The following is a 72,089-nucleotide window of genomic DNA, read 5'->3' on the forward strand; positions in this document are numbered from 1 at the left end:
CACAAAAAATAAAATGAAAGAAAATAAGAGCTCAACACAAGGATTTATAGTGGTTCGGCTCACCGGCCTACGTCCACTCCCCAAGAGACCTCATTAAGAATTTCTTCATTAAGAATCAATTCACCACCAAGCTTCACCTAGTTTATGGATTTTTACAAAGGACTTCAATCTGCTGAGGACCTCTCAACTAAATGCCTCGTTTTACAAGTGTTTCATTCAGAAAATAAGAAACAAGAGAAAGAGGTTCAATTGTCCTTTTTTACAAATATTCTCTTATGAAAGTGTAAGCTCACAGGTAATTAAAGACTCACTCAAATATGAAAGTGGAAGTATAATGGGGTATATTGAATGCTCTTGATTGCTCTTGAATGCTCTGGGTTTCTTATATTTAAGAAGTGTATCTTTCGAACAAGGAGAGCTTCTCATTTATAGCATTAATGGCTTCTAGCTGTTGGAGAGAGGTAGAGACACATATTCTAGCTGTTGGAGCAAATCAAGAAGGATATCTTCCAGCTGTGTTTGATTAGGGCATGGTTATATAGACTGTAGGCAGGTCTTGGGAAGAGAGGGATCATTAAATGCACAAGTTTTTCATTTAATGCTCTCCTTCATAAGTCAACTTCTTGGAGAGGATATGGTGCCAGAAGATCTGCTCAGAGATCAGAAAAGATGACATATTCTGCACATAACTCTGAAAAAGTGGCTGAAAAAAGGGCTGTGTTAGTCCAAATCTGATTTGGTAAGTGGGGTTTTTTTAAACCCAGATTTACAAGTGTTGACCCTTACAGATTGGGTGTCGACCATTTGCTTTCTTCTCTTCTCTGAGTTGAGTTTCAGGTGTTCCTGGTCTCGACCCTTATCATTCTTAGTGTCGACCCTTACTGTTGGATTGCATTATGAAATTTAGTGTCGACTCTTGTTGTTCTTGGTGTCGACCCTTGCTGCTGGATTGCATTATGAAATTTAGTGTCAACCCTTGTTTGTTCTTGGTGTCGACCCTTGCTGCTAGATTGCATTCTGAAATTCAGTGTCAACCCTTACTGTTTTGGTGCCGACCCTTGCTTTTGGAACACTTACACATTTTGAGCTTTACTTTGGTGTCGACCCTTGCTATTTTGGGGTCGACCCTTGTACCTGTTTCAAGTATAAATAGATTTTTGCATACAAGTGCTAATTTCATGTTTTGAGAGGCTAAAAATCATTGAAAAATAACACTTTAAAATCATATAACTTCTAGAACAATTAAAGCACAAATTGTATACTATTATTTTGAAAACTTTAAATAATCAAAATGAATTCAAAATATTTGTCAATAATCAAAATCAATAAGAACTTAAATTTGAATAACCTTGGGGCTAACAAATCTTCTGGTTCTTTAATGGATGCTCTATTTGAATTTTTAATAATTCAATACATCGTTATAGATCCTGAATGCTTAAGGTAATCATGCCTTAACATGACCGATTTTTGGATTATAACACTTCTAGTGCATTAAGTTGGAGCACTTCTGGTGTATCTCAACATTTGATTCAGTTGGCTTTATTGGTGTATAATACAAACTTTAGTAGAAGTAATATATAGATATTCTTCTTTACCTTTATTTACGGTTTCAATAACCAATACGACATATATCTTTAAAACTTAACAGATATCTTCTAGATCTGGTAGAATATACTTCATCAATATCAAATTTGATTCCATTTGATAATCATAATATTGGCTCTTCCAGAGCTTTCAATCAAGTTTGCAGAACTTGAGATTTGACATTAGCTTTTGTCATTGTCAAATGTTTTTCATTCCAAAGAATTATAGGTGTCTTTATACTGTCTACTAATTTAATATTTTACTCAATATTTTAGAATTAGTCAATACATCAATACAATCCATGTATATAGATAGCTAATCATCATTTCTAAAATTTGATCAAACATGAAAATATAAATTCAAAAATATAGCTAAAACAAATATAATATTCAGAAATCAGTGTGAATATTTTCATTACCGATAATCTTTTCTTTTTCCTTTTATTGAAGCTTGCTATTTAGAAGGCAGAGACGCTCCAAGTAAAAAAGATTTCAATAGTAAAATACTGTTGATGAATAGTATTTTGAGAAAATTGTTTAAAAAAATGCACAATAATGAATAATGATGAATAGTGAACTTCTAGATGAAAAAAGATGAACAACAATTATTTATGTATAATAATCACTTTCTTTTCTAACAGATTTATTTGCCATGTAATATGCACCATGCACATGCAACATGAATACATACATACATACATCATTCTTGGGAGATTCTATATGATGTAAACTTTTCCCTTTTTCTTGTGATATCTCAAGATTATTCCACTTCAGGTGGAATGACATGATTTTTTTGTATGAATATTTCTGAACATGTCTCATATGGATTCTGTTATTTTACCATAGCCATGTTTAAAACCATGACTTCTCCCGCATCCACGACCATGAAATGCAACCTCATTCACTTCAAGAAATGAAATAGAGCCAGTAAGACGGGATTGATGATTTTTCAATAAAAGTTGCTTAGTTTGTTCAGCCACAAGAAAACATGAAATCAATTCAGAGTACTTTGTAGATTAACACTCTTTATATTGCTATTACAGGAGCATATTATCAGCGTGAATAATTCAACACATATTCTATAGATTGTACTCACTAACTGATTCATAATTTTGTAATTTCAAGTGCAATCAATTATAAAGAACTTTTTGGGAGGTTTACGGTCTTCTAGTACTTGTATTTCCCCTTCAAGTAATTAAACAAAAATAGTGAATCTGTTACCATGGGGTATTCAATTTTAATTCTTCTTAGAGATGGTAGGGTATGAATATCATTACCTTTGCGTGATCCTTTATTTTTAATGGAATCTCCAAGATTTTTTGCCTTAAAGGTGGATCTTAGCATCTTGGATAAATAAATTTTCTGAAATATCAAGATTTATGAATTTTGATTTTGAAGGATTTGACATATTTGTGCACTCAACACAACACCAATAATATATTTAGTATTATGTAAATATATTAAGAAAAAATTATAGAATTAGCCTTATCATGAACCGCTCTTATAAAATATTTATTCAAAATTTATTTATACTTACCTCAACCACTTTGTAGAAAAACAAACCAACCTTATTTATATGTGATTTCACTTTTCTTTCTTAGCTGGTCAGAATCTCATGTTGATAACGTGTTATAAAACTAAAGAAAATAAAGAAGAAAGAGCCACAATAGAAGAGGAAATAAGAAGTTTTTTTTTTTTTTTTTGCTCTCTCTCTATATATTCATTACCATGCAAACCCACCTATTTATAGGTGATAAAACCCTCACTATTCACCACACACTAGATTTACCACATGGTATACCACACTATACACATGGTAAAACTTTCCCCTATTTATAATTTGGCCTAAAAACTTATTAAAATTCCAATTGCATCTCTTTTGATGGTTATCCAAATATTTCACAACATTTTTAATGTTTTTTTTAAAATTTATTCCTTATATATGAAAAATTATTTAATAGTCCAAGAATATCATGTGGAACCTATGTGGTACATCTGGTAAATCAAAATTTGCAATTCATACTAAATAGAGTCATTTCTTGTCTCTTACCTACCTAACAATGATGAGTAATGTTACAAACAAGTTGAGTTAAGTCGAGTAACAGATTGTTCAAGCTTGACTTGTTTACATAAGGAGGTAATCTCGAATAAATTTTGATTTTTTATAATGCATATATGCTTACCAAGCCAAGTAATAAGTTATTCAAGCTTGACTTAAGAAAATTTAATGAGTTTCAAAATGTGTATAAACTAGGTTTGTTTACATAAATAGTCAATTTCGAATGAATTTTTAATAAGCCTAACTCAAGTCAAGCTTGAGTAGCTTGGTTTGTTTTACAACTCTAATGATGAGTTACCATGTCCCATCTCTAAGATATTTTGCTATGCTTTTAATGTAGACCATCGCGTAAACAATACTACATAATCATCAAGAACTACTTAATAATTACCTTTTTATATATACGTACACATTTAAGTGAAATCCATTTTTACTAATAAATACACACTTTAACAACCCCTTTAACACAGTCAATGAAATACTCATTCAGTCACCAAATTAACAAATACTTAATACACACAAATGAACCTTACTTTTATTTCTCAACTTCTGGTTTGGATAAACAATGAATAAAAAAGAAAACATGTTTTTTTTTTTTTTAAATATTCTTTTTTACTTTTTATTTATAGGGATACATTATAGATTTTTTCTTTTGTAAAGAATAATTTTGATTTATCATCAAATCTCATCATTTTTTTTTTACAAAAAACAAAACATAAGTTTTGAAGGTTTTTTTCTTTTTTATCATTTATTTTCTTTTCTCACAATTTCTTGTATTTTTAATTATTTATTTAATAATAAATTTTTTTTTTAACAAAAATAAAATTTCATTCACTCTACTTATCTTCTCTCTTTTTTTTTTGATTCAAAGGAAGTTCAATACAAACAGAAGAACAGAAACAACAAAAAGAACAAATGAAAGAAGAAGAACTAATCCCGTAGAACACTAGCTCCAGTCATGACATCAATGATCAGTGCCTTCACTTCTTCAGGAGGTTCTTCAAGCACTAGAACATGTTCATCTTGTGAAACACCCATGTTTGCAAGAAAATCAGCGCATTTGTTGCCCTCCCTTGGTGTATGGCGCAGGGAGCAGTTGCATCTTTTCAACAAAAATTTTGCATCCTCTATGAGAGCTTTATATGGAGAATTAAGGCATGGACCATTCTGTATCTGGTTGATGGCCAGCTCCAAATCAGATTCAATAACCACTTCCTTGGTGCCTTTCTGGAATAAGATTGTAAGTCCTCTGTAAATAGCCCACAGTTCCGCTTCGAGACTGTAACAGTGGCCCAGTTTTCCATAAAATCCCCAGATCCATAGTCCCGTTTCATCTTGCAGCAGCCCTCCATAACCAGCTTGGCCTGGATCACCTTTAGAGTAGCCATCAACATTCAGTTTAAGAGTCCCTGCAGAAGGACAAAGCCAATGAATTAGTTTGGGATGATAGGGCCTGGAATGGAGGACAGATTGATAGGCCTCATCAATCTCATGAACATAATTCCTTGTGTTCTTGAGGCTGATTTGAATGGAATGGTTGAGATTGTCAAACACTAGTCTGTTGCGATCTTTCCAAATTTGCCAAAGTGTAGTTATGAAAACCAGTTGCCATTTTTTACCAAAATACTCACTGTTAATTTTCACATTAGAGGTAATCCATTCAAGTATAGGCCTATCACATTGTTCCTCCCACTAGTTCCTATCCTTAATTGCAATCCAGAGGTTTTGAGAAGTGGTGCAGGTTCTGAATAAATGGTTCAAATCTTCACTCGTCGAACCACATCTAGGACAAAGGTCAGATGTGGTCATGTTCCTCACAAGTCTCAGCTGATTTGTTAGCAGCCTCTGTTTTAGAATAAGCCACAGAAAGCATTTCATTTTTTGGGGAATCTTTAATTTTCAGAGCCATTTCCAATCCCTACCATCACCTTCTTGTCCTGTAATGAGTTGATAGGCTGAAGCTGTAGTGAAGTTGCCACAGGTTGATCCAATCCAAACAGGTGTATTTATGTATGTAACAAATCTAGGCCTGTGAATTTTGAGGATTTCCTGAATATCATGGGATTGAAGAATGTTTCCCAAAGCATATATGTCCTAATAGCCCTCTTCATTGATTATGGAGCTGACTTTTTGGAGGGTATTGTTCTGTTGGGAGGGGTAAGAATTAAATAAAGCTTGTTTCCCACACCACCAGTCACCCCCACAACGATGTGTTTTCACCATTCCCCACATTCCATTTAACTCCCTTCTTCAAATGATCTCTGTTTTTGCATATGCTTTTCCAGGTATGTGAATAACTTCTCTTGATGGGTCAATTAAAGATGGAATGCTTTCTCAAGCACTTAGACTGCATCACCTTACACCATAATTTGTCCTTGTCGCTTAGCATCTTTCATCCAAGTTTAGTCAATAAAGCAGCATTCTGATCTCTTGCTTTTCTAATACCTAGTCCTCCTTTAGCCTTACTAATACAAACACTCTCCCAGTTAACTAGGTGAACTTTTTTCCTAGAATCAGTGTCATCCCATAGGAAATTACGATTCAGTCTATCCATTTCATCACAGACCCTTCTAGGAATTTCCATGGTCTGCATGTTGTAACTGGGTATAGCAGAGGTGACATATTGAATAAGTGTGGTTCTACAAGCTAGGGAGAAGGTTCTAGCCTTCCAACCTGACAGCCTATTTTTAAGTTTCTTTAAAGTTTCCCTAAACATGTTTCTATTGACTCTACCATGAATCATAGGAGAACCCAAATATTTACCAAGGTTTTGGGTTAAAGGGATGTCACTATAGAAGCTAAGGGATAAGGCTTTGTTACGGGCTAAATTGGGGAAGACAAAAAGTTTGGACTTAGAGTGATTGATTTTTTGCCCAGCGACTGCACAAAATTTAGAGAGAACTGACATAATAGTATCACAGTTGGAGAGATCAGCTTTGGCAAATAAAATAAGGTCATCAGCAAAGAATAAGTGAGAGATGGGTGGGCTAGTGCGAGTTGCCTTAATCCCTTTCCACTGGCCACCTTCTACATTGGAACTAATCATATTGGATAGTCTTTCCATAGAAAGAACAAAGAGGTGTGGGTCATCCTGTCTCAAGCGTCTCTCATTCTTAATTCCTTCCAGTATCTCTCTATTCCATAGGATAGTCGATTTGCAGTTAGAGACATAGCTCATGATGAGATTGATCCAATTGTCATTCATATTAAACTCCACTAATGTGTCTCTAATAAAATCCCAAGACAGTTTATCATAGGCTTTTTCCAAATCGATTTTAAAAATCATACCTCCCTCATTGCCTTTTTTATGCCTCAAAATGTGAAGAATCTCATGGGTAATGATGATGTTATCAATAGTATTTCTACCCGGAATAAAACTACTTTGGTTGGGGCTCACCAAGCTGTCAAGGAGAGGTCTAACTCTATTCACAACAATTTTTTGAGATGATCTTATAGGTAACATTGCAGAGGCTAATGAGCCGAAATTGTTTGATATTGGCGGGGTTGTCAAACTTAGGGATAAGAACAATGAGAGTTTCAATAACAGATTCAAGGACAGATTTGTTGCGGAAGCAAGCATTAACAAGCACATACACAGACTTACCAACAATACTCCAATAGTTATGATAGAAGATTGCCTGGATACCATCAGTTCCAGGGGCTTTAAATGCACAAACATTTCTCACAACTTGAAGAATTTCCAGGTTGGACAAAGGCTTCAAAAAGCCATCATTATCTTCCTTATAAAATTTAGCAAGAGTGACATTATTCCAGTGATCTAATTGTTGAGTGTCATTTTTTGTAAAGAGGTTCTTAAAAGAGTCAAGAATGAGGTTTTTAACCCCCTCAGTGTCACTAATCCAATTACCATCATCATTTTTCAGGGCACAAATTTTAAGCTTGCGTCTTTTATTTAAAGTAAAGATATGAAAATATTTGACATTTTTTATCTCCAAGGGTGATATGTTTGGATCTAGATTTCTGGAACCAAAGCATTTCCTCTTGGAGCAAAGTCTCATTATAATCCTTAATAAGCATGTTTTCAAGATTTTGAAGACTGTGTGTGAATTTGTCAGCAAGCGCTTTCTGTGTACCCTCAATTCTAGCAAGGAGTCTCCATTTGCGCTTAAAAATGTTTTCAAAAACCTCCTTATCCATTCAGATACTCTATTAGTAAAGTCAGCAGTAGAGTCAAGGAGTTGATTGTTTATACAATGCCAAGAGGATTTAATAACATTAATAAGCTCGGGATGAGACATCCAAGTAGCCTCAAAACGGAAGGGCCTATTATGGGGGTTTAAAGTGTGCATACCTTGGGTGTAGATGACAAGAGGGGAGTGATCAGAATAAGTTCTAGGAAGAACTCTAAGGCCTCGTTTGGAAACAGGCTAATTTAGTAACTTTTTGGCTATTTGGCTAAAATATGAGCTAAAAAAAACTAGTATGTTTGGGATGACTTTTTAGTTTTTTACGAAAAGATGTGCAAAAAGTAGAGAGAAAAGAGAATCTTTGACTTTTTGGTATGGGTTGTTGACTTTTTGGTATGGGTTGTTGACTTTTTGGCTAATTTAGTAACTTTTTTGCTTTTTGGCTAAAAAAGATGGTTCCCAAACGAGGCCTAAATGTGGCTTCGAGGAACATGGTCCTCCATTCTGCATTGCACAGAGCACGGTCAAGTCTTTCCATGGTGTTAGCTATACCTTGTCTATTGTTTGTCCACATCATACAAGGTCCAAAATTTCCCAAGTCAATGAGATTACAGCTATTCACTCGATCAAGGAATTTCTGAGTTCTACTAGTATTTTGGCTAGTTGAGAAACTCCTTCTTTCACTTTGATTTGCTTAGTCATTAAAGTCTCCAGCCACCAGCCAAGGTTGTTGCATAGTATGCGCTATATCTTCAAGGTCCTGTCAAAGCCGTTCCCGAAGGTTGGGGTTGGGGTTGGGGCTGGCATAAACAGCAGTCAGTACCCATTCCTCATAATCCTCCTTATGTACAGTAGCGTGAATGACTTGTGGACTAACTGTAGAGGCTCTAACATTCACTTGGCTTGTATCCCAAACAATCCATATGCCCCTTACTCTGCCTACGGGATCAACCGTGGATGAGGCAGTGAATCCAAGTCGATTAAAGAAATCACTCATTGTACTGGAGGCCACCTTGGTTTCCATGAGGATCAGGATCTCTGGTTTATGGGTCTTGATGATTTCCATAAGATTACATTTAAATTTGTTGTTGCTGGCACCGCGGCAATTCCAAAACAGAAGACAGATTAAATCCATAATATGGAATATTGGGAAAGTGTTACCTTCAAGATTTATGATACTACGTACTCTTCGATGATTGTCCTCCGTTGATCTGAGGGAGGCCATCTGAACTAAGTGGAATGGATGTGGTCGATTGTCCCCCCAACTTGGCTCGATGATCAACTAAATTTGTTTTATCCACTAGGTGAAAAGCTTCGTTCTCTGGTTCTAATAGTAGCCCCACCGAGTTGGTCTGTCTCAGATGTTCCTCTACATGTAGCCTCTAAGCCTCTGAATTCATTTCTTCTTCTTTCTCCATTGTGTTGTTCTCCTGGGTTGGGGGGTTCTCTTTCTTGTAGCAATGGGTTTGTGGGTACATGAGTAAAACTAATATTAGGATTAGTGATATCTGGGGTGGAGTTGATGGTGTGAATTGGAATAGTTATAGCTGTTTATGAAGTCTAGTCCTCTTGCCGCGTACTAGTATCCAAGACACATATCATGTCAGTCACACCAGATTGTGGGTGCTTTTCACTGTTAGAGTTTTCTATTTCAATGTGCTCAAGGCCTGACACCTCTACAATAGGTTCCTCCACTTGCATTGATATACTAGCACCAGTTGGTGTAACCATGGATAGATGTTGGGTTAGTTTATTTTTCCCTTTGGATGGGGTTAAGTTCGGAGCCATCCTATCTTTATCATTGGGTTATTGGGTCTGGCTTGGGTTTAGAGGGGTTGTGTGGCTGCTCATGGCCTTCTTGGCTCCAACTCTGGTATGTTTGCGGCCCCGTGATTGTTCTCCTTATCCCTCTTGAGGTCCTTCTAAGTATCTAAACTTATTGGGCTTGGTTGCTGGGCCAGGTGGTTCTTGAGCTTTCCTATGCTGGACAGGTTTTCTACCCCATTTGATAACCAGCATCCAAGGCCCAAAATCCTCTTCCAAAGTTTCTTGAGATTGCAGGTTACCGTTGGTCTTAGCGACAGGAGTGCCGCTAACTACATCGGTAACGGCTACCTTTTCCCCCGCCGGCTGTGCATTTTGTGATCGAAATCTACATGTTTCTTTCCGGTGATCAATTCGTCCGCAAAGGAAACAGAAAGAATAGAGAGTTTCATACTCTATATTATAGAATTTCTTCTCTAGAAAAAATTTGGGAATCAGTGGTTTAGTTAGGTCCATCTCTACACACACTCGTGCAAATTTACCTCAAGTTGCCATTGCGGTTGTCCAATCGATCTTCAGGGGTTTCCCAATGTTTTTAGCAATCGCGAATAGGACTTTATCCTGGTAGTATTCAATCGGAAGTTCCGGAAACCGACTAAAATTGCGATTGTGGTTTCAAAAGCTTCCGAAGGCTTGAAGTTTGGTTCCCATTTTCTGACTGTTGGGTAATGATCCATGATCACCCAAGGGCCTCTAGTGTACACTTTAGTATAGTCTTCTTGATTATAAAACTTGAATAAAAATAGTTGCAACCCAAATCAATGGCATTGAACTCATCTTGAAGCCCCCAGATATTTTTGACTCGAGTGCAGAGCATGTTGTAACCAATACTCTTCCCCAGTAGTCTGATGATTAGAGCGCTCTCCCATGGTTTTCGAATCTTCTGCAAGAGCTTTTTGGGGAGGGAGATAGTGGGTACATTCATGGGTTCCAAGAGTGGTTGTTCGGTATCAAGGTGTCCCTCTTGGCCATCATCTTCTTCATTTGAGGAGAGAATCTCTATTCGGTCTTCAAACAAATAAGCGTTGATTCTCATCGTAGTCAGAGCTTCCTTAAAAGATTTCACAGGTAAGCTGCTCGGAGACGACAATATTTGAGGGTTTGACTCGTCATCTCTTTGTGCAAGAGCCATCACCACTTCGTTTTCCATTTCACTGGTTTCCGAGAGTAGTGAGCTCTTGATTTTCTTGGTACTACGGATTAGGTGGTCCTCTTCCTCAATGGACTTAGCCATTCTAATCGAAACTTGAGGGTTGGAACTGGAAGCTAAGTTGCTCTCTAGCTTTTGAGAAGACTCTTTTTTGGTAGTGTTAACTTCCTTTACTTTTCTTCTCTCACCAAACCTTAAAATGTAACTGCCACAATACCAACAACCCTACTCATTGCATACCAACCCCTTAGTATAGGCTCTACACAACCAATAATAATATAAATAATAAAAGTATTTCTTCTAATAATGTGAACTTTCAAATGAATTAGTAATTAATAATTTAAATGAAACTAAGACCTCATTTGAGATGGGAAGATTTTAGTCAAACAAGTTTTAAAAAAAAAAATGAGTAAATTATACTTTGATCTCCTTATATTTAAGTTTTTTTTTTTTTTTTTTTTTTTACTTTGGCCTTTATAATTTATTTTTTCTTATTTTAACCTTTTATATTTTAATTTTTTTCTCAGTTTATTCTTAAAAACTAACTTATATTTAAAATTAGACAGAAATACTACATTAACTATCACATAACATAAAAAATATTTTATTATATTAAAGTTTGAATTTCAATGAGCAAGAGGTGATAGCCAATGGTCAGAGATAATGGCTGAGTGTGGTTACCAATCGTCGAAAATGATGATTGAATGTGGTTTTAGATAAGTGATGGTGGCCAAAGGTGGATCAGATAAGAGGTGTTAGTTGATAATCAGAAATAATAGCCGAATGTGATTATCAATTATTAGGGATAGTGGCCAAAGGTAATTTTCACTTTCAAGAAGTGGTTGGTAATGTTCAAAGGTGGTTGCCAACCGCAGAAGGTGGTAGTGGCCAAAGATAGTTGCTAGAAGAGGTAAGTAGCCACAGTGACTAGTAGTAATGATGAATAGTGGATGATAGCTAGAAGGTGTCGGAAAAGAATGACCAAAAAAACAAAAAAAAAGATTAAATTAGTGAAACTAAATTTTTTGTGTTTATTATAAAAAATTTAATCAATTTTGTGAGCTGTTTACCAAGTTTTTGTAAATGGATTTAGATTTCAAATGAATTTTTCTTTACAATTTCAAATTTTTTGTAAATATAAACAAATTTGTAAATATAAACATTACCAAATAAACTCTTACTGTATGGTTGAGTTTCTGAATTTATTTTTTGAAGTTTTTCAATAATTAGAAACTCGATTGACAAAAATAAATATAAAAAAATTATATTTTAAAAATTATTTTCACTTCAGAAAAGAGAAAATCATATAAAAATAATGTATATATTTTTTTTACTAAACAAATTTTTAATTTAAAAAAGAAAAGGAAAAAAAGGAAGAGCATTGTGAAACGCCAACCAAACATTTCATAAATCAAAGAGTACACCGATTCTACCCCTTTCGCGCAGACTTCAAACGTGCAGTAAATTATCAACTGATTCATCATTAGATTTGTTTCTTATTATTGTGTGGATCTCAAAATCTTTTGAGGATTCTTTTTGGATAATAAAGTTGACCAAAAGTGCTTATACCTCACTGGGGTCGACTTCCAGTGAGGTAAAGGTCCGTGATTGAGCGAAAAAAAATAATTTTTTTTTTTTGATTGTCAGTCAATGAGGACGCGCTACCTCACTGGGGTGCGACCCCCACTGGGCTATTTAGCAGGGCTCTAAAGTTGACCAAGTCACAACATGAGGCCCCACTTGGATATTTAGCAGGGCTCTAAAGTTGACCAATTCACAACATGAGGAGGTAGAGTAGCAACGATTTCTTTCAATTATAACTTAATTATATTCACATATTAATGTTATTTTTATAAAAATAAAAAATCATAACATCATTTCAATCACCAACTATCGAATACATAAATGAGTTTATTAATGTTATTTTTGACAATGTAGTTTCTATTAAGAGTTATTTATATTTGGAAGTATTAAATTATTAAAAAATATCACTTTAACCTCCTTAAATTATAAAAACATATAAATGAGTTTCTTAGATTATTGACAGACAAGTATTGATTTGTCTCTAGACTATAAAAGTATACACATGAACCCTTTAAATTATTAATGTGTTTTATTTTAATTCCTTTTTATTAGGAAGTCTAATTAGTACGTTTTTTTATAGTTTAATGGGTCTATTTGTATACTTTTATGGTTGAAGAGATTTAAAGTAATATTTTTCAATAATTTAAGAGGTTTTCATGTAAATAATCATTCCATTAATTGCTTTCTTGCAATTTTTAATCTTTAATTAACCTCACCCACCACAAACCATTAAGGGCAAATTACGGGCAAATTACACTAACAGTCTCTATAGTTTAGGTTTTATGTCATTTTAGTCCCTGATTTTTCAATTATGACACATTTGATCCTAAATTTTGAATCTTGTTCCAAATAAAGACAATTGAAGATACCATTGCTCAATTTCAAGGACAAAGTCATCAATTTGATAAAATATAAACTAATTTGACAAAAATAAATGTCAAAAAAATATTTTTGAATTTTTAAAAATTATTTCTACCCACTAAAGATAAAATTATGTAAATTTGATAAATCTTTTAAACATTTTTTTATTTATTTTTATCAAATTAATTTTTATTATGTGTTTAGATGATTATCATGTAATGGGTGGTTATTTTTTATTTTTCATTAAATTAGTTTCTATTTTTTCAAAAATAAAATATGGCAGCAAATTTGATATTATTATTAAATCAATTCATTAAATCAAAAAATCTAAAATTAAAAACATTTCATATATTAAATATATCGATTACACATTAAAAGTTTAACAACCACCTATTATATGATCATCATCCAAACACACAATAAAAATTAATTTGGTAAAATAAATAAATGAATAAATCTCTAAGAGATTTATCAATTTTACATAAATTTATCTTTGGTGGGTAGAAATTATTTTTAAAAATTCAAAAATATTTTTTTGACATTTATTTTTGTCAAATTAGTTTATATTTTATTAAATTGACGACTTTACCCTTGAAATTGAGCAATGGTATCTTCAATTTTCTTCATTTAAAATAAGATTCAAAATTTAAGATCAAATATATCATAATTGAAAAATTATAAACAAAATAATACAAATCTCAAATTATAAGATTGTTAATATAATTCGCCCAATCATCAAAGTACATTACATAAACTTGAATGGAAATGACATCAAGGGTCCCCATATGTGAATTGCGAAAAGGATAAATAAACCGTGTATTATTTCACATAATTGAAACTTTATTTTATTTTTATTTTTTGAAAGATAGTGACTCCTTAAGCATTTTTTAATTTTTTAAATTAAAAAAATTGAAAATGGATTCTTTCCAATTTCTTAAATGGAGAGGCCCTTCCAGGCTTGGCGGACTAATTTTGAGACTAATTTCAATAATTCAAACTATTCATCTAATACGATATATTAAGTGAATTATTAATGTAAAAAATTAGATTAATTGAATATCGATAACTATATAATTTGATCACATTTGTATTTAAATAAATAAATGACATACTGTCTATTTTGATTAGGGGTTGTTTTGAGAATATGTTATTTTAGTATTTTTTTGACTTTTTGATTAAAATATGAGATGAAAAAAATTAATATGTTTGAGATAATTTTTTGACTTTTTATCAACAAAAAAAAAAGTAAAAGTGTAAAAAATACAGAGGGAGGGAAATCTTTAAATTTTTTGTAAGTTCTTTAGGTTTTTTTTTTTTTTTTACTTTTTCTAGTAACTTTTTAGCTATTATCCAAATTTTCCAAACTTAATTTAAGACGAATGTAATCCAATCATATAACTATTCATGTCAAATCATCTTAAATTTTTACAAAGATATTTTGCTTAATGAGCCTTACAAGGTGATCAATCATGAAAATATGTTTAAGAATGGGAAAACAGAACCTCTCCAATTGGATGCCCAATGGGAGAGTTTTTTTTTTTTTTTTGGTTATAATTTTTTTTGGAAGGCAGACTCCTTATGAATTTATCTGACAACATTACGTTGCATTGTTAGGAACTTAACAGGAGAGCTTTTGCAACCAAACACAAGTACAGTATAGCACATCTGAAGTTTAAATTTAAGGAAGCCCATTAGCATTGTCCATTAGCATTGATGAATTGATCCAATGACTAATGAACGGCTAATACTCTGTTTTGTAAGTTCTTATTTTAGTCCAAAAAAAAATCATTATAAAAAAGATTTTTAAAAAAACTACAGTGTATTCGTACAAAATTAAAAAGCTAACTGAAATAGTTATTTTTCAAAACAATTAGTGTATGGATAATTAAATACAACACGTGATATTGTACGTGTAGTGTTATAGACAATAATAATAATAATAATAATAATTCATAAAGATACTAAGGCTAAGTTTGGCAATTACAAAATAATTCATCTTTTTATCTTTTTATTTTTTTTTCATCACATCACCTCTCTACTTTTCTGTACATCTTTTCGTAAAAAGATAAAAAGTACACTTATTTAGGTCATACCAGACAACCCCTAAGTAGATCATTTCTTGTATATCAATTATGAGAAATTATCTAATAGATCTAACCAACATTACATGTCATATGTCATTCTTATAGGAGGAGAACATATGATCATATTACTTTTCAAATAAGATGACATGTATGATGAATACATGGTTATGTGATAGGCCCAACTTATTAGATACATCTCTTCCACCACTTTATATATATGAATCATTATTATTCCAAACAAATTATTATTATTATTATTATTTTAGGTAGATAATATTACACATTACTGGATAATCAGTGGCATTACCCACCAAATGCAGGTGATACTAGGGTTGAGAGACAACATACATAGACTACGCACCAAAGAGAATCAAATAAAATCTTGAACATTGTAGTTTCCAAGAAAAAAAAAATTAAAAATCATGAACCCTACAATTTTAAGACCAAAAAAAAGGGGTTAATTACACTTTTCACCCTGTAATTTGATTCAAATTTTACTTTAGTCCTTATTGTTTCAATTTGAATAATTTAGTTCCTACATTTTAAGTCTAGTTTTAATTTAATCATTCAATCTAAATTTTTGTTAATTTTGTCTACGTATACACCTTAAAAAGTTGATAAGTGTCTAAAAATTATTAATTTTAGCTTTTAATTTTAGATGGAAGAACGGAATTAAAATCTTAAAATTATTAATTTTAACCTCCAATTTAGAAGGAAGGAGCAAATTAAATCTAGACTTAATATGTAGGAATTAAATTGAAATTATATAGACTAAAGTGAAATTTAGGGGTTGTTTGGTATGACCTAAATAAGTGTACTTTTTATCTTTTTACGAAAAGATGTGTAGAAAAATAGAGAGATGATGTGATGAAAAAAAAATAAAAAGATAAAAAGATGAATTATTTTGTATATGCCAAACTTGGCCTTAGATTAAACTACAGGAATGGAAAGTGTAAATAACCAAAACAAAAAAACAAAAACAAAAACAAAAAAGTGAATACATATAAATAGAAGAGAGAAAAAGGTCACTTCGTGAGTTGTGAGCTGGAGAGTGATCTGATTCTAAAGATATATTGGAAGGATAAAGAAAGGATTAGGAAGAAGAACAGAGTGGAGAAATTATTCAATGTTTTATACTCTTTAATTAATCATTATTTAATATGCTTCTTATGTTTTCTAATCACCTAATATAATACCTCACCTCCCTACCTACCTACCTACCTCTCCACCAATCATAACTAGCATATCACCCGGGATAATTATAGATATTCATATTTGTTTTAGATTTATTTTAATATAGAAATTATGTTTTTTAAGATTTTTATAAAAATAATTTAACAATTTTATCACTAACTATAGTATATGAGAGAAGTTAAAAAGGGTACTGCAGTAACTATACACAGATTGTATCTATAATTATTTGTATGAGGGATTTTAAATACTGATCAAGGAATTTTGTCCAAATCAATAAATGCAAGCATGTGGAAAGGCAGGTAGATTGAAAAAAGTTAATAAATGCTGATTAAGGAATTTTGATCAAATCAATAAATGCAGAATTTTTTTTTTTAATAAGAAATTTAGAAATTCAGATTGGGATATTAAAACTCACACATGCCTTGGGGTTAAAAATCTCATTTTACTTAATATATAGTATAGATAGATATTATGAAATACCACGCGTCTATGCTTCGAGATTACTGAATAATTACCAAAGATAGGGATCTCTCTCTTCTGTTGTGTGTGCTGCGTGTCTGCAAATCAATCGTATCCCCAATGACCATAAAGATAACGAAATATCTGTTATCCGATTTTATCACGATTTCTTCTTATTCTTCTTCTTCATAAAATGCGTGTGTATATATATTATATATACAGGGCATCTTCCTCACCTACCCCTCCAACTTGCACCTCTCCCTCTCCTGTGTTTGTGTTTGTGTAGTTTCCAGTTTTGTTTTTCCAAGATTATTTGTGGGGTCTGTTTGGGTTTGTAGAAAGTTTGGAAAAGAAAAATGGATTGTTCATCGTCTACGATGGGATTGGATTATGAGGAAAGCCCACACGTTTTAGCTGTTGATGACAGTTTGGTTGATAGGAAACTCATCGAAAGCCTGCTTAAAAACTCTAATTGTATAGGTAAAACTATTTTATATTCCTAATTTATTTTGTTATATATTTTAGGTTCGTGATTTCAATGTCATCTTCAGTCACATTCTTTCTCGTGTCATGTTTTGCACCACGTTGGCCAACGTTACTTCTTCTTTTCGCTAAAAATATACTTTGTTCATATATTTTGTGAATTTAAAAAATCAAAATAAAAAATACGGCCACTATATGAACTTTTTGGCGTTGGATAAACAACTTGATGCACAAATACTTATGATAAGAAAATCAAAACCCCCCCCCCCCCCCCCCCCCCCAAAAAAAAAAAACCGAAAAGCTTGCGAATTTGTGTTCATTTTAACATATACACTCTTTTTTTATTTAAGTTTTAAAAAATAATTTTTTTGAGTTTCCAATATGAATTCTACTATTTTAGTATATTTTTTTAATATTTTCATCATTTTTTCAATTGTTAGATTCATTGATACACTTAAAAGTACACTCTAACGTTTTTTTTTTTTTTACAAATTTATTAAATACAAAAATTCATTATATATTTATATTTTTTAGAATTTCCATCAAAGCTAAATGTAATGATAATTTTTTTTTAAAAAAATATTATTAGTTGGTTCATAATTAAAATTATAGACATACTATAAACTCTCTCAATCACTGTGTTTAAATTTAATTTTTTTAAAATTAATTTTTTTCTTGTTTTTTTTGTTTTTGTTTTTAGTGAATATTTTTAAAATTTTAAACATTTTTTTAAAAACTTTTTTAAATACACCTTATTTAGATGTACGTAAAAAAATAAAATATTTATAAAAAAATATTTTAAAAAATTAAAAAACATATAAAAATACGAAAATGTATTGAATTTTCGTATATATATATATATATATATATATATATATATATATATTTTTAAATATTATATTTATTAAGTATATTTATGTTAGATATATCTAAAAATTTTAAAAAAAAATACTTTAAATATTAAAAAAAATCAGTAAAAATAAAAATATATAAAAAAAAAAAAATTAATTTTTTTTTAAAAGCTAAAACTAAACCAGCTGAATTTTTTGACAAAGTAAAGCCTCTATAAGAAAGGAGTTGGTCCTTGCCACGACCTGTTCTAACGATATTTATGCTATGTTTAGTTGGTAAGAGAGATTGGGCCGGAGATCTTTGATAGGGTTGAGTAAGGAATTTGTGAAATTCGTAATCCGATCTAGTCTAGTTTAATCCAGTAAGTTTGGATTGATTTTTTGAATCCGTAGTTCAGTTCCAGATTGAAATTAAAAATCCGTAATTCACAGATTAGTTCTGGATTGAACCCCACGGTTCCGGATTGGAACCGATCCGAACCGTATACAAATAGTTTATTTTTTTATTATGCACCCTCCTGCATAATATCTTCTCTTATTTTATATAAAACTTAAATCTAAACCTAAACTTATATAGTATCTTCTTTTATTACTTTTGTTTGTTAATTTTTAGTATTAATTTGTAATGGTCTAAATACTTATGGTGGAACTAATTTTCTTATGATTATTTGAATTCTACAACAGTTTGTTGCTATTGTGAAACTAATATGGTGCTATATATATATATATATATATATTTATGAAATTAAAGTGTTATATATATATTTTTTGTTATTTAATCATGTAAATTCGTGATCCTAAACCAATTCAATCCGTGTTTAAATGAATTGATTCGGATCAGTTCCACGATTTAAACGGATTAGATTGGTTCTAATTTTTCAAGATCTGTAAATAACAGATTGGTCTTGATTTTTTTTCAATCCGGTCCATGCTCACCCCTAATCTTTGCCCAACAAGGACACATGATCAATTCTCTCAAGGATTGGTCCATATATCCGGTCCCACAATTTTCTTCCAATTTAAAACATTTGAAATTCCTTTTTCTATCCTTAAAAATAACAAGACTAAATTATATTTACAACAATGATTCATTCCTCTAATTTAGAAACTCTAATTGAGCACTAATGAGGTGAAAACTCAAAAAAAAAAAAAAAAAACAACAACAACAACACTTAAGGCCAAAACATCACAATTAAGTTGGACTCATCCCTAGAGCTCATAGTTTAGAGCTCCCAAACATTTTTGTTATATTTAACTCCCGTCAACTATAATTCATTTGTATTTTACCTTTCCAAACTTCAAAATGCAATAATTAACCAACTCGAACTATTATCTTATTACACTTAACACCTTTTGTCATAATTTTGTCCTAAAATTTAAACAAAAACAAATCAATTGTAAAACACGACACACTTATTAATTGTTTAAAACAATAATATCTTTTATTGGTTTTGTTAAGACAATAATACTTTTATCTAGTAATCTCACTTGCAATTTATCTCATTTATCTTACAAGTGTAGTATAGTACAAACGAAATCATTAGATAAAAATATTTTTATCCTAAAAATTTAATAAATGTGTTATGTGATTTACATATGATCTAATATTGTTTAAATCCCTAACATAATCTTAATAGAATGATTAACCGTAACAAGATCATACATTGATATAGTTAATTGTTGAGTTATGTTATTTACCATAATAACAAACTAATTCTACATAAAGCGTAAATAAAGTGGGGTTAAAAATGACATAAACCCCATCTTTTTTTTTAAAAATAAATTACATTAATTGTTCCTATATTTTGTTTGTCGTGTTATTTTACTCCCTATAATTTCAACTAGCTCGATTTTTATATTTAATTTTAAATTGTGTCAATTTAATTTTAATTGATAACCCCAATTAAGGCCACTCTAGAGGATCTGAATTTCTAAACAGAATGCCTCTGTAATTTGGGGGCAAATATATATATATATATATATATGAAGGAAGGTGTGTTCTAGTCTCCTATACGTCCTTTCCCGGTAATTTGACATTTATCAAAATAAATTGAAATAAAAAATCCCTTGATCATGGTGACTTATAAGAGGAAAAAGAAAAAAAATAATTTCAAAATAACATGGTCCACGGTCAATCAATATATATTTTTTAAAAGGAGATTACGTATCATGAAAAGTTGTCAAAACACAATTTGAGTAGAGCCCACCTCACCCAAAAAATAAAAATAAAAAAAATAAAAAAGAAGAAAAAGACATACAAACAAACAAACAAATTTGGTGACAAAATTGGAGACAACATTTTCGTTCTCAATAGATTTACCAATATTTTTCAGCATAATTCTGGGTTTTTAGAAGGTTTTGTTTGGACTGAAGGATGAGTTATGATTTGGTATGCAGTGACTACAGCAGAGAACGGGCAAAGGGCGTTGGAACTTTTGGGCCTAGGCGATAGACAACACATCATTAACAACAAGAAGAAGAAGAAGAAGGTAAGTGGTCCTTCATATAAACAACATATTGCAATAAAACAACTTCTATTACCACATGGATTTTTATAGTTCTGTTTGTTTTCCTAGATACTCAGGTTTCAGAATCACATACCAATTTTGTCAAAAACATACCCTTTGCAGGACTCAAAGGTGAACTTGATAATCACTGATTATTGTATGCCAGGAATGACAGGGTATGAGCTACTTAAAAAATTAAAGGTAACTTCAAATGCTTTAAGAGCTCTGATGATTTTTACAAAGTTTGTGAAGAAGTGCGATATCCTAAATCTATTTTTTTGGGGGGGGCAACAGGAATCGTCTGACCTAAAAGAGATTCCAGTAGTGATAGTGTCCTCCGAGAATGTCCCAACTCGAATCAAGAAGTAATCACTCACCCTTCATCCTATTATGTAGTTGGTTTCCGTTAATTGGGTGAGTAATTCACAGTATTCTCTTTAATCTTGTTCACCTAAACAGATGCATGAAAGAAGGAGCTCAAGAGTTCATGCTGAAACCTCTCCAACAATCAGATATTAAGAAATTGCGATGTCACATGACAAAATTCAGCAAACCTACCAACGGGAAGCTGTGCATGGGAAGCTAAATAAAGTGTACCCTAGAGAAGAGAAGAAAATATGCAGGAGACATATCTGAGAAATCAACAGGAACAGAAGAATGAACTCATCCATTTCTATTGGTATCCAATATGACTTTTTTGGCAAGTGCATCCGATATGAATGGATAAAACACTTTTGTTACAGCTGATGCTACGAAGTTCATATATTTTTGGAAATTTTTTAATTTGGGTGTGGCATTGGTTTTCCTATTTTGCATGAATGCTAACTAAAGCATATAATGTTCGCACCTTCAAAGGCCTGTTTGGTTATGTTTTCATTTTTTGTTTTCTGTTTCCATTTTCCAGAAAACACAAAGTCACTTGCAGAACCATTTGCAATATGGTAGGTTACAGAAACCATTTGAAACTAGTACAAAGAGTTTCAAAGAGTCCGTGTTATCTGCTAAATGCAAAAAGTATTATACCTTCTTCGCTGTGCCCTGCACAGATGCTTCATTCAGTACCTTCTGCACGCATAGAAGCTGAAGAACATAGCTTTCAAGCATCATCACCTGGCAAGATGGGTTAGCGCTAGTATTATCTTGACCCTTGCTTTCTAGCTTCCTTTCTTTTCGCCCAGAATCTTCTGTTTCTGTATTTCCAAATTAATGACACTCATCCTCCGTTAAAGACATAGAAATGGACAAAACGTGGCAAGAACTAATGAAGTCAAAAACACAGGGCAGTTCAAGAAAGAAGGCCATGGAAAAAAAGGTATAGAGCTACCTATACTTCCGTTTTGACAAGGAAGAGAAGTTTGAGTATCATTGTGACATCTGCAAATGACGTAAACCTCATTAACAACCATAGATGAGAATGAAAAGTGGTGAAGTATATTTCAATTGTCTCACTTACTCTTTTTCATCAATATTCCCCTCAAACTTGCAACGTATCTTCACAGAAGATGATATTTCTTCTGCATGTTCAGGAGAACCCGTTGCTTTTTGTCCCTCCAATTTTGGAATTAAACCTTTTGCTTCATTGCAGTCACTGCAGTTGTCCTTTGAACCTGAAGCTTCTAACGACTGTCCATTTTCAGAGGACAACTCATTGCTCCCAATGCCGATGTCTTTCTGTAGCTCAAATTGTATGCAGTCGGTTGGCAGGATTTCTGATCTATTTCCCCCATTTTTTGAAACACTTTCTTCCACTGATAGACAGAAAAACTCTGCATCACGGTGAGAACCTGAAACAGGGAATGAATCTTGAGGTCTAACTTCAACATTGGAATCCATATGTAAATTTGGTTTGCTTCGGCCAGACCCAATGGTTGAGAAAACAGGAGTCTCATAAGAGTGCACATTACTATATGGTTGGCAGAATCCAAGTTTTTCTGAGGAAAAGCTACCAGAAGGCGAAAGTTCAGGAAGGACATTGTGTATGGATCTCGCAAAAGATGATTTGGCATTAGCATGTAATTCAGGAAGAGGGTATGCACCAAAGTGATCTTCAGTCCAACACATGGGACCTGAGGATGCACGTTTTTTTGCCCCTGAAGTTCGGCAGAATGAACCGAATCCTGAATCCCTATCAGCAGAAATATATCCTTCCTCAAACAAACAACTGTTCTCTGGTCGTAATTTTTTCTGGGAAGTAGTGTTTGAGTAATGGGCTGGGTTTGAACTTGATGGATTGCGCATTTTCGTAAATTTGCCTGGTTCATCTATCTTCTTCCATTCATGGAAATTATCACTTTTTTCGTAGCGTCTATCTTTGGCATATATATTCTCAACACTGCACTTATTTGCCGGGCTCCTAATGTCCTTGCCATATCTTCTTATGTTCTGTCTTGCAACTGAATCTGATGGTGACCTATTAGTGGCCTTGCCTCTCACTGAGTTGGTGAAAAAAAAAAAATTTCTTTTAGAAGATTGGGAAAAAAAGTTTTAAATATCAAAATTCATCTATTGCAAGAAATAAAAATCACCTGCACTCGAAGAGCATGATTCTTCGCTGTCAAAATAGTAGGAACAATAGAAAACCAAAAAGTACTCATTTCAGATGATAAAAGTAAAAGAGAAATGAAATGACGAGAAACATCAGTACCAAAGAATTCTAACCTCAGCAAGCTCAAACTCTCTTCTGCATCTTCTGTTACAAAGCAAGACCATGCTTGTTGGTTAGTTACATCTCTTATATCACATTTTCTTCCTCCCATTGGATACCTGCTATCATACAATACAAGATTCTTTCAGTACATGCTGAGGTATCGACAAAAAACTTTGAGCAGAAATATCATACCATGTTTCATCTGCAGTTATAAAATCACGATCATTCTCTGATCTGCTTTGCTTGGAATATGGTGGAGGTGAGTCTGATTACCAAAGAAAAGAAAAGGAAAAAAATCAGTGAGTAAATACCAAGAGTTGATCATCATTTTCCAAGGTCACCAAATTCTCAATGGAAGATTGCCAGAATATATCTTGAAAGTAGATAATAAGTTTCTCATGTACAAGTAGAGAAGGGTAAATATCCCCTGTATGGTGAATTTGCATCCTCTTCATTTTCTAAAAAATGGCCAATATATTAAATGATTGTTAGAATTTACCATAAACCTACCACCACTACCACCTCACCTACTCCACTAAACCTAACCCACTACACCACTACCACCTCCACCTCCACTAAACCTAACCCACTACACCACTACCACCTCCACTTCACCTACTCTCCACCTACTCCCAAACACACTCCTATATAATAGGAATCCTTGTAATTGTAATAAACACAACACATCAATATATCAATCAATAATACATATATTTTTGCATGGTATCAGAGCAAGGTTAACAACTTAGTAATTCCACTTCACCGGCGGGCGGCAGCCTCGCCTTAGCCGCCCGCCGGACCTCTACACATACCTTGCTACACAATCATCACCTTAAGATCAGCTGTGATTCATGATCCGACGGTCCAATTTTGTCTGGGACATTTCGTCGAACACCACACTTGCAGACTCCTCATCACTTGGTCGCAAGAACATGCTACTCCTATCCTGCCTCCTCATGTCACTTGCTGGCCTCTCCACAGTGTTCTCCACCAACATCTGGATCTACTCAGCCCTGAGATTTGTTAGCAGCTTTGGCCGTTCCACCATTGGAACCTGCTCTCTGGTTCGGCGTGAGCTGCGACCCCACCACACGCCGAGTCGCCGACATCAACCTCCACGGCAAGTCGGTCTACGACAAGGCGATCCTCATACTCAAGTGCTTCGCGGCCGGAGTGATTCTCTCTACATCGATCGTCCACCCCCGTTCTATTAAACCAACCATTACCTAGAGGCGTATTTTGATCCTCTTCATCGTCGGGGTCAGGCCATTCTGGTTCATCATCATCATTCTCATCATCAACTACTTCACCAATATCTTTTCTTGTTGCACCAATCACTTTACCAAGCTTTCTAGGACCTGATTCCATTTTCTCCTTGGCCTCTGTATTTTCACAGATGCAAGCTGCTGGGTTCTCGTGAAACTCACCCCTGCCTGGCCTCACCTCCTTTGGTCATCAAGTGGCGAATTGGAGGGTTTTTTTAATTGGTAATGGAGAAGTGAGGAGTGTGAGATAATGATGCTGTCCCTGCTTTGGACAGTGGGCTACATGTTAAAACCCATCTTTCCTTTTACACCCCACTCACCGACTCCCTCACATTTTCGCTTTTTCTTATTTTCTTTTCTCTTTCTTTTTCTATTAAAAAAAAAAAAAAAAAAAAAAAAAAAAAAAACCAACACAATTTACAACTTTGCACAACAAACCATATTTTATTCATCTCAGGGACTCAACCCCGATCACATTTCTACAACAACACAAAAAAAAAAAAAAAAAAAAAAAAAAAAAAAAATACACAAACACCCACAGTGGGATTTTTCTCTACTCTGCTGCAGGTCTCTTCTTCTTGCCTCCGTCCTGGACGGCCCTTGCCGGTGTTGCCTCCGGATTTCCCACGCCACCGAGCACATTTACTCCCTGCTCCTCCACTGCAGCATATGGCGGCCCTCCAAATCGGAACATAACGGTGGCCTTCCGCTTCAGCTCCTTATTTTCTGCTTTCAGCACACTTATCTCTGCTCGCGCATCCTTATACATGCGTTGGAGCAGAGCCAGTTGGGCGTTTAAATGCTGCACCTCATTTGTCCTACTCTGCAGCCGGTGCGACAAATTTGTGACCGCAGTCATGGTTTCCACACATGACTTCAGAGTATACTGATTAGCCTCAATATCAGTTTGCACCGCCATTTTTTGCTCCACCGACCGCATCGGAAAGTTCAATGGAGCACAACCAGAGGTGTTTGGTTGAGGTTCACTGGCTACCGCACCAGTTATTTCTCTTGTGGACTCGTTCAGTTCTGGAAAGAGCGTAAGCAACCCACGGGAAGAGGAGGCCATGTTCTGGTTAGCTGGACGGGAAGAAGAGGCCATGTTATGGGTTGCTGAGTGTTTCAGCGAAGGGTTGGCAACAGAGTGTTACAGCGTATTACAGAGTTTCTCTCTCAGCAAAGGAAGAATTTTTCAGAGGTTTCTCTCAGTTTTTCTGTCTCAGCTTCTGCCTCAGCCTCAGCCTCCGTCTTGGTTAAATAGCCGAGGCAGCCACGCGTATCGCACGCCACTTGACGCCAGACGACAAACGGGCGCGCCAGCCAAGGCACTCACGTGCCTCGCCATCATGTCCGGCACATCTTTTTATGACTTGGGCTCGCCTTTTGATGGCACGCCTTTTTATGGATTGGGCACGCCTTTTGATGGCACGCCTTTTTGAAAAATTGGGCACACCTTTTGAGGGTGCGACTTTTTAAGGGTCCGACAAGACTCTGTAAACTGTCCCGACATTGATTCCGGTTAGCTCCTTTATGGGTCCGACAAGACTCTGTAAACTGTCCCGACATTGATTCCGGTTAGCTCCCTTATGGGTCCGACAAGACTCTGTAAACTGTCCCGACATTGATTCCGGTTAGTTTCTACAAGGGTCCAGCAAGACTCCGTAAACTGTCACCACAACTGTCACAACATTGTCTGCTACAACGGTCCGACATGACCCCATAAACTGTCTTCTACATCGGTCTGACACCGCCATCCAGTGTCCTCTACACCGTTATGACACCACCATACAGTGTCCTCTACAACGTTATGACACCCCCATACAGTGTCCTCTACAACGTTATGACACCACCATACAGTGTCTTCACCATCGGTCTGACACGACCATACAGTGTCTCCTATCCTTTTTTATTTTTATGTATTTTCTTGTTTTGTTCCTCTCTTCAAACTCAAGTTGGTTAGTTTCTATCCTCCTTGAGTTTGCGGGGGGCTGTTAGAATTTACCATAAACCTACCACCACTACCACCTCACCTACTCCACTAAACCTAACCCACTACACCACTACCACCTCCACCTCCACTAAACCTAACCCACTACACCACTACCACCTCCACTTCACCTACTCTCCACCTACTCCCAAACACACTCCTATATAATAGGAATCCTTGTAATTGTAATAAACACAACACATCAATATATCAATCAATAATACATATATTTTTGCAATGATGATAGCATATAACCTCAATTTGTGGTTATATTAAAGTTTTAAATAATTGGCATGGCATGGCATTACCATAATAACTTTAAAAAACGCATCCCCAGAAAGATTCTGTGTAATTCTAAATCCAAACCCAAAGGTATTAGAAGGTGGTGCGTACAAGATTTTTTCCCTCCTGGCAACCTAGAAATTAATTGTCAGACATCAAAATTTCCCCATTACAACCCTTAACAAAAGAAGGCTTACACTGCTCAAAAGAATTGAAGAGATGAATCTCAAGTTCATTACCAAAAAAAAAAAAAAAAGAATCTCAAGTTATTGTTTCCCAAGACTATCATAATAAGTTACAGTAGGATAAGTATGGGTTCTCCTGGAAAGCTTCAGAAAACATATATGCACTTCACCATGATAAATACAATTACAGTAGTTCTTCAGATATAAGAATCTAACAGAATATTGATTCATCCAGTAAGTAATTATCATTTGCAAACCCAATTAAGTAACCGTTAACAAACAAAAAATAGATTGGGGGGGGAGGGGGGGGGGGGAAGCACCCTGGAATTCACAGACCCCTGCCAAAAAAATTTCTCAGATCTACTTGAGCTACCAATAAATCAACTAATTTGGTCATGAGACAGTGGACAACTTCGAAGGCGTAATGTTCCAATTTTTATTTTAATTGCAAAAATTACAATGAACAACTCATTTGTTTCCAAACACGAAGTACCGACACTCCAAAACAGATGCCACAGTGATGTCAGATATGACATTGTGTGGACATGGAGACATGGAAGGGGTCATGTTGTGTCCCTTTATTTAATTAATTCGTTAAAGGACACACTGGGGACATGTCAACTAGTTTATTTCCCCCTCTTGTTTAGTGCTTTTGATGGATGTTGGTGTTAGTAACTTGATACACATCGTTGGGCCCATTTCCTAACAGCTTAAGCTTTTGGGACGACGGGTGGCTTAACATGGTATTAGAGCTCAGGTAGAGAGGGCTTGGGTTCAAGTCTCTTTGTTGGCATTTAGTATTAGGTCCTCATTTGGTTGTCTACTTCTCCTTATGTTTGATTTTACGTGTGTCTCTCTATGTGCAAGAGGGGGTTGCACATGAGGGAGAGTGTTAGATAACTTGATATACATTGTTCGACCAATTTCCTAATAGCTTAAGCCTTTGGAACAATTGGTAACTTAACAGTTAGATGTTGAATGTTTACTACTTTTTGCTTAAATTTAAATAATTCATAGATCATATTCATAAAAAACATAAACAATAAGGGTTAACTTAAAAGTAGGGTTTCTTATTATATTGAATTAGTGTTAGTTTTTGTTGATTTTGATTATTTATGGATGTAATATTAATTTACATAGCAAATATATATAAATATTTTTTTTATTGCCGTTTCCCCGATATGTCAGTGTCCCCATTTTTTTGAAATCACCATATCAGCATTCGTGTCTGTGTTCATGCTTCTTAGGTTTCCACGGTTCCAATTTTTTCTTTTATAGATATCAATCCTTCGAAAATTAAGACCAGAAATATGGTATTAAACTTTGTACTCATGCTGAGACCGGAAGAACCTGAGATATTGAATCTGCCTGTCACTTTCTCAGCAACCCTACACAGATATAACAACTTGGTCAAAGAACTTAACAGAATGACATTCTAAAACAGGTAGGAAAGAAAGGTCAGTTCTACATAAAATACCTAATTTTCTGTAAATAGGGGTATTCAAAAGCGAAGTCTGAAATTTCATGGTTTCCTAGGTGCCAAAAATCAGCAGAACTGCCATCCATTTTAGGTGACCTATTCTTCCATGTCATATCGCAGTCTTCATCAAGAAAATTTCGATCTAGGAAGTTACATCTAGCTGTTGAAAATAGAGTAAGATTTCTGTCATTTGACTTTTTGATCATAACAAGTTAGACTTTGACAAGCAGGATCAAAGCGGCATTTCATATGCATGGCAAATACAATTAAAGAATAGTACTATAAAGCAACCACCTAAGTTTCATCCCAGTATAACGACAAAATTAAGACTAGACACTGTTAACAAATATCAAGTCCTGAAATTTTAATACTGAATTAGCAGTGCTAAAATATTTAAATACTAGATTTTCAGAGTTACAAACTTGAAGATAGATATTTTAGATAAGATTAAAATGTAAAAACTGTATTCTACTAAGTGTATTCTGCATTCAACAAGAAGTCGAGTCTCACTAACTTGAAATTAAGACCATATTTAAGTGAATTTTCAACTTTAGGGTGTAGGTGATTATGGGTTATCAAATGCACTTACAGATGAATATGTTCAATTTTAAGCAATCAATTGTGTTTTTAAACATGCCCAAACTTGTGCCAACAGTTTATCATAAGAAGTTGATAATAAAATCATATATCTCAAGCTGAACCTTCAGAATGTCATTGTAAATTAAAGCTGAAGACCTAAACAACGTAGATTGAACTAGAAATTGGTTCAACTGGCTACTTGGAAAATCAACCATATAATTTCAAGGAATGTTATACACCAGATTACAAATGCAGATGCATCTAATATATGTAGAAGCTAGAACTTATCTTAAAATAACAATACAAACCAATAATAAGAATTCTCAACGAAAACATTTGGAAAAAAAAAAAAATTGTAAAAAAGAACCTACCATTCCATATATCATCATTTTTTTCTTCCATGTTACAGAAGATTTCATCATCAGAAAAAGAATTTTTCAATTTACTAGCATTGCTTTTGAATTGCGAGAACTCTTTGGCAGTCGATAACTTCTGCCTTGGTTTGCTAAATGAATTTTCTGTGCCCCTAGAACAGAATGGTAGCTCAAAAAAATTGCCACAGAGAGGCAAATTAATATCTTGAATCATGGCATCCTGCAAGTTGTATGCTATATTAGTTTGGTCCCAGATCATTATGAGATTACAAATAGAGAAACAAAAATGAATGTCAAAAACAGACTATAATCACACCCACACAGGCATCCTTACATCAGATGTGGATACTAATGATCTTAAATTCAGCAAAACTGAACTGATCAAGGATTCAAGATTTACTCTCATTGCTCCCAGCAATATTACAATTCTATTAACTGTTACTGCCATTATATTGAAAAGGCAATTCATTGCCTCTAATTTGGCCTACAAAATGTTTTCTAATGTTCCTGGACAGTTTTTAGCATTCTTCTTTTTCATGTGTTCCAGTTTCTAATAAGGGGTTATTCAATAAACCTGAAAATTTAATTGAAAATTTCCATGCTGAGGTAGTGACTTGGAAGATCTTAAATTGCTGAATTAAAAACTAAGGGTAATTTTTCAAAGCAAATTTAATTATAGAAAAAAAAAAAGCAAAAAAAAAAAAAAAAAAACTTACACTAAGCTTTTTAGTGATAAAATGCAGAGTCAAGTCTATCAAATAAAATTCAGACCCTTTCAAGTGATAACATATGTAAGCAAATGCATTGACTGTAGAAACCATTAGTAATTATCAGTTTTAAACACTAAACAGTATGTACCTAAAAAAAACAAAAACACTAAACAGTGACCCTTATTAAGCTGCATAAAACATTTCCTTTACTTTGATACAAGTTGTCATTGTATTCAGTACGTTCATAATTCTCATTTGGCCCCTTCATTAATCATTTTGTACATAGCCATCTCCCTCTTTTAAGTTACACCACTTTTTTTCAACTATCATGATTCTGCATCTCATTCATGTATTAAAGCCACACCCATAATCAACCTTGATGTCTGACCAAGTACTTTCTCAGAATTCATCTTTACCTGCAATTTATCTCTAGATTGCAAACATGCTTTTCACTTAAAATAGTTTGTTGGAAATCATATCTATATCAAACCCCATATTTATAAAAACATGGAAGTTTCAGTTCACCTCGCTTCTGGGAAGCAAAGAACTAAATGGAGATAATTGTAGCACAGCAAATGGGTTGAAGAAAAAAATCATGTGCAGAAATTTTATGGAGATGAAAAAGAGGAATTGGACATGCTCACCGCTTCAAGTTCAAGATCATACACCAGATTGTTAAGGTTCTTGGGTGACTGAGGATGTCTTGTAGCCTTCAAAGGCGAGCAGGAACCATAGGAAAAGATTCTATATTAATGCAAAATGACAGCCACTGTTAAGGCAAAGTTCCAGTCATCTTGGTCCTCATATTATACCAAAATACACCACAGCTAAGTCACTTGAAACTAATTCAAGCCTCCATGCAGCAAGGAAGACTAGAGGCCAAAAATAAAACAGTTTCGTTAAGAACCACAACATGATTATAACATACTGATGCATTGGGAAGACTAAGTTGAGAACACCTATTTGTTTCACTGGATATAAAATGAAGGATATAATATGATATGAGATTTAGTCAGGATATATAATCAATAAGATATATGTATTAGATAATATATCCCCCAATTCATGTTTGTTAACTTGACATATAAGACTGGATATCTATTATCCATGTTTGTTTTACAAAATATATTGTGGGATATAAATAAGTAATTTTCAAGATTGCCCTCATAATATGTTTTAAATACCCATATTGGAACTAATGCAAATAAACAAATTCAAAATTCAAAACTAATGCAAATAAATAATTTAAAAATTCATATTATTTTTTGTTGGAACAAATTAAATATTCATATTAAATTCAATAATTTTTCCAAACAAAAAAGAAATTATACTATATTATTGTTAACCTGATAATGATAAAAAAAATTTACATTATATTAAATTCAAAAAATTATATTAAATTAATTATATTATATTATATTAAATTCAATAATATTATATTATATTAAACTCAAAATTTATATTAAATTATATTATATTATATTCAATAATATTATATTATATTAAATTCAAAATTTATATTAAATTAAATTATATTAAATTCAATAATATTAAATTCAATTCAATAATTATATTAGATAGACAAGAGGGTAAATTGGACTTTTTAAATGATATCCCAACCTAGGGGATATGATATAATGGGGGGATGGTGGTATTGTATATCCTCCAATTTTGGGGGATGTACAATCCCATAGTATATTATATCCTCTTCAAAAAAAAAAATTTGCAAACATGGGATATGTGGACCCCACAACATATAATGTCCAATCCTATCCTTTACATCCTAGAATCAAACAGGGCCCAAATTCACAAAATCAAATTTCAAATACACTTTTTTTGAAATTTTTTTCAGATATCATTAATCAAACAAGATGGCCTCCTGTAGCCTTAGATGAACAAGGAAACATGTAGATTGTCAGCGTTGATCCACAGTAGATGAAAGACAGCATGAGTGTCAGAGCAAAAATCAGAACATTATGTTGTCATATGCAATTCATTTGCTATCATATGTACTAAATGTACAAACAAAACCAGACACTTTATCCTTTGTGGAAAAAGTTTTAGCAATCGACACTAACAAAAACATATGTCAGGAGTCAGGACTATTCACATGTGTATATATATATATATCTTATGCAACAAAAGAGTGAGAATGTATTATAAAAGCAAACAATTAAGACAACTTGTATGGCATGGGCATACCTTGAAGAATTTTCCACTAGCTAAAAGAGTAAAACTTTCACAAGCAGAATTGTAAAAGAGGTTATGAGTGAGCTGCCCTTTATAAGGTGCCAAACATTTGCCTACTTTCCACAAAATATCACCTTATAGAACTACCCATCTCCCTACTTTCTTCTTGGAAGTGGAAATTGCTTATCACAACAAAATGGTTCTCCTATGTAATTGTGAGGTTACCACTAAAGTATTGTACTTTCATGTTTTGTACTTTAACAAACCAGCAGTTAACATGAATATGATGGTCAAGGTAAAAGCTTTTAGGGTTCCATTCAAAACTATGGAGATTAGATCTTTGATTTGGCATATCAGTCTAGGCATAACTGCATAATTAAAGTGAAACTTTCATCTTCAATATGCAGTCATCAGTAAAAAGAGTATTGTTGTAATTAGAAGTGTTTCACAATTTCACAAGGTTCAGGCCGGTGTGGTAAAAAAACTCAAATGGGCGATCTCATAAAGCACAAAACTGGGCAAAGATAAATGAACCTACAAGTTTGCCCCAGCCACCCTACAGATCTAGTAATATGCCCAATCTGCTTTCTGACAGGCAGTTTTGGCAGATCACGTGGAATGAGTTCACAAACAAAATTTGGATTCAAATTTGACCTACAAAAGATATGTCTGCACTATTGCAAAACTCTCAAGGATGGTGTCAACCTTGAGGATTGGTCTTAACAATGCTAAAATATAATCCCTACTAATAATAGGTAAATCACACAAAATTCAAGTTTAAGGCTAAAGATATCGATAATTTAATTATGAATGTATACGGTTACCTGCCAGGCTGTTGTGGTGAGTGAACAGGTGTTTCTGTCTCCATTTTACCTAAACCTGATGAGAAAATAAGGCTTAAAAACTGATTTATGCATGGCAAAAAAACTGGAAAGCCTCAAATAGCTACTTATCAATATCATTTTTCATAAGATCAAAAATTGTAAATGAATCAGTATTTCAAATAAGAAGTAATTTGTTCAACCAACTGTAAAAGTGACAACTATCATTCTGTCACTGTAGGGAAGCATGAGAACACAATGAAAAAATTGAGTTGAAAGGCCTACTTTTGTTAGAATTCTCCATTAAATTCTTGACCATAAATTTGAATTCTCTAATTTTTGGATTAAGAAATTTCCCTGTTTCCAAGGCTAATTTCCTTTACCCCCACACACAGTTTTATGCAATCACTCCACCACTCCACTCCAAAACAAGTCTTTTAACACATATTACAGTAACAAAATTCACAAACTTCAAGCAATGCAATTGTAGTACATTTTGTGGCCTTTTTATGATAAATAATTGATCTTTACTTTCCACAATTGAGTTTCCTAAACTATTACTTATCCTGTAAGTAAATTGTATTTTCACCACATATGCAAACGTAAAACTTTCCTTCAATTTCTAGATGAACAAGAACATACCTTCAACCGCAAATGCAACATGTGCTTCGTTTACGAGACTGACTTCTAAATTGTCACTTGGTCCATCATCACCAAGTAACTCAAAGACAGATAACTCTGGTTCATTTAAGAAAAAAAATTTAAAAAAAAAAAAAAAAAAAAGGCAGTTAATGAGCCAAGTGCATCATAAACACTTAACCAAGATTTGATATATTTTGACAGCCTGCAAATCTCAAGTAAGATGGATACATAAAAATTGCATTAATTATTATTTGATACTCACGGTGCTCACTAGCCATCTTCAACTGATCTCTTTTGTCACCATTTCCAATTAAATCTCTGTTTTGACAGTCAGGAGCACTTGATAAAACCCAGTGAAGCATGCAAAACATCAACTCTTACACAACATAACTCCTTTGTAACAAATGCATGTTCATGCTCATAAAAGCTTACTTCTTTGGGTATAGTGTCTCCACTTGGCAGCCTGATGATTTTCCTGCTTCATCATAAACCATCACGAATACAATATCTCCAGTTGAACCAACAAAGTTGGGAAATACATGGCCTAATTAAAGCTACAAAGTGGGATAGAGTTCAGAAAGACCTACTTGATTCTTTAAATTCAATAGGGTCTCTTTGTGTGACTTTGTCTATTTGGATTGTTTGCGGATACTCCATAATATGATGATTCACTGTCATAGCAGCACCCTCTGAATTTTCCCTTGCTTATATTGTTATTCAATTGGAAATCCACAGGAAAGATTTAGGAAAGTTATATACGTGGAATGCCATGAAGCCATCAAACAAGAAAATTTTAGATAGAATGATGCTAATTAATCAAATATACAAGGTAGAGGATCTCTAATTAAGTTGTATTCATATTGTTTACCTTTTCGTATATATGAACTACAATTTCCATCAAATTTGAAAGATATGACTCTTTGTAGAATTAACAGCCACAAGCAAACCATATTATAATTCCAAATATGACCACAATACCAAATGAACTAACAAAAAAATAACAAAGACTAGAAAGAAAAAATATTGTCAGTTCATAAATCTACAGAAAATAGTGAGGTTTGCTAAAAAGCTAGGAGTTGTTAGATACAAATAGCAAAACTAGTATTGAATTGGTTTGCTTAATTTTATCTGTGGGAGCATGAACACAACTCCATCTTTAGTTTCATCATGTCTGACCAATTTCCATTAAGATGGCCAAAAGAGAGAAATGGAAAGGGAGAGATGAATCATTAGAAGTATTATCTCTATCAATTGCAGAGAAAAGAAAAGGCAACATTATATCTGATGCAATTAAGTAAAAACATAATACGAAACAGTCATAAATTATATCTCAACCACCAAACAAGAAAGAGATATAGAGGGAAATATGAAGCCAGTAACTTCTATAAAAGACACTCAAATTTTAGTCAGTCTTACTACTGCGGCAGCTTGACTTGCAATTTTGAACAACTGTTGATAAGTTCAGCAAACTAAGAATGTCCAGCGATCGATTATTATTTTGATGCTGACTGCATGTATTCATTCCATCAGAAAAGCTGTCTAGCCCAGTCGTCTGCTGCTGTTGTTGCCGTTTTCTTTGCTCAAAATATTGCTTTTGCCTAGGACATTTAAAGTGTTTTTAATGTATTAATTTACCACATCTAACATTACGTCAAATTCTAACATACGGTCTCAGCAACAAAGAATACTAGTGCAGATGATCGTTCACTTCATTTCCAACAAAGAAAAATGACAAATGTTTATGTACCTCTTTTGTGTCGACTTTCTTGACTGAAATTTTCTCCATCTCAGCACAATCAAGAAATGTCATGCAAAAAAGAAAAAAGAAAGTGCTCATATGTCAAAAGAGAAGCTCAACATAATCATACTAGATGCAATCTACAATGTCTTGCCCATGCACATAGAGCTTAAGTTGCTGATGGAAAAGTGAAACATGAACCTGATTTTTTTCATAATCATATGTAGAGTAGAAGTATAGAAGTTAAAGTTATACATTCTTGTAACATGGGAAAAAGAAAAGGAAGCACAGTAGCATCACAGCATGTCATAACTTACGATGTCAACAAGTTAAAGAAAAACTAATGCTTCAAAATTTAGCGCCCCCCCCCCCCCCCAAAAAAAAAAAGAAAGAAAAGAACAAATAATAATTAATAAATTAATAATTTTTTTATGAGTACTAGCCAAATTAATAAATTAATAATTTTTTTATGAGTACTAGCCAAACTAAACCTTGTGTCCCAATCAGTGGGGTTGACTATATAAATATTTTTTTTCCATTCAGCTCTATCAAGGGTTGCGCATATTCATTTTGATAGGTATCAGATAATAACTTATCAAAAAATATTGATATGTAAACGGAAAGAGAAAGACAACTTATTTAATTATTTAACTAAAAGTAGAGTCCACGAAGAAGGAAGGCTACTATACTAAATATATTCCACATAGTCAACTAAGGTGTGATTCTGGATGTTCTAAATAAGTGTACTTTTTGCCATTTTATAAAAAAAAATGTATAAAAAAGTAGAGAAAGTGGATAGAAAAGTAAAAAGGAGATGTTGATAGATGAGACCCAAATAAGTGTATATATGCAAAAAAAAATGTACTTTTTTAAGTGCATGCCAAACACTTACTGAATAAATGTAGCTTCCATCATTTCTTCGTATCAATTTAAAATTACGATTAATTATTAATAGTTATTCTGGGGATATCAAAAATGCCAAAGCAATGTGTTGTAAAGGTCGGTTGCACTAGGAGAACCAACAACTTTCCAGTTTAAGAATCTTTAGTATGCTACAATTACTAATTTCTTCAAAATAAAATTCTGAGTTAAAAAAATAATAATCAATTTATAGGCAAAGTCAAAATTGAGCAGGAACTTTAGTATGATACAATTATTAAATTTTTCAAAATAAAATTCTGAGTCAAAAAAAATATATATATATCAATTTACAGGCAAATTCAAAATTAAGTCCATGTCAAACTCACAGTTGTCACTTTCCGCCTTGATCCTCCCATCCATTGCAACATTGTAACAATTTTTTTTTCCACCACCTGATGAGTAAAAAAAAAAAGCCTAGCCGTCATCAATCCAATGTGTGAAAGCTTAAAACTAATACCCAGCATTACAGCTAAGTGAACCAATATTGATTTCAATCCCTACGAACCACAAGGGCACGAGAATTGAAATCAAATTTCACGTTGAAGTGTTTGGAGAGAAGGAAAATAGAACTGCGTTCAAGTTGACCGATCATGATTGAGCAATCTGATTGAAATCACAATCTTAGGGTTTTAAACAGAATAATAATAGAAAAAAATCAAATTCTTCCAATGCAGTGAGTTGAAGACAACGAAATTAAAATTGAAACTGAAAATTGTTGTAACTTGGAAAACGATTGAAGAAATTGTTTTACCAATGGAAGTGAATGCTGAGGTTTATCTCTGTTTCTACTCCAGAAGCTTCAATGAAGAGAGAGAGAGAGAGGGTGAGGAGTGGAACGCGAGAGTGAAAGAGCGACGACTGGTGCCAATAAAATCAAGTCGGAAAACACCGCTCCGCGACGAGAAATTATTCAACATAGAGCTTTATTCGTTGACATTCTTGACACTTGTCTTGTGGTGGATCTCATCCTGATTTAGATTTTGGCAACCTATTATTTTAATAATTTTAATGAAAATATGAGATAAAAAAATTCATACGTGTTGAGTAATATTTTAATTTTTTATGAAAGACATACAAAAAGTAATATAATTTTTTAATTTTCTCTAATAATTTTTTAATTTTTAAACTAAAATAAATACATGTCAAAAGGGCCTAAATCGTATGAATCACCCGAGATTATGATCTATGGGAAAACAACAATGATAGAGATTACTAATTTTGGAACTCTAAAAAGATCACTAATGACATGACACTCAATAAAAAAAATACAATATCAAGGCTAAAATATCAAATTATTCATGGTAGAACCCACTGCTACATCATTAATGGTAACACTGCTTTCACTCATTTTTCATGGGAAAATTACTATCCAGTGAGGCAGAAATCAAAAAATATATATATAAAAATATGAAAGAATGTAAATGAAACTTGTAACTTGTGTCTCACAAATTTTTACTTACATCTTATTATAATTTTTTTCTACTCTCACTGAATAATAATTCCCCCATAATATATCTCTAATTGTCACTCTCTCATACTTAACTGTTTGTTATATATATATATATATTAGTATATACCCGTATCTGAATATACGGTACAAATAATATTAGGATTAGAATATAATTGAAATCTTAACACTACTTAAATTTATTTTTTAATTTAATAAAATCACAAATTTATTATAAAATTTTAGAGTTCTCACAAAACTCCCCACGAAAACTCTCTTCTGCTTACATAATATATAGCTAGATAGATAGATGTGCCTGGCATAAATACAATTTTCACAAGCATACATACAATGTTGCTTTTGCTTATATAATTATATGAAAATTGTAGGTATACTCATAATATCCCAGTGTATTACGAGCATACATACATTGTATAGAAATATGTGTAAAATATATTGAACAAAAAAGAGAAAATAAAAAAATAAACAAATAGAGAGAAAAATAAAAACGAGAGAAAATAAAAAATGAAAAAGAAAAAAAAGAGGAAGGTGGGATCATGAGATCATGGAATGATGGGTGAGAAAAGGAAAAAGTAAGAAAGAGAAACGGGAAAATAAAAAATGTACATATAGGATATTTTTTGAAAAATATAGCTCAGCGGTTATTTTATAATTTGAATAGATCTAAGCCGTCTAAATATCCTAGTAGGACAAACGTGTGTAGGACAAATTCAAAAACTATCCTATTTTATTATATAGATGTTAAAGATTCATATAATGTCTAAATTTATGAAGTCTATTAGGTATTCAATATATTCAAAAATAGTAATTAATTGTTCAAATTTATTTAATTTGTGGACTATAAAATTCATTAATTTAATCTTCGCTACACACAGTAAAATCTGGCTCCTAATTCTGGGATTGTAGATTTTTCCATATAATATAAATAAAAATAAGTGAACAAAAATGAGAAAATAAAAATGGGAGAAAATAAAAAAATAAAAAGAAAAGAGAGAGGAAGGTGGGATCATGGGATTATAAAAGGATGTGTGAGAAAAGGAAAAAGTAAGACAGAGAAGCAGGAAAATAGAAAATGTACATGTAGGATATTTTTTAAAAAATATATCTCAGCTGTTGTTTTATAATTTGAATAGATCTGAGCCATACAAATGTCCTAGTAGGACAAATGTGTGTAGGACATTTTCAAAAACCATCCTACTTTATTATATAGACTAGCGTATGCCCGTACTTTAAGACACGGTGCAAATAATGTTAGGATTAGAATATAATTGTAATCCCAACACTATTTATTTTTTATTTTTTAATTTGATAAAAATCACAAATTTATTACTCCCTCCGTCCCAAAATATTGGTCCCTTTTGGGGAATTCAACTTTTTTTGGTAGTACAATTATTGCATTTGAAAAAAGTTGATTTTCCAAAATTACCCTTTTGATAGTACATTTTTTTGGGAATATCAATGTCATAATTGTACTTTTTGTATTGTTATTTAATTTAAAAGAAGGGCAAAATAAGAAATTTACATTATTTTTGTACTTGATTTTTGAAGAGGGACTAATATTTTGGGACAATGAAAAATGGAATAAGGGACTAATATTTTGGGACGGAGGGAGTATAAAATTTTGGAGTTCTCACAAAACTCCCCACGAAAACTCGCTTCTGCTTATATAATATATAGCTAGATAGATAAATGTGCCTGGCATAAATACAATTTCCACGGACATACATACAATGTTGTTTTTGCTTATATAATTGTAGGTATGCCCATAATGTCCTAGTGTATTACGGGCATACATACATTGTGTGTGAGTGATTTTCCGACCACACTGCCAACTCAGTATTCAGCTAGAGAGTACTTGCAGAATAGATGGCACATGTCTGACTTGCAACAGAAAAAGAAGATTCCGGCGGTGGCTCGTCCACCCGGGGGCACTCCGACGATCAAGTCAGTGCTCAATATCTCTCAAAGATAACCAATAGTGCTTAACTCACTAGACAGAATATCAAAAGCATAAAAGACATACCATAGACTCATGAGGGTGCCTCTCTTTTATAGCGAACATAATCCTAGTCCCAATAGAAGCCAAGCTCCAATGAACTTAGGATTACTGCTAATCTTGGACTTCTAGTAGGATTAGGATAAACTCTCTAAGAGTCTTATCTTTATCCAAACTGAAGTCCTCTTCCATTCTAGGACTCTTATCCCTTATCTGCTTATCCCGGATTCCGGTTTCTTCGCAGATAACCTTGGCCTAGCCAAGATCATCTCGGCGTCTTGACTAGGACATGTGGCACCTCGGCTGGTACTTCAGTGACACCTCGCCCACGTGTTGTCATTCAAAAATTATGTCCCCACAACTGCCTCCTAGATTCTATTACCTCAGCATCCTGAGGTGATGAAACCTATATCATTTCTTCCATTTAGCACGTCGGCTAAGCTCGCTTCATCATCTATTGCTGAAGTTAGAACTCGTTGGCTCAATATGACCAAGACCTATAGTCTGCTTTCATAAATGCTTTAGAACCAACGACCAAGTTCGTTCAAGTTTCTCAATTGATATCGTCCTCCTACCCGAGGTATTTGCTTCATTGAATCAAGAACTCCAAGAGTTCCAGCATGCGTATAAGCTGGTACGCATAGTATTTCAACCGTTTTCACTATGTGTTTTTCCCTCACTGGACCGGATCTGATACGCGCCATCAAGTCGCATCATTTTTGCGTGCGCCGTCTATCAAGCACGTCTTCCAAGGCACCATAATTGCTATTTTTCATGTTTTTTATCAAAATCAAAAAAAAAAAAATTGCTGCTTTCGTTGCACTTCTTTGCTTATTACCACCGTCTGACACCGGCGTACTTCACACAGGCCTTTTTGTAATCTAAACAATCATTCTTCAATGTTAGGCCGAAGTGCCTTCTTTCATTTTCTGAATGCATTCTTTAATTTCTTCTTTCAACGTGGTTATATGTGTCTTCTTTTTTCTCTTGTACGATTCTATATTAAAAATAATTTGCATATCTTTAATATAAACTTTAATCTTTGTGCAACCTTCTTGGGGTGACACATCTCGATTATACAAACTGTTGATTTACCTCTGCAAGTACCCAAGTACCTTTCTTAGCATAACCTTGGTTTCAGCTTGTAAATTTTTTCAAAAAATTTCAACAGGTGTTTAACCTTAGTCTTGGTTTAACTTCAACTTGTAAACTTTTCTCAAGTTTCAACAAGTGTTAAACATAATCTCGGTTTAATTTCAACTTGTAAATTTTTCTCAAATTTCAACAAGTGTTAAACATCATCTCGGTTTAACTTCAACTTGTAAACTTTTCTCAAGTTTCAATAAGTGTTAAACATAATCTCGGCTTGTGAAATTCCAACTCCCAAGCATCATTCTTCAGTCCTTTGCCCCCCCAATGTGAACTTAAGTTCCACTTGGGTTCTCATTAGGCATGTGGCTTTGACCTTGATATTGCTCTATGGGCAGGGGATCTGCCCCCTGCATGGCTTCCACATACTCCTTTGTGGAAAAAATTCTTTAACTTAGGCTAAGCTCTTTTCTTCTCGGACTTAATCATCTAAGCCGAGATCTGGGTTTCCAGATCTGGAATCTGGGATCTGCTCATTTGGGCTAAGCTCTTGTCTTCTCGTGTCCAGTATTATCTCAGCTTTGCTTCGGCGAACCATTTCTCTTCTCTTGTTTGGACGCTTTTGTTCCCGGCGTGTCTTCCTCGGCTCTGGCATACTTTTTTATTCTGGCCATCAGCTCCTCCATGTTTTTCGGCAATGTCTTTGCCAGTGATTTTTGAAGCAGACAGTCATCATTTAAGCCGTTTTTAAACGGCATGACCGCCACCTCTTGGTTGCATCCTGGTATTCGGTTGAATACCTCATAATACCTTTTGGCATAGGCCCTACGGCTTTCATCCTCGCCGATCTTCAGGGCCATTAGGGCGTCTACCCTCAATGGCTGTAGTTTGTTTATCACGAACCTAACCATAAACATCTCGGCCAGGCCTTCCCAGGTTTTCACAATTCCTTTCGGCAACTTGTGAAACCAGTCCGATGCAATTTCCCTGAATGATGAGGGGAACACTTTGCAAAGCAACGGCTCGTTCCTAGTTTATAACGCCATCGCGTTCAGGTATAATCCGACGTGAAAGTTGGGGTCCGACTTCCCATCGTGTATTTGGAACCTCGGCGTACTGAATCTTTTCGGGACCTCAACTTTGTCTAATTCTTTCGAGAACGGTGTTCTCGATTTGACCGGGGAGGTTACTTCGACATCTTGTTGCTTACTTTGTAGGTGATCTCCCAGATCCTCTTTAGTTCGTCCAAGGGCTCGGCTATCTCCGGATTTCAACCTCTTTGGCGCACTACTTCTAGTGTTATCGTGAGTCTTTTTGGACCTCCCTCCATTGGTTATGTCAAAACAGAGTTCCTTCCCCTAAACATCCCGATGTTCTTTGGTGCAGGTTTCTTTTGTTCGACGTGCCATCTAGGATTCTCCATGCCCGACCTCCCGCGAAGGCCGGTGAGAATGTCCCTTGGTCCCGCCATACTGAGGAACTGCAGGAACCGTTTTTTGCCCTCCTTTCTGGGCACCTTTCTTGGCCGCTAGAATTGACATATCTTGTAGCGGAAACGATGACTGCATGACGTTGTTCTGCATCATGAAATTGACGACCGTTTGCAAGTCCGCCAATTTGTCCGCCATTCCCTTTATCTCATCGTCCCTCTGCAGGCATCTATCTTTCCATACCTGGAGGTCGTCCTCATTATAATACCCGCTCCGGTCTGATTTCTTCAGTACGTCGCCCTCCTGGCCGACGTCCTTTCCTCCGTGATTCTTATCACGAGTCTTTTCGTTGCAGTTGACTTCTTCAACGTCAAAGTCAATATGTTTCCCATTCTTAGTAGAGGTGTCGTCCCCGACCTTCTCTTTCTGTCCGTCGTTAGCCATCTATTCTCCTTTCTTTTCCACAGACGGCGCCAAATTATGTGAGTGATTTTTCCGACCACACTGCCAACTCAGAATTCAGCTGGAGAGTACTTGCAGAATAGATGACACATGTCTGACCTGCAACAGAAAAAGAAGATTCCGGCGGTGGCTCGTCCACCCGGGGGCACTCCGACGATCAAGTCAGTACTCAATATCTCTCAAAGATAACAAATAGTGCTTAACTCACTAGACAGAATATCAAAAGCATAAAAGACATACCTTAGACCCATGAGGGTGCCTCTCTTTTATAGCGAACATAATCCTAGTCCCAATAGAAACCAAGTTCCAATGGACTTAGGATTACTGCTAATCTTGGACTCCTAGTAGGATTAGGATAAACTCTCTAAGAGTCTTATCTTTATCCAAACTGAAGTCCTCTTCCATTCTAGGACTCTTGTTCCTTATCTGCTTATCCCGGATTTCAATTTCTTCGCAGATAACCTCGGCCTAGCCAAGATCATCTCGGCGTCTTGACTAGGACACGTGGCACCTCGGCTGGCACTTCGGTGACACCTCGCCCACATGTTGTTATTCAAAAATTATGTCCCCACACATTGTATAGAAATGTGTAAAATATATTGAACAAAAAGGAAAAAATAAAAAAATAAACAAATAGAGAGAAAAATAAAAATGGAGGAAAATAAAAAAATAAAAAAATAAAAAGAGGGAGGAAGGTGGGATCATGAGATTATGGAAGGATGGGTGAGAAAAGGAAAAAGTAAGTGAGAGAAACGGGAAAATAAAAAATGTACATATAGGATATTTTTTGAAAAATATATCTCAGCCGTTGTTTTATAATTTGAATAGATCTGAGTCGTCTAAATGTCCTAATAGGACAAATATATGTAGGACAAATTTAAAAATCATCCTACTTTATTATATAGATAATTGTAATACTGAAATTATGCTGATCACAGTTTTAGTATAGTCAATTGATGATGTAAAATTTTCCACCACTGCTGGGATAGAGATCGGTCACTTACACAAGGTATGAAGAACTATTGGAGTGGCATTGGTGTGGTGAAACTTAAGGTTCGTCGGAGCTCAAGTTAGGAGTCTAGTTTTTTCTATAATAATATTTACGATAACAACTTTGCTACAGACCCCCACTGGGGGTCGACCCCCAGTGAGGTGGCAGTCCCGCATTTGTCCAAATCACAAAAAAAAAAAAAAAAAAAAAACCAATTTTTTTTTTTACCAATGAGAAGCCTCCATTCATGACCCCCAGTGACCCCCACTGGAGGTCTGAGGCATTTTTCTTACGATAATTAGTAGAGAAAGATAAAGAAGATGCTCTGATTTGATGGTTTTCTATCCGTATAGGCGTCAATGGTTATGGGAGTCGTGGGAAATTTTCTCATGATTTTGATCGTTCATTGATTATGTAGTATGATTCTCAATGTAATTGTCGGTATGATTTTAAAAGCGATCATACTCCACTTTCCAACTCAACCCTTCTGCTTTGGTCGGCTCAGCATCTCTAGTTAGCCATTATACTACTTACGCACTCTACTATGGCGAGCTAGGCTACTTTTATGTGCTTAGCTTGGTTCAGTCACGTCACATATGAGCTGTTTGAGAAATGAGATTTTAGCTTAATTTAAATTAAAATTTATGAAAAAAAAAGAAAATTAAAATAGTTAATAAGATAAAATATCACATCAAAGATATAATTATTTTATTTTTCGTCTAGTAAATATCACATCCAGTTAAAAAAAATATAAGAATTGTTTGATTTGTCTTTGGGAGATAAGTTTTTAAAAAATATTTTAAGAAGAGAATTTAGAAATTTTTATAGTCTGTTTGGTTGTATATTTTGAAAATAGTTTGTGAGTTTGTAATGATTTGATATTTTGTTATAATTGAGTAGATGTATGTGAGAAAAAGTGATTGAAAATGAGTGGAGAGAGAAAAAATGATTGATTGATGTGTATGAGAGATAAAGTGATTTTGGAAATTTTTTAAAAAAAATTACAAACCAAACAAAATTTTTTAAAAAATTTTCAAAATCTTTTTCCCAAAGCCAAACCAAACAAGACCATAATCATCTTCCCAAACATAAAGGATGTGTTTGATTGGACGGACTGGATAAGGGGATTAGAATCTATTGGACTTGAGTCCTGGGACTGTGAATCCCCCGAACTATTTGGTTGGATTAGATGTCTATCATGTGTTTGTTTTTTCATGGGATTAGATGTCTGGAAATGACTATTTTTAATGAATCCAACGTTTGGTTGGACGGACTGCATAAGATAAATGAACAAAAGACTATTTTACCATTTTTTAATTATTTATTAAGTAATAGCAATATTAAACATATCTTTAATATTTTAATTATTTTTAGCTAGATTAAATAAAAATTTATTTTATTTTATTTTTTACACAATTAAATAAATTTATTTTTTTAAATTAAATAAATAAAATATCAATAAAAATATATGTCATTTTTTTAATTAAAATTTTAAATAAATTTGCTTTTAAAAATAATAATAATTAAACAATGAAATTAAATAAAACATCTATTAACATTTAAATAATGAAATTAAATAAAATATAAACAAAATTTTAAAATAAAACATCAATAAAAAATTATTTTAAAAAATTAAATAAATAAAGCATCAATAAAAAGTTAAATAAAATTATTTTATTTTTAAATTGAGACATTTAAATTTTATTGAATTTTATTAAATATAATACATAATTAAATAGTAGAAGGTCAAAATGGTCATTTTACCACATAATCCCAACAGTAAACAATCCCCCCAAAACGGTCCCACACTCCCCTGAGATAGTATAATCTCCCATATGGGGAATAAGGAGTCCGGCCGGACTCCACGTCCGGCGGACTAAAAAAAAAAACAAACGATATACTACTCATTCCTTCGGATAAGCAATCCGAATAGTGAATAGTTCCCCCTAATGCCTCCAATCAAACACACCTAAAGGGTATGTTTGGTTTGATTTTGGAAGAGTTGTTTTTAAAAATTGTTTTGGAGACAGAGTTTATAAATTTTTTTGGTTTGTTTGGTTGTGTATTTTGAAAGTAGTTTTGGAGTTTGGTAGTTTGGAATGATTTGATATTTTGTTATAATTGAGTAGATGTGTGTGAGAGAAAAAGTGATTGAGAATGAGAGTTGAGAGAAAAAAAGTGATTGATTGATAGGTAAAGTGATTTTAGAAATTATTTTGGAAAATTTACAAACCAAACAAATTTTTTAGAATTTTTTTTTTCAAAATCACTCTACAAATCTAAACCAAACATACCCAAAAATTTTATGTTATTAAAATAGTAAAAAACAAAAATAGCCTACTAAAATAACAATTTCCAAACACTCACATAGGCGCTGTTTAGGAAGTTGGTTTTGGTTTTTTTTTTTTTTTTTCTCTATTAAAAGACAAATTGGTTACAAAATCAAACAAAACAAATCCAAAACAAAATATCACATCAAACCCCATAATCATTTTACTTTTTCTCTCACAAATATCACATCCAACCACAAAAAACCCAACTATATTTTCAAACACAATTTTTTTTTTCTCCAATAACATCTTATAACTAAAAAAACTTATAAAAAAACCTACTTCCAAAACACCACACAGTAATATCTTGATCCAAATTTTAGTTGGCTGGAAACATCTCCATCAGGAGTCTTAAATTTGGAATAGAGGATGATCAAACAGACATAGGTAACTTGACCAACACTACGAAAAAAAAAATCCGAGCTTTAGAGAAATTTTTAGGGACAAAAAATTTGTCTGAACAACTCATGTTTTTAAGGACAAAATGAAGGTACATCATCAAATTTTTTTTTTTAGAAAAAAGAAAAGCACATTTAGGGTTGGTTTGGGATATTTTAAAAAAGTACATTTTTTGACTTATTGACTTATATGGGTTGGGTTTGATGTGATGTGTTAGAGAGGTAATGTGATTTAAATAAGATGATGTGACTTAAATAGGATAGTGACTTTTTGAATTATTTAGTGTACCCCAAACCAAGCCTTAGTTGCATGTGGTACATTATCACAGTTTTTACGTTACTCTATTTGGTTACAAATAGGGTTATGCAAAATACTGCTCAATTCGCTAAAATCTCACCGATTCGCATTAATTCGTACCGCTCTAACTGCTAATTGCAGTTTAAACTTTAAAATTTATAATCCGCCAATCAAACCGCTCCGCTTTGCTATAGTTAATACATATATATTTTTTAACTTCCAATGAAATATCAATGTAAAAATGAGTGTGAGAGAGATTTAATATATAAAATTTATTAAAAATTAATGGTTATATATATGAAACATATTATGTAAAATTATTTTGTGTTATATATATCTAAAAAATATTATACAAATTAGTATTATATATTATGTAAATGTATAATAATTAATTAGAATATTCTTTAATCTGTCAATCCACTAAAAACCTTTCAAACTGTAATTTGTCAATCGGCTAATTCGCTAACCCATCATTTGATTTGTAATTTTACTCTCAAACCGCTCGAACCGCACTGCGTACACCCCTAATTGCAAGCTAGAGTCTTACGACATATTTTACAATGCTCAATGGTATGCACAAGCAAACTAGCATTACAAGAAATTGCGCTGACTAAAAATTTGACTACACAACAATTTGTCTTCAAGCACATTAGCTACTATAATCTTGTAGCATTTACATTGAGCTTTATAATTGTAACCCTCTTTCTCTTACAAGTTTGAAATTACTGTACAGGTTTCTAGACAAAGCAGCCATCTTATCCTGATCTAAAACTATTGAGGACAACAGAACCAAAAATGAAGGCTTTGCACGGTAATGGAAGTTGAGTAAACTAAAGATATTTTCCAAATGATCCCCATGTGGGTGTCCTTCATTGTCTGCGGGCTCGTTGTCTCACTGGGGAACACTTATTTCCTTGAGCAGGCCCTCAACGTGAGCCATAGATTTAGGTTCCTCACTCTATCATGCCTTATCTTCTTTGGGAATTTTCTAAGTCAATGTCCACCAACATCTTGTTCGCGGCAAACATGGCAAGCATTTTCGAAGTGCTAAAGAAGAAATACATACCCACAATTAGAATTGCAGATGGGATGTTCATATCTATCATCTTTTGCATTGTTGCAATCTATGAGGTTGAATGCAATCACGATGAGTGTTTTATGGCTATTTCCTCAATTTATACTCTTGGGAGCCATGGAAGGGATTGGGAAAGATAACATATTGTTTTTTGTGGTAGTTCAAGCTCCTAATTGGATGAAGATATACCTATTGGTTTGCTCAGTAAAGGCATGGTTGGAGTAGGATTTATAGCGAGTGTCCTATCTGTTTATGTCACAGGTCAGTTTGGTGCTGAAAAAGTCGATAGGGGAGGATTGTTGAGATATATCTTTTTATTGGAGTTTGAGCTCATATTGATTTGTTAAAATTTTTTTAATTTGATTTGGTTTAGGTATAATATATTTTATATATTATATTTAATTTGTGGAGATTCAATTCAATTTGGTTACAATTAGGGTTTGATAAAAATAAACTCAAAATTTAACAATATATATATATATAGTTTTGTGTGTTTTTTTGGTGTGTGTGGCGACGGGTCAAAGTTGGTTTGGGGAGACCCTGAACAAAAGCCAGCTTGACAAGTACTATTGGGCACTGGCAACAATGAGCTTCATCAATCTTCTTTTCTATGGATTGGTCACTCTTTTATATGATCACAAGTAGTTATCTAATTCGACAGGGGAAAAGCAACAAGAGCAATATGTAGAAAGTATTGATTACCATCAAGATTGATGTTAATGACCGTAGTTAGAAGAGTGTGACACGAGATTTCATGTAGCTCTAGACTGTGCCTCATTATTGTGTCCTCCATTAGTAATTTCATTGATAATATATATATATATATATGAGAGGACAATTTTTATAAAAATTGAGCCGAGTTGGGAGATGTCGTTATGGCCCACAATACAAAGGGCTGAGTAAAAAGGCCGTAAAAGTTACTCCGGCCTGAGAGAGGTACAGAATTACTCCGGCCTGAGATAAGTGTAATGTTACTCCGGTCCGGAAGTGACTTAGAGTCAGGCCGGTCTCAGATTTGGTCCGGTCATGGCGTATTGTTGTTAGGACGGACAGAACCTTGCTACTCGGTAGCTCGGTCTAACTATGCCATGGGTTGTTCATGAGAAGCCGACGTAAGAGCAGTAAAAAGGAAGAACCGAACTAAGAATAGTTCGGCCTACTCTGCGGCTCAGTATAGCCATGCTTACTTCGGTCATGTTGGAGTTCGGCCATGGTAAAAACCATCTCACTTGGTTTAAGCAGTGAGGGGGGTTGTTAAAGGATAAGCATTATCCTTTAGGAGTATGAATTCTAGGAGGACTCTGCAGGGAGGAGTAGAAGTCCTACTAGGATTATGTCACACAAAACCTATAAAAGCTCGCAAACATCACCTTGGGAGAGGTAACACACAATTTTATTTTCTGAATACACAGAGCTTTTGTCTATTTGTCAAGTTACTGACTTAGGCATCGGAGAGGTTTCCGGCACACACCCGCCGGCTAGCTCACATTTGTGTTTTCAGGTGATAAAGCGACGACGTACAGAGGAGAGTAGACTTGGTCAACAGGATTATACGAGAAGGTTTATTTCTTTCCCGTACAATTGGCGCCGTCTGTGGAAAAAACAGACAGAACAAAACCTCTTGACTAAAAGCTTCTCCTCTTTACAAACAATGGTGCACATTGAAGAATTGCCACATTCCGCCATTGACGGGCAAACTCCAGATGGGGGAGCAAAGCGTGAAGGATTACCTTCTATCTCTCCCATGGCAGATTTGGAGCCCCAACGACATAACCCCAGGAGAGATACTAGGGGAAGACGAACTCACAGCCCCCGTCAATCTCGCTCGCAAAGTCCTGACAGGCAAAGACGGAGGATTGATCCTCAAGCGCTGGAAGACCGCATGAAGGAGCAAGATGAATTAATAAGGAAGATGGCAGCGGACATGGAGGCCTTAAAGCGCCAGATGAAGAGAAAAGAAGTGGCGACAGGAGAGGGGCACAAAAACAAGACGCCCCCTCGCCACTCAGAAAATCATAGTAGGAATACCACACCCTCGCAAGGAGAGAGTAGAAGCCTCAGGACAAGCGATACTCAATCTTGGTCTTCCAGAACTCGTCACTCCAGGTCTGAGAGGACGAGATCTGAAAGATCATACACTGAAGGAAGCACGTATTGGCCCTCACATACGCACCAAACCAGATCTAAACAGACGGAGTTACCCAGATCATCCGACTTACGAACCGTGCTCGAAGAAAAAGCACGATGCAAGGAGGATACCAGGGACGGGATCCACATAGAGTTTCTGCCTTACAGCGGTTGGCTCCTCGGACTCATGGAAGCGTCGAGGTTGGAATGCCAATATCGTGCCCTGCCTATGAACCAACGGACAAAGCATTAGCAAGGCTGCAGACTTCGCTGTTTGTTCCGGCGATTGAAAACGCGCCCCTACCATCAGGCTTCCTTCAGCCCAAATTCACTATATATGAAGGGAAGACGAACCCCTACTCACACATGAGCCACTTTCACGCAGGTCATGGCTGTATACAGGCGAAACGAGACCCTAATGTGCATACTCTTCCCATCTAGCCTTGGCGACCTAGGCTTAACTTGGTTCGAGAAACTTCCAGAAGGCAGCATAGCCTCTTGGGCACAATTGGCAGAGGCCTTCGTAACAAGGTTCCGAACAAACACTAAAACCCCGGTGGAGATTGACCAATTGCTCTCCATCGACATGGGCGATAAAGAAACCCTAAGATCCTACAATAGTCGCTACTGGGAGACATTCAATCAGATTGGGGACTGCCCCACCAATCTCGCCATTACACAATATAAAAGAGGCATTCCAGTCGGGAACAGACTAAGGGACTCAATCACCATGACGCCGCCCCTCACCATGGAAGCCTTGATGGAAAGAGTGCATCAGCACATCAGGGTAGAAGAGGATGGCGCACGTGCCAAAGCAAAATCTGGGGCGACCACAGTACCAAAGAAGAAGACCTCAGCGAAGGTCAATGCAGTAGACCGACAGAACAGAAACGGACGTGGCAGGCGAGACAACGGAGAGGACCCAGATAAAAGATGGTTGAGGGTCCGCACAGCCATAACCATGGTATTCAAGAAACCGATCTACCGAATTCTAAGTGAAATAAGAGATGAACCTTTCGTCAGATGGCCAGCCAAACTAGGGGAAGCGCAGAAGGACTATGACGAAAGATCACGGTGCACCTTCCATAAAGAAAAGGGACACCGCACTGAGAATTGCATGCCATTGAGACAACACCTGGAAGAGTTGGTGGCAGCAGGACACTTGGTTAAGTACATTGAAGGAGGGACGCAACCAGCCCCCTAGGATCACAATAACCCCAACGGGATGCCAGTCGACGCCCCACCTCAAGGTGTTATCAATGTGATACATGAAGTCTTTGAACCTGAGCGTGTATGCGAGCTCAGAGGATCAATCAAAAAGGCTGAACACTTAAGAGAGGTGCTAAGTGCCCAACCTGCCACCAAGAAGGGGAAGACAGAGGCAACAAACGTCATGTCTTTTTCGGATAAAGACTTAGAACGGATATATTGCCCTCACAATGATACCCTGGTCGTCACTCTCCGAGTCAAGGATTTTGACGTCAAGCGGATTCTGATTGACCAGGGTAGTTCATGTGAAATCATGTACTACGAAACATTTAAACAATTGAAGCTACAAGACAAAGACTTGGCACCTGCTGTACCACCCCTAATTGGATTCAACTTTATGCCAGAATGGCCCGTCGGCAAAATAATTCTTCTAATTAGAGCAGGAAGCGTGACGAAACAAGTAGAGTTCTGGGTATTGAAGGTCCCCTCCACTTACAACATCATCTTGGGCAGAACATGGCTGCATGCCATGCGATCGGTGGCGTCATCCTACCACCAAGTAATACGGTTCCCCAATGACACCAGTGTAATTGAAGAAGTCTATGGAGATCAGATCATGTCGAAGCAATGCTTCGTCACGGTGAATGGCAGCCACACTGCCAAAGGATACGTTCATTCGGTGGAAGAACCTGAGAGTAATGAGCTATTCACAGATGTCGGCAAAGCGGCAGATCAAAAAGCAGTGGAGGACTTGGTAGAGGTAAAAATAGATGAAAAGAACCCGGATAAGTTCTTTTTTCTCGGTTCGTCGTTGTCCAGCACTGAGAGATTAGAGGTCTTGGAATTCTTGACCTCTAACATCGAAGTGTTCGCCTGGACACCCTACGACATGCCATGCATTGATCCAAACTTCATCTGTCACCAACTCAATGTCCACCCATCCGCTAGGCCAGTCATTCAGTGCACTCGCAGATCGGCACTTCACCATGCCGAAATAGTGGCGGAAGAAGTAGGTAACCTACTGGTGGCATGAGCAATTAGAGAGGTGCACTACCCAAAATGGATCTCCAATACGGTCGTAGTACCACAGAAGAATGGCATATGGCGTGTCTGCGTCGACTACAAAACAGTCAACAAGGCGTGCCCAAAAGACAGCTTTCCTCTACCACGGATAAATCAACTGGTAGACCTAACGGCGGGGCACAACCGACTTAGCTTTCTGGATGCATACAGAGGCTACCACCAAATCGCCATGCATGAACCAGACCAGGAGGTCACATCCTTCACAACTCCAAGAGGACTATACTGTTACAAGGTCATGCCCTTTGGCCTGAAGAACGCAGGGGCAACATTCCAACGAATGGTCACCAAGATGTTTGAACCATTGTTAGGAAGAACGATGGAGGCTTACATCGACGACATGGTGGTCAAAAGCAAGGATGAAAATGACCATCTCAAGGACCTAGGAGAGATGTTTGAAATCCTGAAGAAGCACAAGTTGCGCCTCAATGCATCCAAGTGTGCATTCGGTGTAGGATCTGGCAAATTCTTGGGCTTCCTTGTGACCAACCGGGGTATAGAAGCGGACCCCTCCCAGATCAAAGCAATTCAGGATTTGGAGAGACCAAACTCAGTAAAAGAAGTACAGCATCTCACCGGCATGGCGGCCGCGCTCAATCGGTTCATCAGCCGATCGTCAGACAGACTACGACCATTCTTTCAAGCTTTAAAAGCCAAGTTCGAATGGGACGAAGAATGCGACCAAGCACTGGAAAGCCTGAAAGAATACATGTCCTCCCCACTATTGTTGGTCACCCCAATACCAGGAGAAGAACTCTTCCTATACCTTGCAGTCTCTCAGCACGCAATTAGAGCAGTATTGGTCCGTGCGGAAGGAATTCAACATTTGCTCATCTATTATGTCAGCAAGACATTGCTGGGAGCCGAAACAAGGTATTTGCCACTGGAAAAACTGGCATTAGCCTTGATGATGGCCTCCAGGAAATTGGCACACTACTTTCACGCCCACACCATAATCGTCTTCACAGCTTTCCCACTAAAAGCTTTGTTTGAGAGGGCGAACTTTTCTGGGCGAATTTCGAAGTGGGCAGTAGAGCTGGGACAATTCGACGTCAAGTTCCAACCTAGAACCGCAGTAAAAGCCCAATCTTTGGTAGACTTCGTCGCAGAATTTACTCCTGGAAGTCATCATATCTGCCCAGTCGACCTAACTGACACAACCGAACTAGGGATGAAAGATGACTCGAAGGCAGACCAGACTAAAGACCTAACTGACGCCGAAATAGCGCAATCCCTAGCAGAAGGTACTCAGTCAGACTCGAAGGCAGACCAGACTAAAGACAGCAAGGAAGAAACAAATCAAGTTTCAACAAACCAAGACTCACCAACAAATAAAGACTTGGTTCAATTAGATAGCGAGGGGCAGATAGTAAGCATGGACCTTGAAGAAAACACCAGCAACGTTCTTGACCCTACGACATCATCTGACCCCTCCATCTGCTGGAAGTTGTTCGTTGGTGAGATGTGGAAGCTCTTTGTGGATGGAGCATCCAACCGGCATGGTGCAGGGCTTGGCATAGTCCTCATCTCACCAGACGGCTTGGTTGTAGAGCAAGCAATCAACCTTGGCTTCCCAGCATCAAACAACGAAACGGAATATGAAGCACTTCTAGCAGGACTCAAATCAGCATACCATATGAAGGCTACCAAATTAATGGTCTACAGCGACTCACAACTGGTGGTAAACCAAATTTATGGCGACTATGAAGCAAAGGATGACAGGATGGCCAAGTACCAAGAATTGGTCAGAACAGAGATCAAGAAATTCGAAGTAGTAAGGATAGAGCAAATCGGCAGGGAGGAAAATAGTAGAGCAGACGAACTAGCAGGCTTCGCCTCAATGGCAAACGTCTCCATCCCTCATCCACTACTGATCGACTACCTACCTAGACCAAGTATTGAGGACCCCGAAGCAGAAGAGGTATGTTGCACAGAACTAGGCCCCTCATGGATGGATCCCATCATACGATTCTTGAAAGATGGCGTCCTACCGGGAGAAAAGAAAGAAGCCAACAAAATTAGAGCAAAGTCACAGCGATTTTGGCTCTCCCCATCTTTGGCATTATACAAAAAGTCGTTCTCAGGACTCTATCTAAAGTGTGTCCACCCAAGCAAAGTGGAAGCATTCTTGTACGAGATACACGAAGGGGTGTGCGGAAGCCATCAAGGAGGAAGATCGCTAGCTTACAGGGCCATTTCACGAGGATACTGGTGGCCATACATGTAGGCAGACTCAGAGAAATATGTGAAGAAGTGTGAGAAATGCCAAAAATTCGCACACCAAATACATCAACCAGCAAGAGAACTCCTACCATTAACTAGCCCATGGCCTTTCGCAATGTGGGGCTTGGACATAGTAGGACCACTTCCGACAGCACCCGGCAACAGAAAGTTCTTTCTCGCAGCAACAGACTACTTCACAAAGTGGGTGGAAGTAGAAGCATTGGCATCGATCAAGGAAAGAGATGTGAAGAAATTCGTCTGGCAAAACATCATCACTCGGTTTGGCATACCAAAAGCCCTTATCTCAGACAATGGCACTCAGTTCGACGGCAGAATCTTTAGAGGCTTTTGTGAAGAATACAAAATAGAGTTCTATAATTCTACACTGGCATATCCCCAAGCAAATGGACAGGCAGAAGCTTCAAACAAAGTAGTCTTGGATGGGTTGAAGAAAAGGTTGGAGAAAGCCAAAGGCAAATGGGCGGAAGAACTTCCTCATGTGTTATGGGCTTACCGCACCACACCGCGATGATCAATAAGAGAAACACCAATCTCCTTAGCCTATGGAATGGAAGCAGTAATCCCACTGAAAATTGGTCTCCCCACAATTCGAAGCGAAAATTTTGATCCCGACTTAAATGGAAAGGCCATAACATTTGAGCTCGACCTCGCCGAAGAAAGAAGAGAAAAAGCACTAGTCCACATTGCCTCGTATCAACAAGAGTTATCCAGGAAATACAACAAAATTGTGCATCCAAGACAATTCAAGATCGGAAATTGGGTACTACGCAAAGTGATGGGAAACACCTTGATACCAGGAGATGGCAAGCTAGGGCCAAACTGGGAAGGTCCTTACAAAGTGGTTGGGTTAGTAGGCAAAGGGGCATACCACCTAGAAGACAAGGACGGCAAAGCAATCCCTAGGCCATGGAACACAGCCAATCTCAAGTTATTTTATTTTTAGCTTTCTTCTTTTCAAACATGTGTAATTTCTTTTTCCTCGATAAAACAATCGATTCTTTTCAGCATAAGTTGTTCTCTGTAAAAGTTAGCCTTAGTAAAGTTTAGGTACATTGCAAACATTATTCTAAGTTGACTGGAAAAACTAACTTAGAGGTTGGCTGGATTAAACCAACACCCTTCCTAAGCCCAGGATAAGGATCCAGGCTGCAGGACGTTTGATCGGAATAACCAAACATTATTCTAAGTTGGCTGGAAAAACTAACTTAGAGGTTGGCTGGATTAAACCAACTCTTTGTACTCTTCAGCCGAAGTAAGGGTATGGCTGAAGAGTGGTTGGCTGGATTAAACCAACTCTTTGTACTCTTCAGCCGAAGTAAGGGTATGGCTGAAGAGTGATTGGCTGGATTAAACCAACTCTTTGTACTCTTCAGCCAAAGTAAGGGTAAGGCTGAAGAGTGGTTGGCTAGTAAACGTAGTTAGTTTGACCAGCTAAAACCGAGATAAAAGTTGGAAGTAAAAAGATCATGGAAAAATCATTACAAGTACAAACATAGAGATCAACCGAAGTAAGAGTTCAAGAAAATTTTCATTCATCAAAAAACAAATACAAAGGAGGGGCCATAGCCCGGTTACAAGAGTAAAGAAGTAACAAAAAAGAAAAGTACAAAATCAAGAGAAAAGGTCTTCAATTTCGGCGTCAATGTCAACTTGAACGCCGGTTGCAGATGGAAGATCCGTCTCAGTAGCAACTAGCAAAACGATATCAGTCGATGGCTCAACAGTCAGGTCTTCAACCGTTGTCTCCAACCGAGCTGATTGATCGTTGACTTGCTCGTTGACTACCGGAGTAACAGTTTGTTCGTTTTCATTATCTTCATCATCTGAATCCTGCAGAAATTGTTCTTGGACCGAAGCGGCATATTCCGCTAGTGAGACTGGAATGAAGTACTGTGGAGCATTGTAGACCTCGGTTTCAGGCCCACAGCCGAGCTGTTCCACAGCACTCCTCCAACCACACTTGAAGAATAAGTCATTCGCCTCCTCGCACTGCGGAATGTAGAGGCCCTCCGCCTCTTTGAAACCTTGGGCATTGGCATCACCGATCTTCTTCTTCAGATCGGGTATTTCGGCGTCTTTTTTGCCTTCGAGTTTGACCAACTCGCGCAAGTACTTGTCTTTCACCGTTGCTGTAATTTTTTGTTTTTCAGCTTCAACCGAGCTAACAAGTCCGGTCAAGCGACCGTTCTCGAACTGTAGCTCGGCTATCTGCTTCTTGGCATGCTCAAGTTCGGCTGTCTTTGCCTCGGCATCTGCCATGGCATGCCTGGTTGTCTTGCGGAGCTCCAGCACTTTTTTGTGTGCAATATTGTTCTTCTGAATGGCCTGCAAAAGAGTAATAACTCTCTTTAGCCGGACTGACAGTTGGGAAAAGTTAGACAAAGAAAAAGGAAAGCCACTTACCAAGATCATTGATTTTGTTGAAGACCGGATGGCCTTCAGCTCGGTGTTTAGTTGCTTGTTGTGGTGCTCCATATCTTTCGGAAGGCAAACACTCTTGGCTAGATTGAAAGCCATCAAGTGATCCTTCTCAGCAACGACCGAGTCAATGTCCTGGATATTTCGGTCTTGAAAGGTGAGAATTGGAGCCCATTTGGAGGAGTCAGCTCGGTCAGGTTGCTTCGGTTAAAGGATGGGTTGAGGACTTGGTGGAAGGGTGGACTCGTCTTCGTCAACAAGTCGCTGCTCGGTCTGGCTAGTCCGGGCACGCTTGTTCGCCCGTGATGAGGATGGCTGTTGAGAAGGGAGGGCCACAACAGCAGGCTGTGTTTGACTTGGTGGCGGTACTTCGGGTCTGTTAGTTTCGGTTAGAAGCGCCCTTACTCTGTTCCTTTTAGCCATTTCCTCTTCAGCAGTTAGTGGGATTAGTCTAATTTCTGGCAAGGTTGGGTCCGGTTCTGGGGCCTCCTCTAGCAGAAAGTCGGTCACTCTCGCTTTTCGGCGGCCGCTGTATCTATAGGTCGGCTCGAACTTTAGTACCTTAGCCCAACTACGTTCTGGATACCGTAGTGCGGCGCGCAAAGTCGCTAGATTGGGGTAGCTGTATAAAGAATGGAGGTGGGCTGAATCTGCGAAAGAAGACAACTGTTAGTTCGGCTGAAAGATTGACAAACCGAAATATAAAATAGCATGCAAGAAAACTGAAGTAAAGTTACCAGGTTCTCCTTTTTTCCAGTTTATACGTCGGCCAGGAATCTGGGCTTGATGATCCTCAAAATTCCCAGACACCCAGAAAAAATAGTCGTCGTTTAAGTCTTTATCCGGTGTATTCTTTATTATTTTCTCACGACGGCGGCGTATTCTGAGATAGTATACCCAGCCGTCTTCCTTCGAACCAATGGAGTATTGGTGAAAGATTCCGGCCAGACCGAGGTTGAGACCGGCTTGGCGGTTCAGTTCGGCTATTCCCATTATTATGCGGTATGAATTGGTGGATAGTTGGGTAGGGCATAGTGTAGTTTGCCTAAGAAACTCGTAAATTAAAGCTTGGACTGGAAATCGTAGTCCGGTTTCAATTATGGATAAGAGGGTGAAGGGGACAAAGCCTTCATTGCCCCAATGAATGACATCTTTTTCGGCTAAAATCAGGTGGACGTCATCGGGTATATTGTAGTCTTTTCTGAATTCAGCTAGGCCGCCCGGAGTGTCTACTAGATACCTATACTTCCCCATTTATTGTATAATTTATGAATAAATTAAAGTTCGGTCCACAAAATTGTCTCAGTAGCTCGGTTGAGCGTGCAGAGGAGTGCCTAGGCAACCTAAGTCTGCAAAGTAGAAAACAAAGGGGTTAAGCACAGATCATTGGACCGTGCTACAAAATAAAAGTACAAAAAATAGGAGCCCTACTTCGGCTATGTGGATGCTACGGGTTCTAACTCGGTTTCTGCAAGGTGATTTGTAGCTCGGTTTGAGCAGGGCTTTGCTAGTTCGGACTCGGCAAGCGTCTAGATATCTCGGTTGAGGAAGCGGTTCTGTTTGACCGGTTGATCGCCTAGGGGCAGCTTTTTGAGTTTCATCTAAAAAACTAAGAAAGCTGGTTTAGCCCCAAAGGCCTAGATCGGTTGGAGTTCAGGTATCTCGGTATGCTAAGTGCAAACCTAGTTCGGTTGGTTACCTCGGCAAAGGCCTAGATCGGTTGGAGTTCAGGTATCTCGGTATGCTAAGTGCAAACCTAGTTCGGTTGGTTACCTCGGCTAAGGTCTAGCAAGAAGTGGTTTGACTTATTCAAAGCTACTGGTGTAAACATGAAGTGTTAGTCCGGTTGTACGCTGACTAGACTTTTACCTAGCTTAAAACAGTATCCTAGTTCGGTTGCATCATGATTTTGGATCAAAAACCAGTTTTCTACAGGATATTTCATATAGTCATATGTTCTATGGTTAAGTTTTTTCCATAAGAGTACAGAACAAAGCAAAATGGAAGAAAATGTTTTGCTAAAACACAGAAAAACAGAACACAGAAAGCAACGTATGAAAACAAAGTAAATGTGCAATACTAACCAGAAGAAGAAGCAAGAAACTGAAGATGGAAGCAAAAGGTAGCAAAACACGAGCTCAAAAAATGAACAAGCAATGGAGGCTGAGAGAGAGAAGTTGTAAAGTGTGTTGAAATGATGAGACTCGTTTTAGGTAAAGGGAAAAAAAAGGTGGGACTATTCAAATTTCACGAAGTACGAAGACGGCGTGACAGCCGTCCTCAATCAATCAGTGCATGCCACGTGTCCCAGGAAGGAGAAACGATTTGCTGTGATTGAGGAGATGTTTTGACCGGACAAGCAGAGCCCGGTGTAAAATTAGCTCGACTGGAAGGCTTAAGAATTTTAGCTTGGCTGGAAAGGCTAAGGGTTTTAGCTCGGCTGGAAAGGCTTAAAAACTTTAGCCCGGTTGATAGACAGGTAATCCCTATCATGCTGCACAGAAGGAATTAAGGGGCAATTGAAAGGGCAATTTTTGTAAAAATTGGGCCGAGCTGGGAGATGTCGTTATGGCCCACAATACAAAGGACTGAGTAAAAAGGCCGTAAAAGTTACTCCGGCCCGAGAGAGGTACAGAATTACTCCGGCCCAAGATAAGTGTAATGTTACTCTGGTCCGGAAGTGACTTGGAGTCAGGCCGGTCTTAGATTTGGTCCGGTCATGGCGTATTGTTGTTAGGACGGACAGAACCTTGCTACTCGGTAGCTCGGTCTAACTATGCCATGGGTTGTTCATGAGAAGCCGACGTAAGAGCAGTAAAAAGGAAGAACCTCTGCGGCTCAGTATAACCATGCTTACTTCGGTCATGTTGGAGTTCGGCCATGGTAAAAACCATCTCACTTGGTTTAAGCAGTGAGGGGGGTGTTAAAGGATAAGCATTATCCTTTAGGAGTATGAATCCTAGGAGGACTCTGCAAGGAGGAGTAAAAGTCCTACTAGGATTATGCCACACAAAACCTATAAAAGCTCGCAAACATCACCTTGGGAGAGGTAACACACAATTTTGTTTTCTGAATACACAGAGCTTTTGTCTATTTGTCAAGTTTACTGACTTAGGCATCGGAGAGGTTTCCGGCATACACCCGTCGGCTAGCTCACGTTTGTGTTTTCAGGTGATAAAGCGACGACATACGGAAGAGAGTAGACTTGGTCAACAGGATTATACGAGAAGGTTTATTTCTTTCCCGTACAATATATATATATATATATATATATATATATATATTTCATATGCAATATTTGATTGGTGTTAAATCTCAATGTGAAGCCGAATAGCATACAAAATCTTATGTAAAAATTGAAAAGATAAAAATACTGAAAAAAGTGCTCAGAATTTGAATCTATGGTGTTCTTTACAGCTACTTCTGCTTCTCTATCCTAGAAATATTACCATCATATTACTGCCGTGAATTTGTGCAAATGTGTTGCTTCCTTCCAATGTGTTGGTTGGATCATGATGCTTCTGAAATATCAATCAATGTTTAAATAGAAGATTCAGAGCCCAAAGAACTGATAAATCTTATATGAATTCATTCATATACCTTAATTTTTAACTTATGTTGAATCATGATGCTTCCCAAATTGATTTTGCTTATTAGACTTTGTGGTGTTTGGTGGTTATAAATTGAAGTAACTTGGTTATGTGATTTTGTGGTATCTTTTTATGCACTTAGGTGTCATTGATTGTGAGACGTTTATAGTGTTTTTGTTACAAATCATGTTTTAATTTTGTTACAACCCAAATTAATGAAAGTTATGAACAATCTAATAACTCCATTTTTGTAGTGGAATAGGTGTTTTCTGCTTGTGTTACCCTTTTTATGTTGTTATGGACAGTGAGAGAACCTTTTTCTTGGGAGTTTTTCTTTTATTTTTTATTTAGTTAGAGACTTGTTTATAGTTCTCTCTATATGACGATGACTGATCAAGTGGGTGACGAAGTGAAGTGAGAGATTGAGATAATATTTTGGGATTTTTATTTATTTTTTAATTAGTTGAAGATGTACAAGTTTAAATAAGAATTAGATTAATTTAAACAAGTACCTGCGTTGGATTAAGAGTAGAAAAGTGAGATAGAGGGAGATAGGACAGAGGATGAAGCTAACAGAGGATCTGAAGTCGATAGAGTCAACTTGTTTTCATCTTTTTGTTAAATATGGGTCTGTTTAGGAAGAGCTTTTTCAGGCTTTTTTGGCTATTTTAGCCACAAAAGATAAAATAGGATATTTTAGCCACAAAAAACAAAACATCACATACAAACCATAATCATTACACTTTTCTCTCACAAAAAAAGTCAAAAAAGCCAAAAAGCCAAAAAACTCTTCCCAAACCAAGCTTTTTAGCCTAGGCTAAGATAGCCAAAAAAGTCAAAAAGCCAAAAAGCCAACCCACTTTCCAAACAGAAGCTATATATATATATATATATATATACATATTGAGTAGGTTGACTCCTAGAGGGAGAATGGTATCAATTTATATTTGCCTTAAAAGAGAAGTAAATTTTATGACTTATTACTGGGGCAAATCCATCCATCTCTCAACTTAACCTTTGCTGCAGTAATTTATATTGCTGCATTATCTAAAAAACTATTTATACTGTACTGTATTATGGAATCAAAATCTTGCAAGCCCTCCTAACATGCATGTTTTTTTTGGACAACTCCTAACATGCATACTGGGGGATTAATAACTTATTATGCAAAAGTGATATTATTATGTTGTTTTGTTTTGACATATCTTTATAGATACAATAAGTCAAGCTACCCAAGTAGAGTTTCTTCTAACTCAAGTGGGAGTGTAAAAATGGCCTGTGGCCCGTGGGCGGCCTGAAACCCGCGGACGGCCTATGTTGGGCTTGGCCTGTTTAGGCCCGGGCTCGAGCATAGCCTAGCCCGAACCCCTGGGCCTGGGCCTTCATTTTGAAGCTCGTCCCCGGACCGTGGACTCGGCCCAAAGCCTGACCTGCCTTGGGCCCAATGTCCTTTTTAGTGGAAAATAATAAAATTTTGATAGAAAAAATTTTAAAAAACAAAAAAAAAATGGTCAGGCCCACCCAAGCTTGGCCCAAGCCCAAGGCCAGGCCAAGCTTGCCCAAGGCCCGAATAGCTTTGGGCTTGGGCCTGATGTTACAGCGAGTTCCAGATGGATCGAGTTGGTTTGATCCACGCTTCCCAAACTGATGCCCGAGATACCAAGGCCTCGGGGGGACCTACACAAGAATTCAACGGGGAATGAGGAGTCCCCCAGTGAACCCTCTAATGAACAAGTTAGAGAGGTGTGGATGGTGAAGATGTAATGAAAAAACAGAGATAGAGAACTTAACCTTTTCTTTGTCTTAGAAATCTGCTTATATCCTTTGCTCATCATTTCCTTGTCCACTCGGAGTCGTCATGTTGGCCGAAAGTCTATGTCCTAGCTTGCCTTGTTCATGGTGAGGCTGTTCTGTTCCGAAGTGAAGGGTTATCGCAATAAATGCCGCAGAGAAACTCATTAATGGCTGATGTATGGTGCAATAACTTTGCAGGATCTTTGTCTGCTGATGTGGCTGGTTCTTCGCTTGCCACGTGTTTAGATGTCATTGGCCCTTAATGCCACGTTGAGCTTTAGCAGTGTTGGGCTTTAGTGTTTGAATTATGTATTGGGTTCTGAGTAATGGGCCAAAAGCTCCTATAGGCCCACCTATGTCAGTAGTCCCTCATTCCCAAGTGCAGCTTTAGTCCAACGAAGGGAATAAGAAAGAAAACAGGGGTTGTGAGAGGTCGTCGGAGAGAAGACGTTTGGGGAAGCGGGCCGACCGCGAAGGGGGATCGAGCGAGAAGGTCGATTGAGAGGAAGACCGACTACGAAGGGTGACCAAGTGAAAAGGTCAACTAAGAGGAGGGCCGACCGCAATGGGTGACCGAGTGAGAAGGCCGACTGAGAGGAGGGCCGACCGCGAGGGGTGACCGAGTGAGGAGGTCGACTGAGAGGAGGGCCGACCGCGAGGGGTGACCGAGTGAGAAGAGGAAGTGGCGGTGCGTGGGGCTCGAAAAGTGGCGGGGCACGTAGTGATGTGAAGTGGAATAGACGAGGTAGGGAAAGGAGGTAGTGGATCGTGGCCGTACACGTGGTAGAATCCCGTAAATGGGGTAGGTTAGGCGTTGGGCAAGAAACGAAGGGATAGGTTAATAGAGGGCGTTGAAAAGGCAGTTTTGGAAAAATATTTGAAAATTTTCAAACTGGCAAAATTTAATCTTGACCCTTGGAATACTGGGAAGCCTTGGGCGTTTGGGGTTATCCGCTTTACCTATCTTATTGCAAAAAACCAGCACGCCCTAGAAGTAAACTCATTTGTGTCAAGTGATACACCTTTGCAACACTTTGCGAACTTCCTTGTACCAGCGTCTGAAGCTATACGCAGGCATATAGGAGAGATGGCTTGAGATGATGTGCCTACCATGAGATTGGATTCATTGGGGGACGACGACGCGGATGAGCTGGCGGAGCAATACAGGGCAGAGAAGTGAGTAGGGAGTGAGGGGGAACCGGCAGAGCGACCCCGTTCGTCCACGCTGATAGCGGCTGCAAAGCCAATCAGTCAGGTAGAGCCAGATCACTGGCACACGAAGGCTGACAAATCGACCTTTACCGCGGAGGAGTTGGAGGGTATGCGTGAGAAGTATCAGATTCCCGCGGAAATAGAGTTAAAGCTACCGACATCAAAGGAGAGGCCACCCGACGCCTAACTGGGGGAATTTGCCCTCTACGAAGAGGCGTTGAAGAGGGGGTTGAGGTTGCCGTTCCTGCAAATAGTAGTGGATTTGCTAAACCGGTTGGAGGTGGCGCCAGGTCAGCTAATGCCGAATGCGTGGAAAATATTATTGGCCTGTGCGAGTGCGTGGCCACAAGCGAACGAGGGAGTTGCGATGATAGTGGATGAGTTTTTTGCTTGCTACAAGGCTTTAGGCCATCAAGAATGTAGCGACCCTAATTTTTTCGTATTTATTTATTTATTTAATTATTTATTATCTTATTTTATTTTTTGACTTTATTAATTATGTGGTTACATGAGAATTTAATGTGTTGTTTAGTTAATTTAATGTGATATTTAATGAATTGAATGTGGTGATTAATTAATTTAATATGTTATTTAATTATATATAATTAATTTAAATATTTATATTTATTATCTAAAAAAATGTTATATATATATACAATCTTATATTTATATTTATGTTTATGTTTATATATATTATAATTATGTTATATTATATAATATAATATATTATAATAGTTTATTAGATTATTATATATTGAGATTGAGGTTATATAATATAATATTAGGTCATAATCAAAAGAAAGAAAAGAGAAGTGCAGGTGTGCAGGGTGCGGCGGCAAACCCAGCGTGACGAAGAGAGAGAGAGAGAGAGACGGCGTGGAAGAAGAGGAAAGGAAAAAAAAATATTAAGGTTTTATTTGGATGGTTTCAATAATTTTTTTAAGTGACTTTTTAATCTTTAAAAATATTGTGAGTATAAAATTCATTTCTCATGATTTATATTTAATTTTTTATTTTTATTTATTTATTTTTATTTATTTGATATTAGTTTGATTTTGTATTTATATAAAGATGATAGATTGATTTTAATTATTTTCACTAGTGGTGTATGTAAAGTTTAGGGTTTTTAGATGATTGATTAATTTCAATTATTTTGTTTAGTTGTGTATCTAAGGTTTAGGGTTTTTAGATGATTGATTAATTTTAATTATTTGTTTAGTTGTGTATGTAAGGTTTATGGTTTTTAGATGATTGATTGATTTTAATTATTTTAATTAGTTGTATATGCAAGGTTTAGGGTTTTTATATGGATTGATTTTATGATTGTAATCACACTCATGATTATATGAAATTGAAATAAACTTAGAATCTATAGGTATTGGTTAGATGATGGATTGATTCATTGTTTTATTTATTTATTTGATGTTGATTTGATTTTGTATTTGCATGTAGATGATTGATTGATTTCATTATTAGATTAGTTGTGTATACCAAGTTTAGAGTTTTTATATATGTATTTATTTTATAGTTATAATCACACTCATGAACATATGAAATTAAAATTAATTAGGAACACATAGATAAGTTTCTTATATTCCACCATGACTCCATGGATTGTTGTTTTATTTGAGTATTGGTTAGAAAGAGTGTATAAAAAAAAGTGAGGATTATGAGATTTATTTGAATGCCTTAGGCTTGGCATTGTTATGTTTATTCTCGTGTGTGAGATGTTGTGTATATATATATTGTTGCCTCGTTCCCATGTGTAGACGAGTGCTTTGATTTGCGCGCGTACGTATATGTTAACCATCCGGGGAGTGTGAGTCAAACTCGGGACGATATCCCCGCGCAAGTTTGGCTTCGAAGCGGTGTTAGGTATACTGGAGGCACATGGGATATATGTGTAGGCCGGAATGAGAGGGTCGAAGTGGTGGAGTTAAGGTATAAAAATTTAATTATGAGTTTATTGATTTGTACATATTGAAAAATAATAATCGACCTCAATAAATTATGAAATTTGAGGAGAGGCATGTATATGTGATTTTGGACAACTTTTGTGTTGTAGCTTTTTATTAAAAAGATTGATTAGAATTTATAATCGGATGACCTTGGTTATTGTCGGTTTGATTCATTTTAGTAATGCAGATTTTATAGGCTGTTTTAACCCATGAAACGAGCTCATTTTTATTGGTTTCGCATAAACTGAAGTAAAATATTATTCTGCACATTTTTTGTGTTTTGAACTTTTCTGAAAAAAATCATCTTAGGATAGTTTCTGTTCATTTTCAGTTTCATATTTTTCGGTTGAAATCCGTCTTAGTTTTTATATCAAGTTTTTCTCTCAACTTGTTCAGTTTATGTTAAATTAGTTCGCGTAGTCTTTTAGGAAATTTAATTCTGTACAACTTTTGTTCTTTGAGTTTTGGTTAATTCAAATTATTTAAGCAGGAAACAGTGCATTTTTATACGTATTCAGCAAGTTACTTATAATTAATTTATACTAACATTATTTTTTTTTGTAGGATGGTGGGCCTTACTAACTTTTTATGCAGGGCTGACCCACCATATTTCTATTTCTATTTTGTTTATTTTATAATAAATTTATATTTCGTTGTATACGGACAAGAAACTAAATACCACCGTATCTCGGGAAACTACCCATTCGTCTCGGTGCAGTTGGAACTACTTGTCTTGTCCTGTAATAAGAATTAAATGTATTTTTGTCTGTGTCTGGTGGACACATGGGTGTTAGATCTTGTACTCATACCAGTATACCTGTATACTGACCCGTTTTGTCTCTTGACAACTCGGGTGCGTTCTGTTTTAGCGCAGCCGAGCTTCCTTTGCAGGATTAGTAGAGGCTTTGGTGGTGACAAGAAATAACTGTGATCGTAGGACATGTCGTTTGGAGTTCTTTTATTTTTCTTGAGCTTAGGATTGATATTAGTCTGTGTATTTATTATTCTCTTTATGACTTTAGTATTGGAGTAATTTGGCATGGTTTGTAACCGTACATTATTTAAGTTATTTTGACTTTGTGTTGTTACTTTAATGTTGGAGGTATTGGTTAGTTATGGAATTATGGTGAATGGATTAGTTGGCATTTAGTTTTTTTTTTTGTTCACCCCTAGGATTTGGATGATGGAATATTATTGGGATTTAGTTCTAATTTAATATTTAATTGTCCGACTTTTGAGATGTGACAAAGAAACTTGGGTGACCTTACAGGCAGCGACGGGTAAGGGTCTGGTGGCGGAGTTGCCGTCGTCAGTGAAGGGGTGGAGGCCACGGTGGTTCTATGTGTCAGTAAATGCGGGAGTGGGAGTGCACACAGTGTGGAGAGTGCCAACCAAGTCGGTGGAGCCCAGGTTAGAGGCAGCGGCAGAGGAGAGTGTGAAAAAGGTGAAGGCGTGGATGGAGAAGAAAGGCGTCAAGTGGGACGACCTCATTCAACCCTCTGCCTTATTTGCCTCGGGACTGGGACCGCAGTCGGCCGGGGGGGACCTCGCGCTAGCAGAATTGGAGGTGAGAAGGACGGCGCAAGAGGTGGAGGATAGGACAATCTTTGCTAAAACCGATAAATACAATGAGTCATAGTTAGGCCGTCCGCCAAAACCAATCACGAGGGAAAGAATCCGACCGCAGCCCAAGCCGTTGGGGGAAAAGGACTTGGGTGGTTTTGAGCCACTACCGCTCCCAGTGGAACCATTGAAGGAAAGAGGCAACAAGGAGATAGAGGCTGTGTTGAAGAGGAAGAAGAAGAAAAGGGTAGAGAAAGGTGAAGAGGGGCTAGCGTTGAAAAAGATGAAGGAGGGAATGACGGAGGTCACCCCAGAGGTGGAGTTGGAGGAAACAAGGGATGGGGTGGGGAATGCCATGGGCCCTGGCACCCAAGTGGAGAGTGGCACGGCTGGGTCCGAACAGGGGATGGAGCAATCGACCAAGGGGAGCTCTGTACCTCAAAGAGAAGTAGGGGAGGCCAGGTTGAAGTTCGCCATATACCATGCCCGAACGGTGTCCGGTTGATTGGGAGGGGAAGGGGACGAAGCCAGGACTACCGCAAATCGGCTCTTGGGCGTAGTGAAGGACGCAGCAGTGCGCTCGATGGCGAGTTTTACAGAGGCCGAATTGCTAAGGGGGCTCTGCTCGGCCCAGATGGAGGCGACGACTTTGGCAGGAGCCTTGTTGAGTAAGGCGGCGCGTGCAAAAGGGGAGGTCAAGCCATTGAAGACAAAGCTGGAGGAGGTGAAGGCCCAGTTGGAAAGTTTGAAGATGGAAACTGCTAGAGAAAAGCTGGGTGGAGTGCGTGTGCTATGGGGTTGGAGTATGCCCAAAAGGCCACGGAGATGGAAGTGTTGGCGATGGTGCAGGGCTATTCAGCAGATCGTGCTAATACTGAGCTGCTCGCGACCAAGTTAGAGCTAGAGACGGAACGCCACAAGGTGGTATTGCTCGAGTTCCAATTGGCTGACGAGCAGAAGAAGCTTGAGGAGGCCTAGAAAGCCTGTACCGTTGCCAACGAAAGGTGGGATGAGGCCATGGTCTATAATGAAGATCCACGCGCTCAGTCAATCAAGGAAAAAGAAGAAGCAAATCAGAAGATCGCTGAGTTGGAGAAGGCGTTGGCGGATGAGCAAGCTAGACTGGCAGCTGAGAGGGAAGGGTATCCCAACCTGTGCAAGGCGGCGGTGGAACAATTCAAGGAGTCTGCTGACTTTCAGATAGCCATCGATGCCGCAGTCGTCAGGAGCATGGCGAGGGAGGGGGATGGGGGGGCTAGGCCGTCGGGAACGACTGCTGGAAGTAGGAGTGAAGAGGAAGTGATTCAGAGCTTTCAGCGATCGGAATTTTACAAGCATGAAATGGCTGAGTTCTGGGACAGCGGCTGGAAGACCTTCAAACGCAAAGTGGAAGAGCTGTTCCCAGACTTGGACTTTAGCCAAGTGAAAATTGATAAAGACGACGTTACCCAGACCTCCTTGGACGAGGGGATCGAGGAGGAGGACCTGGCCTCTAGCAAGGATGAGTGATTGATGTAAAATTTTTGTGTTTTGTGTGTTGTGGTTTGTAAATAAAATTTTGTTGTTGTTGTTTTTTTTTTTTGTGTAATTTCTGTAGTGAATTATGTGTAAGTTTGCAAATAAAATAATGAGTTGTACTTTTCGTACTGTTGTCTTTATTTCTTGTAGATTTGAAAATAATGAGAATGGGCATGAGAATAAGACTTGTGCATAAATCGTAGTAAAAGGTGAGAAGTGGGAAGCCAGTCTAACTTGGGAGAGAACCATGATACAAAGAATGTTAACAATGAAAACGTTGAAATGTAAAAGCCTTTATGTGTGAAACTTTAAATCATGGTGTAAAAGTGTTAAGAAATAAGAGATTGGTTTAAGCGACTAGGCGTGTGGATTGTAACTGAATTAAAAATGAAAATTTAAAAGTGTAAAGAATGTTAAGAGATGTAAAAGTATGGACCTGGATTTTTAATTAAGTATGGCCACTAAGCTGTAAGTAACTCAGTGTGGCTGAGCCCTTCGTGCTCAGTCGGGCTGAGACTTTGCGTAACTCAGTCTGGTTGAGCCTTTTGTGCTCAGTCTGGCTGAGGCTTTAAGTAACTCAATCTGGCTGAGCCTTTCGTGCTCAGTCGGGCTGAGGCTTTGAGTAACTCAGTCTGGCTGAGCCCTTCGTGCTCAGTCGGGCAGAGGTTTTAAGTAACTTAATTTAGCAAGGCGTTATTGAAATACCACGCAGATAACTGAGATATGAGATCATTGTCATTTAAGGCGTAGCCCATTGATCACAAAATTACACATGTGTGAAAAGTACAAAAACAAATACGTGTGTAGATTGTCAAAAAGAACATACAACAATTGATTAATACAGAAAGGGAACATGACATTTTACTAAAAATAACGCTTCAAGTGTTCGGTGTTCCATAGGTGTGGAAGGTCTCAACCTTCCATATCCTGAAGTCGGTAAGTGCCGGGTCGAGGCCTGGCCTTAACGACATAAGGTCCTTCTCACTTGGCTACAAGCTTGCCCTTGACTGGATTTTTGATGGCAAGAGTGGCTTCGCGCAAAACTAGGTCCCCCATATCGAATTCCCTCGGTCGGACTTTGCGGTTGTAGTGCATGTGCATTTTTTGTTGATATGAGGCTCGTCTAACAGTAGAGGATTCTCGGAGCTCTTCGATCAGATCTAAGTCGGTCCGACACAATTCTTCGGTCTATTCTGGACTCGGGTGTAAAACCCTTGGGGTTGGTAGGCCGATTTCCACTGGGATAATCGCCTCAGCGCCGTATGTTAAGCGAAAAGGGGTCTCTCCAGTGGGGGTTCGGGCTGTAGTGCGATAGGCCCAAAGTACGTTTGGTAATTCATCAGCCCAGAGTCCCTTAGTGGCTTCCAACTTAGTTTTGATGATCTTCAGAAAAGAACGGTTGGTGACCTCAACTTGGCCATTGGCTTAGAGATGACCTGAAGAAGAGAAACATAGCTGGATTTGAAGTTCTGCACAAAACTTCCTGAATTTGGCATTGTCGAATTGCTTGCCGTTGTTGGAGACGATGGCTTGAGGGATGCCAAATCGGTATACGATCGACTGCCAGATAAATCTGGTTGTGTTCCACTCGGTAATTATGGCGAGGGGTTCTGCCTCCACCCATTTAGTGAAGTAATCAATGGCGACGATTGCAAACTTGGTTTGGCCTCGACCGATGGGCAAGGGGCCAACTAGGTCGATCTCCCATTTGGCAAATGGGTAGGGACTGCCAAGCGTGATCAGTTCGGTAGGAGGAGCATGAGGGATGTTGTCAAAGCGCTGGCACTTATCACATTTACGCACAAATTCAGTGGTGTCTTGGTGGAGAGTAGGCCAGAAGTAACCGGTGCGAAGTATTTTATGGGCTAGTGACCTGGCACCCGAATGATTATCACATACACCCTCGTGGACTTCCCGCATCACGTAGGTCGCTTGAGCAGGATTGAGGCATCTTAGGTATAGGCGCGAAAAGCCACGTTTGTACAAGAGGTCGCTGATAAGAATGTAGTTGGACGACTGGGTCCTAACTTTGGCGGCCTGCTGTTTGTCGTCTGGTAATTCCCCCTTTGTCAAAAATAGAAGGATGTCGGCGCCCATGGAATAGGTTCATTTTAGAGGAAGTGGACTTGCTGCTGGTTTGGGAAAATGGCAGGATGGGCCAAGTATTCAAGGCGGACACCATGGTTGAGGTCTGACTGGTTGGCAAAAGTTAATTGAGCCATTTCATTTGCCTTGGAGTTTTCTGCCCGAGGGATGTGCTTGATGTGGAAAGTGTTGAAAAGGCGAACAAGGGGGAGTGCAATATCTTTGTAAGCCTGCATTGTGTCTTCCTCGGCCTCGAATTCCCCCGTAATTTGTCCGACGATGAGCTGGGAATTGCTGAACACCCGGATATGGCTTACGCCGATGTCTCTGGCTAGGCGGAGACCTGCTATCAATGCCTCATATTCAGCCTCATTATTACTTGCGTTGAACAAGAAACGAAAAGCGCACTTGAAATAATCACCCTCGGGGCTGTAAGGATGAGACCAACCCCACTGCCTTCTTTGCGGGGGGATACATCGACATTGAAGGTCCAAGAGTGGGGGTCTTCTACCTCAATGTTGAATTGTTGGGGCAGAGAGGCCGTAGCTGGAGTGGGATTAGTGAATTCTAAGATAAAATCAGTGACAGCCTGCCCTTTGATCGTTGTTCGAGGTTGGTAGGAGATGTCAAATTGGCTGAGCTCAACTGACCATTGCATAAGTCGGCCGGATAACTCTGGTTGTTGCATTATCTTCTTTAAAGGTTGGTCAGTGAGGACGACAATGTGGTAGGCCTGGAAGTAAGGTCGGAGTCGTCTTGAGGCTATGACCAAGGCCAGAGCCATCTTTTCAAGCAGTGAGTAGTTCTGTTCTGCTCCCTTGAGAGCTCAACTAATGTAGTAGATCGGACGCTGGACAGAGCCGTTCTCCCTGATGAGAGCTGCGCTGACTGCGGTGTTCGATACGGCTAAGTATAGAAAAAGGGGCTCATCTGTGATCGCCTAAGAAAGTATGGGGGGTTGGCCATGCACTGCTTCAATTGCTGAAAGGCTTCTTCGGATTCAGCCGTCCACTCAAAAGCCTGTCGAAGGACTTTGAAAAAAGGAAAACACTTGTCTGTTACGTGGGAAATAAAACGGTTGAGGACGGCGACTCTGCTCGTAAGCCTTTGAACCTTTCTAACTGTTATGGGTGATTGCATCTTTAT

General features: G+C 37.0%; 2 protein-coding genes and 1 long non-coding RNA gene across 28 annotated transcripts; 1 reads left to right on the top strand and 2 right to left on the bottom strand.

Moving 5' to 3' along the window:
- The first annotated feature begins 17,180 nt into the window (after positions 1–17,180).
- Positions 17,181–23,141, top strand: LOC114260670 (two-component response regulator ARR17). Of its 4 annotated transcripts, none has more exons than XM_028200840.2 (5): positions 17,181–17,426; positions 20,678–20,769; positions 20,857–20,988; positions 21,082–21,152; positions 21,247–23,141. In XM_028200840.2, the coding sequence occupies exons 1-5, from the start codon at positions 17,303–17,305 to the stop codon at positions 21,371–21,373; spliced, it is 546 nt and encodes a 181-aa protein (XP_028056641.2). In that variant the 5' UTR covers positions 17,181–17,302; the 3' UTR covers positions 21,374–23,141. The 4 variants fall into 4 exon arrangements, with proteins under 4 accessions (XP_028056641.2, XP_028056642.2, XP_082776200.1 ...); XM_028200841.2 differs by having other exon boundaries at positions 17,294–17,426; positions 20,911–20,988; positions 21,247–21,655; XM_082920074.1 differs by having other exon boundaries at positions 17,294–17,426; positions 20,857–21,152; positions 21,247–21,655.
- LOC114260669 (uncharacterized) lies at positions 21,434–37,607 on the bottom strand. Of its 23 annotated transcripts, none has more exons than XM_082920059.1 (19): positions 37,360–37,583; positions 36,935–37,000; positions 35,697–35,719; positions 35,366–35,547; positions 34,537–34,653; positions 34,382–34,424; positions 34,212–34,267; positions 33,950–34,045; positions 33,311–33,365; positions 30,941–31,040; positions 29,584–29,806; positions 28,631–28,793; positions 28,504–28,541; positions 23,627–23,699; positions 23,446–23,550; positions 23,313–23,338; positions 22,241–23,219; positions 22,112–22,161; positions 21,434–21,977 (listed from the first exon to the last, which is right to left on the bottom strand). In XM_082920059.1, the coding sequence occupies exons 2-19, from the start codon at positions 36,974–36,976 to the stop codon at positions 21,805–21,807; spliced, it is 2,544 nt and encodes an 847-aa protein (XP_082776185.1). In that variant the 5' UTR covers positions 36,977–37,000; positions 37,360–37,583; the 3' UTR covers positions 21,434–21,804. The 23 variants fall into 23 exon arrangements, with proteins under 23 accessions (XP_082776185.1, XP_082776186.1, XP_028056631.2 ...); XM_082920060.1 differs by having other exon boundaries at positions 34,212–34,288; positions 34,537–34,620; positions 37,360–37,578; XM_028200830.2 differs by having other exon boundaries at positions 34,212–34,288; positions 37,360–37,561.
- On the bottom strand, positions 26,169–26,919 carry LOC145822608 (uncharacterized). The gene is made up of 2 exons (XR_014364150.1): positions 26,773–26,919; positions 26,169–26,732 (listed from the first exon to the last, which is right to left on the bottom strand). It is a non-coding gene; the product is annotated as an uncharacterized LOC145822608 (long non-coding RNA).
- Positions 37,608–72,089: the final 34,482 nt, after the last annotated feature.

Source organism: Camellia sinensis, chromosome 3, assembly GCF_055761805.1.
Source record: "Camellia sinensis isolate YWXY chromosome 3, ASM5576180v1, whole genome shotgun sequence".
NCBI lineage: Eukaryota > Viridiplantae > Streptophyta > Magnoliopsida > Ericales > Theaceae > Camellia > Camellia sinensis.

What these genes read in the sequence shown, in the direction of transcription:
- LOC114260670 (XM_082920074.1), top strand. Translation starts at nt 17,303, where the DNA reads ATGGATTGTTCATCGTCTACGATGGGATTGGATTATGAGGAAAGCCCA. An exon ending in TAAAAACTCTAATTGTATAG is followed by an intron (nt 17,427 to 20,677) that starts GTAAAACTATTT and finishes TTTGGTATGCAG; the next exon opens with TGACTACAGCAGAGAACGGG. An exon ending in ACAAGAAGAAGAAGAAGAAG is followed by an intron (nt 20,770 to 20,856) that starts GTAAGTGGTCCT and finishes TTGTTTTCCTAG; the next exon opens with ATACTCAGGTTTCAGAATCA.
- LOC114260669 (XM_028200824.2), bottom strand. Translation starts at nt 36,976, where the DNA reads ATGTTGCAATGGATGGGAGGATCAAGGCGGAAAGTGACAACT. An exon ending in GAAGATGGCTAGTGAGCACC is followed by an intron (nt 34,046 to 34,211) that starts GTGAGTATCAAA and finishes TAAATGAACCAG; the next exon opens with AGTTATCTGTCTTTGAGTTA. An exon ending in ATCATGCTCTTCGAGTGCAG is followed by an intron (nt 23,220 to 23,312) that starts GTGATTTTTATT and finishes TCACCAACTCAG; the next exon opens with TGAGAGGCAAGGCCACTAAT.